Source organism: Lolium perenne, chromosome 2 (genome assembly GCF_019359855.2).
Source record: "Lolium perenne isolate Kyuss_39 chromosome 2, Kyuss_2.0, whole genome shotgun sequence".
Classification (NCBI taxonomy): Eukaryota; Viridiplantae; Streptophyta; class Magnoliopsida; order Poales; family Poaceae; genus Lolium; species Lolium perenne.
The window spans coordinates 248,548,514-248,620,602 of NC_067245.2; positions in this window are offsets into that span (position 1 = coordinate 248,548,514).

Sequence of the window (72,089 nt, forward strand, 5' to 3'; positions counted from 1 at the left end):
TGGTCTTCGGTGGCTGGAGCGTGGTTTTCATTTCATATTATCCAAGCTACACAAGTGAAAGGCAATAATGACGATCTACGACAATTGGATTGTGGTGAGAGGCTGGTATGAACTCAATTTGTTTTCATTTTTGTACATATACTCATCCATGTGAGCATGCTTAGTTGGTTCATGTGAGGTATATGTCATTTGAGAAAGTCTAGTAGTTCATGATCTCTCATGTTTAGCTCCAATTTATTAATATGAGTAGCATGTCATGGATGTTTGCTTGCATTGTTTTATTCATAAGTAGGTATGGCATTGTGGTATCCTCCTCTGAATAATTCATTTATATCGACTTGGCACATGCTCACGCATGCATATGACTGAACAAAAGTCAATTAAGCCTCGATGATTTACATTGCTTCAGAGTTCTTGTATCACTTTTATGCCTCCGTTAATTTATTTTGCCGCAAGCATAATTATGACAGTTACTGCTCTCTTGATTTGTCGCTCCCCAGTCTATTGCTAGCCTTCATTTGTACTGAGCGGGAACGCTGCTCATGCTTCTGTTATCACCAGATTTTAACCAAATCAGAGGTAGGCCGTGATTGAGATGGGCTTGGAGAATATGTATGGAAAATATGCATGAAACGGCCTTGTACGAGAGTTTGGGCTAAGTTGTCCGTGTATCTGTAAATTATAGTAGGATATGTGTCGGTTAGGATTGAGAGACAGAGTTTAGCTCGTGCACGGTTGGGATTGTTCCCAAGTTAGAGAGTCTACGGACTATAAATATGTATCTAGGATTATTGAGAAGGAGGACGATCACGTTCACAACAAATCAATCTAGGCGCATCGCCACCCCTTGTTTCGAGGGTTTCTCCCGGGTAAGCAACATGTTGCCTAGATCGCATTGCGCGATCTAGGCAGTATCAGTTTATTCGTTGTTTGGTGTTGTTCGTGCTGAAGCCTTTTTGATGGCGGGCAACACCCTTATCTTAGGTGTTTTGGGGTTAACATCGATGCTTTCACGATGTACTTCTTTAGCTACGCTACCCCTCGATATCTAGCTGCCCTTACACCTATCCTAGGTGTAAGGGCAGCATCTTGCTTGTTCTTTAGCTAGTAGATCTAATCCGTTATAGTTTTTCCTTGTTCTTCAAGGATTGGTTTGATATCCGCATGGTTAGGCCTTATAAACGGGTTGAACGATCCGGTAGTGCGTAAGGTGTGGTTTAGGAAGTCCTAGAGGGATTGTTCCGGGGATCAACTTCATGTTGGTTTTTAGGCCTCTTTAGGGCTAGTTTTTCCATCATCTTACGTATCTGCTAGGCTCAACTACGCATAGGATGTTCCGGTTATGCGGTGAAAACCCTAGACTATCGTAGATTAGTTTAGCTTGATTTTGATTAAGCAGGATCCCCATGTTAATGTAAAATCCAACGTGTTCCATGGGGCAATCGGCTCTTAGAGCCGATCCACAGAGCAACTTAAGAGCCGATCGGGGCTCGTATTTAATGTTTACGTGTTTGCCATGCAGGAAACTAAGTCGAAGCAATCCATCACCTTCCTGACCAGGTATAGGTCAGGTGGCACGCCCTTGCACCAGCATCGGACGTGCGTACCAGGAGCATTGCGGGCCGTCGCCCGAGAGACCAGGACCAACCGCAGTCCTGGGAGCCTCCCGCCTCTACGGTGTTACCCGTCGCTGCTCGCCGGTGGGTTTTGGACGGTAACACATTCGGGCACGCCCGGTGGGACCTTCAACAACAACGGCATCGACATCTGCCTCTGAGATGGCGGACGAACCAGTCAAGTACGAAGAGCTGCCTGAGGATCACAAGAATAAATATGATGAGATCAAAGCCATCTTCGAAGCCGATCTCATCGGCTCTTTCACAAAGACCCGTTCACATGGCATCAGGTGGAAAGGGTTCTCACCCGACGGTGCTCTCGATGGAGTAGATCTGTCTACCCCTTCAGAGGAACGCACCAGAGCTCTGCGCCAAGAAGTTAATTACATGGCAGCTCATTCTCTTCACCGGCACTCTGAAAGCCTGGTGAACACTTTGGAGCGCATCGCGGTCCGCGTGGTTCAGGAAATAATGAAGCACCAATATTCTCCGCCAGGCCCGGTCCTAGGGACTCACCAGGGAGAACTACCGTTCCAGACCAGGCCACCGCTACCGTTTGCGCTTGCAGCTCCAGAGCCACGGGGTTCGCCGGCGTTCGTCGTCCACAAGATTGGAGGCGATCCTGCTGATTACCAGTTCATGCTGGAACCGCCTAAGGAAATCCCGCATGGATACACGTGCATATATGTGCCAGATTGCAATAATTTGGCGCGCACGAACCAGATGACAGCAGGAGGAATTTCTGGAGCCACAGGAGCAATTTCTGGAGTCACATGAGGGATTACTGGAGGAGACGCCGATCAGCAGGCGTGGTTGGCTAAATATGCCACCGCAGCAGATTAGCAAAGTTCAGCCCCTGCAGCTCCTACAGTGGACCAGATCAGTGCAGTTTTGAGAGACCAGTTCGGCATGGTACCAAAGAGAAGGGCAATCGGCTATTCTAAGCCGTACCCCAATGAGTATGATCTTATACCACTGCCGCCCAAGTATCGGCTCCCTGAGTTCTCAAAGTTCAGTGGGTCAGAAGGCTCTAGCTCAATTGAACACGTGAGCCGATATTTAGCACAGTTGGGCATGATCTCAGCATCAGACCAGCTACGCGTAAGATTTTTTGCGCAGTCTCTCACAGGATCGGCTTTTGGGTGGTTGATACGTCTCCGACGTATCGATAATTTCTTATGTTCCATGCCACATTATTGATGTTATCTACATGTTTTATGCACACTTTATGTCATATTCGTGCATTTTTTGGAACTAACCTATTAACAAGATGCCGAAGTGCCAGTTGCTGTTTTCTGCTGTTTTTGGTTTCAGAAATCGTAGTAATGAAATATACTCTGAATTGGACGAAATCAAAGCCCAGGGGCCTATTTTTCCACGAAGCTTCCAGAAGTCCGAAGGAGAGACGAAGAGGGGCGACGAGGGGGCCACACCCTAGGGCGGCGCGGCCCCCCCCCCTTGGCCGCGCGGCCCTGCAGTGTGGGGCCCCCGTGCCGCCTCTTGACCTGCCCTTCCGCCTACAAATAGCCTCCGTGACGAAACCCCCAGTACGGAGAGCCACGATACGGAAAACCTTCCAGAGACACCGCCAACGCCGATCCCATCTCGGGGGATCCAGGAGATCACCTCCGGCACCCTGCCGGAGAGGGGAATCATCTCCCGGAGGACTCTACGCCGCCATGGTCGCCTCCGGTGTGATGTGTGAGTAGTCTACCCCTGGACTATGGGTCCATAGCAGTAGCTAGATGGTTGTCTTCTCCCCATTGTGCTATCATTGTCGAATCTTGTGAGCTGCCTAACATGATCAAGATCATCTATCTGTAATTCTATATGGCGTTTGTTGGGATCCGATGAATAGAGAATACTTGTTATGTTGATTATCAAAGTTATGCTTATGTGTTGTTTATGATCTTGCATGCTTTCCGTTACTAGTAGATGCTCTGGCCAAGTAGATGCTTGTAACTCCAAGAGGGAGTACTTATGCTCGATAGTGGGTTCATGCCTGCATTGACACCGGGACAAAGTGATGAAAGTTCTAAGGTTGTGTTGTGCTGTTGCCACTAGGGATAAAACATTGATGCTATGTCTAAGGATGTAGTTGTTGATTACATTACGCACCATACTTAATGCAATTGTCTGTTGCTTTGCAGCTTAATACTGGAGGGGGTTCGGATGATAACCTGAAGGTGGACTTTTTAGGCATAGATGCAGCTGGATGGCGGTCTATGTACTTTGTCGTAATGCCCAATTAAATCTCACTATACTCATCATGATATGTATGTGCATGGTCATGCTCTCTTTATTTGTCAATTGCCCAACTGTAATTTGTTCACCCAACATGCTGTTCGTCTTATGGGAGAGACACCTCTAGTGAACTGTGGACCCCGGTCCAATTCTCTTTACTTGAAATACAATCTCTTGCAATACTTGTTCTACTGTTTTCTGCAAACAATCATCTTCCACACAATACGGTTAATCCTTTGTTACAGCAAGCCGGTGAGATTGACAACCTCACCGTTTCGTTGGGGCAAAGTACTTTGGTTGTCTTGTGCAGGGTTCCACGTTGGCGCCGGAATCCCTGGTGTTGCGCCGCACTACATCCCGCCGCCATCAACCTTCAACGTGCTTCTTGACTCCTACTGGTCCGATTAAACCTTGGTTTCTTACTGAGGGAAACTTGCCGCTGTGCGCATCACACCTTCCTCTTGGGGTTCCCAACGGACGTGCCAACCGCACGCATCAAGCAAATTTCTGGCGCCGTTGCCGGGGAGATCAAGACACGCTGCAAGGGGAGTCTCCACTTCTCAATCTCTTTACTTTGTTTTTGTCTTGCTTGGTTTTATTTACTACTTTGTTTGCTGCACTAAATCAAAATACAAAAAAATTAGTTGCTAGTTTTACTTTATTTGCTATCTTGTTTGCTATATCAAAAACACAAAAAATTAGTTTACTTGCATTTACTTTATCTAGTTTGTTTTATTTACTGTTGCTAAAATGGCCAACGCTGAAAATACTAAGTTGTGTGACTTCACAACCACAAATAATAATGATTTCTTATGCACACCTATTGCTCCACCTGCTACTACAGCAGAATTCTTTGAAATTAAACTCGCTTTATCGAATCTTGTTATGCGAGAGCAATTTTCTGGTGTTAGTTCTGATGATGTTGCTGCCCATCTTAATAATTTTGTTGAATTATGTGAAATGCAAAAATATAAAGATGTAGATGGTGATATTATTAAACTAAAATTATTCCCTTTCTCATTAAGAGGAAGAGCTAAAGATTGGTTGCTATCTCTCGCTAAGAATAGTATTGATTCATGGACTAAATGCAAGGATGCTTTTATTGGTAGATATTATCCCCCTGCTAAAATTATATCTTTGAGGAGTAGCATAATGAATTTTAAACAATTAGATACTGAACATGTTGCTCAAGCTTGGGAAAGAATGAAATCTCTGGTTAAAAATTGCCCAACACATGGACTGACTACTTGGATGATCATCCAAACCTTCTATGCAGGACTAAATTTTTCTTCACGGAATTTATTGGATTCAGCTGCTGGAGGTACCTTTATGTCCATCACTCTTGGTGAAGCAACAAAGCTTCTTGATAATATGATGATCAACTACTCTGAATGGCACACGGAAAGAGCTCCACAAGGTAAGAAGGTAAATTCTGTCGAAGAAACCTCTTCCTTGAGTGATAAGATTGATGCTATTATGTCTATGCTTGTGAATGATAGGACTAATATTGATCCTAATAATGTTCCGTTAGCTTCATTGGTTGCACAAGAAGAACATGTTGATGTAAACTTCATTAAAAATAATAATTTCAACAACAATGCTTACCGGAACAATTCTAGTAACAACTATAGGCCATATCCTTATAATAATGGCAACGGCTATGGTAATTCTTATGGGAATTCTTACAACAATAATAGGAGTTCACCCCCTGGACTTGAAGCCATGCTTAAAGAATTTATTAGTACACAAACTGCTTTTAACAAATCTGTTGAAGAAAAGCTTGGGAAAATTGATATACTTGCTTCTAAAGTCGATAATCTTGCTGCTGATGTTGATCTTTTGAAATCAAAAGTTTTGCCTAATGAGAATCATCATAATAAAATTGTTACTACAGCAAATGCCATTCAAGTTAGAATTAATGAGAATATAAGATTAATGGCTGAACTGCGTGCTAGGTGGGATAGAGAAGAAAATGAAAAACTAGCTAAAGAGAAGAATGTAGCTAAAGTTTGGACTATTACCACCACTTGTAATGCTAATGCTACACATGTTGCTGCACCCCCTACTAATACTAATAAAAGAATTGGTGTTAGCAATGTTTCCACTTCTAATGCAAAGCGCGAGAAACCGCTCGAAAGCGCTAAAATCGCTAAACCGCACTGTGATAGAGCTGCTGAAATTTTTTCCAACATTGGGGATGATGATCCCATTGCTTTAGATTATAATGGTTTGAATTTTGATGATTGTCACATCTCCGAAGTTATAAAGTTCTTGCAAAAACTTGCTAAAAGTCCTAATGCTAGTGCTATAAATTTGGCTTTCACGCATCATATTACAAATGCTCTCATAAAAGCTAGAGAAGAGAAATTAGAGCGCAAAGCCTCTATTCCTAAAAAGCTAGAGGATGGTTGGGAGCCCATCATTAAGATGAAAGTTAAAGATTTTGATTGTAATGCTTTATGTGATCTTGGTGCAAGTATTTCTGTTATGCCTAAGAAAATTTATGATATGCTTGACTTGCCACCGCTGAAAAATTGTTATTTCGATGTTAATCTTGCTGATCATTCTACAAAGAAACCTTTGGGTAAAGTTGATAATGTTCGCATTACCGTTAACAATAATCTTGTTCCCGTTGATTTTTTTGTCTTGGATATTGAATGCAATGCATCTTGTCCCATTATATTGGGAAGACCTTTTCTTCGAACTGTTGGTGCTATTATTGATATGAAGGAAGGTAATATAAAATATCAACTTCCTCTCAAGAAAGGTATGGAACACTTCCCTAGAAAGAGAATGAAGTACCCTTTTTATTCTATTATGAGAACAAATTATGATGTTGACACTTCGTCTCTTGATAATACTTGATACACACTTTCTGCGCCTAGCTGAAAGGCGTTAAAGAAAAGCGCTTATGGGAGACAACCCATGTTTTTACCTACAGTACTTTGTTTTTATTTTGTGTCTTGGAAGTTGTTTACTACTGTAGCAACCTCTCCTTATCTTAGTTTTGTGTTTTGTTGTGCCAAGTTAAGCCGTTGATAGAAAAGTAAGTACTAGATTTGGATTACTGCACAGTTCCAGATTTCTTTGCTGTCACGAATCTGGGTCCACCTCCCTGTAGGTAGCTCAGAAAATTAAGCCAATTTACGTGCATGATTCTCAGATATGTACGCAACTTTCATTCAATTTGAGCATTTTCATCTGAGCAAGTCTGGTGCCATTTTAAAATTCGTCAATACGAACTGTTCTGTTTTGACAGATTCTGCCTTTTATTTCGCATTGCCTCTTTTGCTATGTTGGATGAATTCCTTTGATCCACTAATGTCCAGTAGCATTATGCAATGTCCAGAAGTGTTAAGAATGATTGTGTCACCTCTGAATATGTCAATTTATATTGTGCACTAACCCTCTAATGAGTTGTTTCGAGTTTGGTGTGGAGGAAGTTTTCAAGGATCAAGAGAGGAGTATGATGCAACATGATCAAGGAGAGTGAAAGCTCTAAGCTTGGGGATGCCCCGGTGGTTCACCCCTGCATATATCAAGAAGACTCAAGCGTCTAAGCTTGGGGATGCCCAAGGCATCCCCTTCTTCATCGACAACATTATCAGGTTCCTCCCCTAAAACTATATTTTTATTCCATCACATCTTATGTGCTTTGCTTGGAGCGTCGGTTTGTTTTTGTTTTTTTGTTTTGTTTGAATAAAATGGATCCTAGCATTCACTTTATGGGAGAGAGACACGCTCCGCTGTAGCATATGGACAACCATGTCCTTGGTTTCTACTCATAGTATTCATGGCGAAGTTTCTCCTTCGTTAAATTGTTATATGGTTGGAATTGGAAAATGATACATGTAGTAATTGCTATAAATGTCTTGGGTAATGTGATACTTGGCAATTGTTGTGCTCATGTTTAAGCTCTTGCATCATATGCTTTGCACCCATTAATGAAGAAATACATAGAGCATGCTAAAATTTGGTTTGCATATTTGGTTTCTCTAAGGTCTAGATAATTTCTAGTATTGAGTTTGAACAACAAGGAAGACGGTGTAGAGTCTTATAATGTTTTCAATATGTCTTTTATGTGAGTTTTGCTGCACCGGTTCATCCTTGTGTTTGTTTCAAATAAGCCTTGCTAGCCTAAACCTTGTATCGAGAGGGAATACTTCTCATGCATCCAAAATACTTGAGCCAACCACTATGCCATTTGTGTCCACCATACCTACCTACTACATGGTATTTTCCGCCATTCCAAAGTAAATTGCTTGAGTGCTACCTTTAAAATTCCATCATTCACCTTTGCAATATATAGCTCATGGGACAAATAGCTTAAAAACTATTGTGGTATTGAATATGTAATTATGCACTTTATCTCTTATTAAGTTGCTTGTTGTGCGATAACCATGTTCACTGGGGACGCCATCAACTATTCATCGTTGAATTTCATGTGAGTTGCTATGCATGTCCGTCTTGTCTGAAGTAAGAGGGATCTACCACCTTATGGTTAAGCATGCATATGTTAGAGAAGAACATTGGGCCGCTAACTAAAGCCATGATCCATGGTGGAAGTTTCAGTTTTGGACATATATCCTCAATCTCAAATGAGAAAATTATTAATTGTTGTTATATGCTTATGCATAAAAGAGGAGTCCATTATCTGTTGTCTATGTTGTCCCGGTATGGATGTCTAAGTTGAAGAATAATCAATAGCGAGAAATCCAATGCGAGCTTTCTCCTTAGACCTTTGTACATGCGGCATAGAGGTACCCCTTTGTGACACTTGGTAAAAACAATGCATTGTGATGATCCGGTAGTCCAAGCTAATTAGGACAAGGTGCGGGCACTATTAGTACACTATGCATGAGGCTTGCAACTTATAAGATATAATTTACATGATGCATATGCTTTATTACTACCGTTGACAAAATTGTTTCATGTTTTCAAAATCAAAGCTCTAGCACAAATATAGCAATCGATGCTTTTCCTCTATGAGGACCATTCTTTTACTTTCAATGTTGAGTCAGTTCACCTATTTCTCTCCACCTCAAGAAGCAAACACTTGTGTGAACTGTGCATTGATTTCTACATACTTGCTTATTGCACTTATTATATTACTCTATGTTGACAATATCCATGAGATATACATGTTACAAGTTGAAAGCAACCGCTGAAACTTAATCTTCTTTTGTGTTGCTTCAATGCCTTTACTTTGAATTATTGCTTTATGAGTTAACTCTTATGCAAGACTTATTGATGCTTGTCTTGAAGTGCTATTCATGAAAAGTCTTTGCTATATGATTCACTTGTTTACTCATGTCATATACATTGTTTTGATCGCTGCATTCACTACATATGCTTTACAAATAGTATGATCAAGATTATGATGGCATGTCACTCCGTAAATTATCTGTGTTATCGCTTTTACCTCGCTCGGGACGAGCAGAACTAAGCTTGGGGATGCTGATACGTCTCCGACGTATCGATAATTTCTTATGTTCCATGCCACATTATTGATGTTATCTACATGTTTTATGCACACTTTATGTCATATTCGTGCATTTTACTGGAACTAACCTATTAACAAGATGCCGAAGTGCCGATTCTTTTTCTGCTGTTTTTGGTTTCAGAAATCCTAGTAAGGAAATATTCTCGGAATTGGACGAAATCAAAGCCCAGGGGCCTATTTTTCCACGAAGCTTCCATAAGTCCGAAGGAGAGACGAAGAGGGGCGACGAGGGGGCCACACCCTAGGGCGGCGCGCCCCCTTGGCCGCGCGGCCCCGTGGTGTGGGGCCCCGTGCCGCCTCTTGACCTGCCCTTCCGCCTACAAATAGCCTCCGTGACGAAACCCCGCACGGAGAGCCACGATACGGAAAACCTTCCGAGACGCCGCCAACGCCGATCCCATCTCGGGGATCCAGAGAGATCGCCTCCGGCACCCTGCCGGAGAGGGGAATCATCTCCGGAGGACTCTACGCCGCCATGGTCGCCTCCGGTGTGATGTGTGAGTAGTCTACCCCTGGACTATGGGTCCATAGCAGGTAGCTAGATGGTTGTCGTCTCCCCCTTGTGCTTTCATTGTCGGATCTTGTGAGCTGCCTAACATGATCAAGATCATCTATCTGTAATTCTATATGTTGCGTTTGTTGGGATCCGATGAATAGAGAATACTTGTTATGTTGATTATCAAAGTTATGCTTATGTGTTGTTTATGATCTTGCATGCTTTCCGTTACTAGTAGATGCTCTGGCCAAGTAGATGCTTGTAACTCCAAGAGGGAGTACTTATGCTCGATAGTGGGTTCATGCCTGCATTGACACCGGGACAAGGATGTGAAAGTACTAAGGTTGTGTTGTGCTGTTGCCACTAGGGATAAAACATTGATGCTATGTCTAAGGATGTAGTTGTTGATTACATTACGCACCATACTTAATGCAATTGTCTGTTGCTTTGCAACTTAATACTGGAGGGGGTTCGGATGATAACCTGAAGGTGGACTTTTTAGGCATAGATGCAGCTGGATGGCGGTCTATGTACTTTGTCGTAATGCCCAATTAAATCTCACTATACTCATCATGATATGTATGTGCATGGTCATGCTCTCTTTATTTGTCAATTGCCCAACTGTAATTTGTTCACCCAACATGCTGTTCGTCTTATGGGAGAGACACCTCTAGTGAACTGTGGACCCCGGTCCAATTCTCTTTACTGAAATACAATCTACTGCAATACTTGTTCTACTATTTTCTGCAAACAATCATCTTCCACACAATACGGTTAATCCTTTGTTACAGCAAGCCGGTGAGATTGACAACCTCACTGTTTCGTTGGGGCAAAGTACTTTGGTTGTCTTGTCGTGTGTTCCACGTTGGCGCCGGAATCCCTGGTGTTGCGCCGCACTACATCCCGCCGCCATCAACCTTCAACGTGCTTCTTGACTCCTACTGGTCCGATTAAACCTTGGTTTCTTACTGAGGGAAACTTGCCGCTGTGCGCATCACACCTTCCTCTTGGGGTTCCCAACGGACGTGCCAACCGCACGCATCAGTGGTACACTTCGCTGCCACCAGACTCAATCCGGACGTGGAAGCAGATGGAAGAGCAGTTCCACGTGCAATATCACTCAGACGCTTCCGAGGCTGGCATCGCCGATTTGGCACAAGTGCGACAGAGGCGTGGAGAGACAGTGTCAGAGTACATTCAGCGCTTCAGAACTGTGAGGAACCGATGCTATTCGGCTCGTTTGAATGAGAAAGAAGCCGTTGATCTGGCAGTGGTAGGTCTTGCGTCGCCGATCAAGGACGTAGCTTCTCAGGCAGAGTATACTTCTCTGGCACATATGGTTCAGAAACTATCATTATATGAACAGCGCCATCCAGAATTGTACCAGGACAAGTTCAAACGCCCGGTAAGCCTGATCGAGGTAGAAGAAGATGAAGATTCGGCAGGAGATCAGGAAGTGGCCGTGGCTGAATGGGCTCGGGGGGCAAACCCCGTGTCCTGCAAGTGGGTTAAACCACAAGGTCCTGCAAAAGGGTTTGACTTCGACGTGAGCAATGCTGAGCAGATTTTCGATCTGTTGCTTAAAGAGAAGCAGCTGAAGTTACCCGAAGGCCATAGAGTCCCTACGGCCCAAGAGATGAACGGAAGGCCATACTGCAAGTGGCATCATTCGTTCACACATACCACCAGCGACTGCAAAGTGTTGCGTCAGCAGATCCAAATGGCGATAGAGCAAGGCCGTCTGATTTTCAGCCAGTATGCCATGAAAGTGGACACGCAACCATTCCCTGCTGTCAACATGGTGGAGTATAGTCACCCCACGAGGCGTCAGCCAGATGTCTCGTTCAGTATCAACATGGCAGGGCCTGTATACCCCACTGGCAAGGACAAAGAAGAGAGCAGTCGTTCTCGTGGCAAGGACAAGGAGGAGGCCGGTTCACGCGATCGGCCCCGATACGACGACAAACGGTACGTGACCGAGGATCAAGTGAGAAGCGTGTGGTACCAACGACCACTCTCCGAGCACCTTCTTAACAAATATGAGCATCAGCATGACCAACGCCGGCGGTATGATACAGCCGATGACATAGCTCATCGGCCTCACATAAATGATAGAAAGTATCGTCGGTATGATAGAGACGACGAAGGATATGAGCGCCACACCAAGGGAAGGTCAAGGGAGCAAGAAGACATGGATCGTCACTGGGACTGCCCGTTCTTTAAACATTGCTGGGATTCAGGAATGAGCCGATTGCCGACGATCGAAAGCTGCCCAGAATGTAGACCAAAGAAGAAGGACGCAGCAGATGTGTCAGTATTCAAACGTCTGGGACCTCTCCCGTATCGGAACAAACAAGCTGAGTCCTCTCGAGAGGAAGATCTCGAGGAGTTAGAAGATGAAGAAGAAGAAGAAGAAGAAGATAGATACCACCGGCCAAGGTGGTGCCCTGACGGACTCAGTCACTCTCAGAAACGCAGGGTTCAGCGGCTACGTAGCTTGGAGGAAGCCGAGAGGTTATACCTGCACACGCTGAGAAAGGCACGGCCCGATCTGGCCGCGAAAATTCAGCAAACTTTGGACGAGGAGGGCCGCCCACAGAAGCAAGAATGGCGTCCCAAACCGAAGAAAGCCGATGATAAGACATCGGCTGGCGCCAACATGGTGTTCATACTTCCGTCAGAGTTTTGCGCTCCAAGATCAGAAGAGGCATCTGTGGCACAACTTGACTGCGGCCCACGGCCAGTTGTCTTTGAAAAGCCGCGAGAAAGAAGCTACAGACATTTGAAGGCCTTATACATGAAAGGATATATCAACGGGCAGCCTGTTAACAAGATGCTGGTTGACACGGGAGCGGCAGTCAATATAATGCCGTACTCCATGCTACGTCGCCTGGGACGCTCTAGCGCGGATTTGATCAAAACCAACGTCACATTGAGCGATTTCAACGGCCAAGCATCAGAAGCGCAAGGTGTTCTAAGCGTGGATCTGACAGTAGGCCGAAAAACCATCCCTACGTCATTCTTCATCGTCGATAGCAAGAGCACCTATGCTGTCCTGCTAGGGAGAGATTGGATTCACGCCAATTGCTGCATTCCATCCACAATGCACCAATGCTTGATACAGTGGAATGGGGATGAAGTGGAGGTCATCCATGCAGATGACTGCTAGCGTGTAGTAGCTTCCTTGTGACGGTAAAGCACTCGTCTGTTGGGAACCCCAAGAGGAAGGTATGATGTGTACAGCAACAAGTTTTCCCTCAGTAAGAAACCAAGGTTTATCGAACCAGTAGGAGCCAAGAAGCACGTTGAAGGTTGATGGCGGCGAGATGTAGTGCGGCGCAACACCAGGGATTCCGGCGCCAACATGGAACCTGCACAACACAACCAAAGTACTTTGCCCCAATGAAACAGTGAGGTTGTCAATCTCACCGGCTTGCTGTAACAAAGGATTAGATGTATAGTGTGGATGATGATTGTTTGCAGAAAATAGTAGAACAAGTATTGCAGTAGATTGTATTCGATTAAAAGAATGGACCGGGGTCCACAGTTCACTAGAGGTGTCTCTCCCATAAGATAAATAGCATGTTGGGTGAACAAATTACAGTTGGGCAATTGACAAATAGAGAGGGCATGACAATGCACATACATGACATGATGAGTATTGTGAGATTCAATTGGGCATTACGACAAAGTACATAGACCGCTATCCAGCATGCATCTATGCCTAAAAAGTCCACTTTCAGGTTATCATCCGAACCCCTTCCAGTATTAAGTTGCAAACAACAGACAATTGCATTAAGTATGGTGCGTAATGTAATCAATAACTACATCCTCGGACATAGCATCAATGTTTTATCCCTAGTGGCAACAGCACATCCACAACCTTAGAACTTTCTCACATCGTCCTGCATTTAATGGAGGCATGAACCCACTATCGAGCATAAATACTCCCTCTTGGAGTTAAGAGTAAAAACTTGGCCAGAGCCTCTACTAATAACGGAGAGCATGCAAGATCATAAACAACACATAAGAGATTGATAATCAACATAACATAGTATTCTCTATCCATCGGATCCCAACAAAAACAACATATAGCATTACAGATAGATGATCTTGATCATGTTAGGCAGCTCACAAGATCCGACAATGAAGCACAATGAGGAGAAGACGACCATCTAGCTACTGCTATGGACCCATAGTCCAGGGGTGAACTACTCACTCATCAATCCGGAGGCGACCATGGCGGTGTAGAGTCCTCCGGGAGATGATTCCCCTCTCTGGCAGGGTGCCGGAGGCGATCTCCTGAATCCCCCGAGATGGGATTGGCGGCGGCGGCGTCTCTGGAAGGTTTTCCGTATCGTGGCTCTCGGTACTGGGGGTTTCGCGACGAAGACTATATGTAGGCGGAAGGGCAGGTCAGGGGGCCACACGAGGGGCCCAGGAGACAGGTCGGCGCGGCCAAGGGTGGGGCCGCGCCGCCTACCCTCCTGGCCACCTCGTGGCTCCACTTCGTTGACTCTTCGGTCTTCTGGAAGCTTCGTGGCAAAATAGGACCCTGGGCGTTGATTTCGTCCAATTCCGAGAATATTTCCTTACTAGGATTTCTGAAACCAAAAACAGCAGAAAACAGCAACTGGCTCTTCGGCATCTCGTTAATAGGTTAGTGCCGGAAAATGCATAAATACGACATATAATGTGTATAAGACATGTGAGTATCATCATAAAAGTAGCATGGAACATAAGAAATTATAGATACGTTTGAGACGTATCAAGCATCCCCAAGCTTAGTTCCTACTCGTCCCGAGTAGGTAAACGATAACAAAGATAATTTCTTAAGTGACAATGCTACCAACATAATCTTGATCAATACTATTGTAAGCACATGTAATGAATGCAGCGATTTGAAACAATGGTAAATGACATGAGTAAACAATTGAATCATAAAGCAAAGACTTTTCATGAATAGTACTTCAAGACAAGCATCAATAAGTCTTGCATAAGAGTTAACTCATAAAGCAGTAATTCAAAGTAAAGGTATTGAAGCAACACAAAGGAAGATGAAGTTTCAGCGGTTGCTTTCAACTTGTAACATGTATATCTCATGGATATTGTCAATGTAAAGTAATATAACAAATGCAATATGCAAGTATGTAGGAATCAATGCACAGTTCACACAAGTGTTTGCTTCTTGAGGTGGAGAGAGATAGGTGAACTGACTCAACATAAAAGTAAAAGAAAGGTCCTTCAAAGAGGAAAGCATCGATTGCTATATTTGTGCTAGAGCTTTAGTTTTGAAAACAAGAAACAATTTTGTCAACGGTAGTAATAAAGCATATGAGTTATGTAAATTATATCCTACAAGTTGCAAGCCTCATGCATAGTATACTAATAGTGCCCGCACCTTGTCCTAATTAGCTTGGATTACCGGGATTATCATCGCAATACACATGTTTTAACCAAGTGTCACAAAGGGGTACCTCTATGCCGCCTGTACAAAGGTCTAAGGAGAAAGTTCGCATTGGATTTCTCGCTTTTGATTATTCTCAACTTAGACATCCATACCGGGACAACATAGACAACAGATAATGGACTCCTCTTTTATGCGTAAGCATGTAGCAACAATTAATGTTCTCATATGAGATTGAGGATATATGTCCAAAACTGAAACTTCCACCATGATTCATGGCTTTAGTTAGCGGCCCAATGTTCTTCTCTAACAGTATGCATGCTCTAACCATTAAATAAGTGGTAAATCGCCCTTACTTCAGACAAGACGGACATGCATAGCAACTCACATGATATTCAACAAAGAGTAGTTGATGGCGTCCCCAGAAACATGGTTATCGCACAACAAGCAACTTAATAAGAGATAAAGTTAATAAGTACATATTCAATACCACGATAGTTTTTAAGCTATTTGTCCCATGAGCTATATATTGTAAAGGTGAAGAATGGAAATTTTAAAGGTAGCACTCAAGCAATTTACTTTGGAATGGCGGAGAAATACCATGTAGTAGGTAGGTATGGTGGACACAAATGGCATAGTGGTTGGCTCAAGGATTTTGGATGCATGAGAAGTATTCCCTCTCGATACAAGGTTTAGGCTAGCAAGGTTATTTGAAACAAACACAAGGATGAAGCGGTGCAGCAAAACTCACATAAAAGACATATTGTAAACATTATAAGACTCTACACCGTCTTCCTTGTTGTTCAAACTCAATACTAGAAATTATCTAGACCTTAGAGAAACCAAACATGCAAATCAGATTTTAGCATGCTCTATGTATTTCTTCATTAATAAGTGCAAAGTATATGATGCAAGAGCTTAAACATGAGCACAACAATTGCCAAGTATCACCTTATTCAAGATATTATACCAATTACCACATATATCATTTTCCAATTCCAACCATATAACAATTTAACGAAGAAGAAACTTTCGCCATGAATACTATGAGTAAAGCCTAAGGACATATTTGTCCATATGCAACAGCGGAGCGTGTCTCTCTCCCACACAATGAATGCTAGGATCCATTTTATTCAAACAAAACAAAAACAAAGACAATCCGACGCTCCAAGCAAAGTACATAAGATGTGATGGAATAAAAATATAGTTTCACTAGAGGAACCTGATAATGTTGTCGATGAAGAAGGGGATGCCTTGGGAATCCCCAAGCTTAGACTCTTGAGTCTTCTTGATATATGCAGGGGTGAACCACCGGGGCATCCCCAAGCTTAGAGCTTTCACTCTCCTTGATCATATTGTATCATCTCCTCTCTTGATCCTTGAAAACTTCCTCCACACCAAACTCAAAACAAACTCATTAGAGGGTTAGTGTATAATCAAAATTCACATATTCAGAGGTGACACAATCATTCTTTATACTTCTGGACATTGCACAAAGCTACTGAAAGACAATGGAATCGAAAAATCCATCAAGCATGACAAAACAGGCAATGCGAAATAAAAGGCAGAATCTGTCAAAACAGAACAGTTCGTAAAGACGTATTTTTAACAGGCACCAGACTTGCTCAGATGAGAAAACTTAAAGCTAATGAAAGTTGCGTACATATCTGAGGATCACTCACGTAAATTGGCATAATTTTCTGAGTTACCTACAGAGAATTAGACCCAGATTCGTGATAGCAAAGAAAACTGTTTCTGCGCAGTAATCCAAATCTAGTATCATCCTTCTATTAGAGACTTTACTTGGCACAACAATGCAATAAAACTAAGATAAGGAGAGGTTGCTACAGTAGTAAACAACTTCCAAGACTCAAATATAAAACAAAATTACTGTAGTAAAAACATGGGTTGTCTCCCATAAGCGCTTTTCTTTAACGCCTTTCAGCTAGGCGCAGAAAGTGTGTATCAAGTATTATCAAGAGACGAAGTATCAACATCATAATTTGTTCTAATGATAGAATCAAAAGGTAACTTCATTCTCTTTCTAGGGAAGTGTTCCATACCTTTCTTGAGAGGAAATTGATATTTAATATTACCTTCCTTCATATCCATGATAGCACCAACAGTTCGAAGAAAAGGTCTTCCCAGAATAATGGGGCAAGATGCATTGCATTCAATATCCAAGACAACAAAATCAATGGGGACAAGGTTATTGTTAACGGTAATGCGAACATTATCAACTCTCCCCAAAGGTTTCTTTATAGCATTATCAGCAAGATTAACATCCAAATAACAATTTTTCAATGGTGGCAAGTCAAGCATATTATAGATTTTCTTAGGCATAACGGAAATACTTGCACCAAGATCACATAAAGCATTACAATCAAAGTCATTGACCTTCATCTTAATGATGGGCTCCCAACCATCCTCTAGCTTCCTAGGAATAGAAGTTTCGTGTTCTAGTTTCTCTTCTCTAGCTTTTATGAGAGCATTTGTAATATGTTTCGTGAAAGCCAAATTTATAGCACTAGCATTGGGACTTTTAGCAAGTTTTTGTAAGAACTTTATAACTTCAGAGATGTGGCAATCATCAAAATCTAAACCATTATGATCTAAAGCAATGGGATCATTATCCCCAATCTTGGAAAAAATTTCAGCAGTTTTATCACAGGCAGTTTCAAATAGCTTTAGCAGCTTTGCAGTTTTTCGCGCTTTGCATTAGAAGTGGAAACATTGCCAACACAAATTCTTTTAACATTATTAGTAAGAGGTGCAGCAACATGTGTAGCATTAGCATTGCTAGTGGTAGTAATAGTCCAAACTTTAGCTATACTATTCTCTTTAGCTAGTTTTTCATTTTCTTCACTTTCCCACCTAGCATGCAATTCAGCCATTAATCTTATATTCTCATTAATTCTAACTTGGATGGAATTTGCTGTAGTAACAATTTTATTTTCATTATCCCTATTAGGCATAACTTTCAATTTCAAAAGATCAACATCAGCAGCAAGACTATCAACTTTAGAAGCAAGTATATCAATTTTCCCAAGCATTTCTTCAACAGATTTGTTAAAAGCAGTTTGTGTACTAATAAATTCTTTAAGCATAGCTTCAAGTCCAGGGGGTGTATTCCTATTATTGTTGTAAAAATTCCCATAAGAATTACCATAGCCGTTGCCATTATTATAAGGATATGGCCTATAGTTGTTACTAGAATTGTTCCGATAAGCATTGTTGTTGAAATTATTATTTTTAATGAAGTTTACATCAACATGTTCTTCTTGTGCAACCAATGAAGCTAATGGAACATTATTAGGATCAACATTTGTCCTATCATTCACAAGCATAGACATAATAGCATCAATCTTATCACTCAAGGAAGAGGTTTCTTCGACAGAATTTACCTTCTTACCTTGTGGAGCTCTTTTCGTGTGCCATTCAGAGTAATTAATCATCATATTATCAAGAAGCTTTGTTGCTTCACCAAGAGTGATGGACATAAAGGTACCTCCAGCAGCTGAATCCAATAGGTTCCGCAAAGAAAAATTCAGTCCTGCATAAAAGGTTTGGATGATCATCCAAGTAGTCAGTCCATGGGTTGGGCAATTTTTAACCAAAGATTTCATTCTTTCCCATGCTTGTGCAACATGCTCAGTATCCAATTGTTTAAAATTCATTATGCTACTCCTCAAAGATATAATTTTAGCAGGGGGATAATATCTACCAATAAAAGCATCCTTGCATTTAGTCCATGAATCAATACTATTCTTAGGCAGAGATAGCAACCAATCTTTAGCTCTTCCTCTTAGTGAGAAAGGGAACAATTTTAATTTTATTATGTCACCATCTACATCTTTATACTTTTGCATTTCACAAAGTTCAACAAAATTATTGAGATGGGCAGCAGCATCATCAGAACTAACACTGAGAAATTGCTCTCGCATAACAAGATTCAAGAAAGGTGTTTAATTTCAAAGAATTCCGCTGTAGTAGCAGGTGGAGCAATAGGTGTGCATAAGAAATCATTATTATTTGTGGTTGTGAAGTCACACAACTTAGTATTTTCAGGAGTATTCATTTTAGCAATAGTAAATAAAGTAAACTAGATAAAGTAAATGCAAGTAACTAATTTTTTTGTGTTTTTGATATAGCAAACAAGATAGCAAGTAAAGTAAAACTAGCAACTAATTTTTTTGTGTTTTGATTTAGTGCAGCAAACAAAGAAAGTAAATAAAATAAAGCAAGACAAAAACAAAGTAAAGAGATTGCGATGTGGAGACTCCCCTTGCAGCGTGTCTTGATCTCCCCGGCAACGGCGCCAGAAAATATGCTGCTAGCGTGTAGTAGCTTCCTTGTGACGGTAAAGCACTCGTCTGTTGGGAACCCCAAGAGGAAGGTATGATGTGTACAGCAGCAAGTTTTCCCTCAGTAAGAAACCAAGGTTTATCGAACCAGTAGGAGCCAAGAAGCACGTTGAAGGTTGATGGCGGCGAGATGTAGTGCGGCGCAACACCAGGGATTCCGGCGCCAACGTGGAACCTGCACAACACAACCAAAGTACTTTGCCCCAACGAAACAGTGAGGTTGTCAATCTCACCGGCTTGCTGTAACAAAGGATTAGATGTATAGTGTGGATGATGATTGTTTGCAGAAAATAGTAGAACAAGTATTGCAGTAGATTGTATTCGATTAAAAGAATGGACCGGGGTCCACAGTTCACTAGAGGTGTCTCTCCCATAAGATAAATAGCATGTTGGGTGAACAAATTACAGTTGGGCAATTGACAAATAGAGAGGGCATGACAATGCACATACATGACATGATGAGTATTGTGAGATTAAATTGGGCATTACGACAAAGTACATAGACCGCTATCCAGCATGCATCTATGCCTAAAAAGTCCACTTTCAGGTTATCATCCGAACCCCTTCCAGTATTAAGTTGCAAACAACAGACAATTGCATTAAGTATGGTGCGTAATGTAATCAATAACTACATCCTCGGACATAGCATCAATGTTTTATCCCTAGTGGCAACAGCACATCCACAACCTTAGAACTTTCTGTCACTGTCCCAGATTTAATGGAGGCATGAACCCACTATCGAGCATAAATACTCCCTCTTGGAGTTAAGAGTAAAAACTTGGCCAGAGCCTCTACTAATAACGGAGAGCATGCAAGATCATAAACAACACATAAGAGATTGATAATCAACATAACATAGTATTCTCTATCCATCGGATCCCAACAAACACAACATATAGCATTACAGATAGATGATCTTGATCATGTTAGGCAGCTCACAAGATCCGACAATGAAGCACAATGAGGAGAAGACGACCATCTAGCTACTGCTATGGACCCATAGTCCAGGGGTGAACTACTCACTCATCAATCCGGAGGCGACCATGGCGGTGTAGAGTCCTCCGGGAGATGATTCCCCTCTCCGGCAGGGTGCCGGAGGTGATCTCCTGAATCCCCCGAGATGGGATTGGCGGCGGCGGCGTCTCTGGAAGGTTTTCCGTATCGTGGCTCTCGGTACTGGGGGTTTCGCGACGAAGACTATATGTAGGCGGAAGGGCAGGTCAGGGGGCCACACGAGGGGCCCAGGAGATAGGTCGGCGCGGCCAAGGGTGGGGCCACGCCGCCTACCCTCCTGGCCACCTCGTGGCCCCACTTCGTTGACTCTTCGGTCTTCTGGAAGCTTCGTGGCAAAATAGGACCCTGGGCGTTGATTTCGTCCAATTCCGAGAATATTTCCTTACTAGGATTTCTGAAACCAAAAACAGCAGAAAACAACAACTGGCTCTTCGGCATCTCGTTAATAGGTTAGTGCCGGAAAATTCATAAATACGACATATAATGTGTATAAGACATGTGAGTATCATCATAAAAGTAGCATGGAACATAAGAAATTATAGATACGTTTGAGACGTATCAATGACACAGCCGAAATTTCAACGGCTGGCATGAACATTTGGGACGCGGTGGACCAAGAGCCATTCTCTGGAGTCAGTTTGGACGGCTGCGAGCGCATCGAGGTGACAAAAAACGGGGTGAGGCTGGTCTTATCCACCGGCCTGACAATATAGTAAGAGCAAAGTCTATGGACTCACGTGACAAGGCCGAGCCTTGTGATCGGCCCCAAAAAATAAGAAGTGATGATCTAAACTCAAGAATGTCACGTAGATATAGTAGAGCACGAACAAGTTGTAAACCTTCATTGAGCAGTGCAATCAAAATGGGGGCCGATTCTAGCAATCGACCCATATTATCCTCATCATACGTTTTGCCTGTTTTCAGTATTGATTTAGCAGGCGACGGAAAACTAGGATATGGGTTTACATTGGCTGATGAGCTAGAAGAGGTTGACATTGGTCCTGGGGATAAGCCACGACCAACTTTTATCAGCAAAAAGTTAGATCCGCACTTGAGGAGCATGATGATAGCTCTATTGAAAGAATACCCAGATTGCTTTGCATGGGATTACACAGAGATGCCTGGGTTAGATAGGAGCATAGTTGAGCATCGGCTCCCTCTCAAGAAAGGATTTCGGCCGTTCCAGCAACGAGCACGTCAGATGAAGGCCGAAATTCTTGAAGAAGTCAAGAAAGAGATCAAGAAAATGTTGACCGCCGGGTTCATCAGGCCATGCAGGTATGCTGAATGGATTTCCAATATCGTGCCTGTAGAGAAAAAGGATGGCCGATGGCGTGTCGCCATAGATTTTCGAGATCTCAACAGAGCTACTCCAAAGGATGAATACCCAATGCCTGTGGCGGAGGCATTGATCAATGCAACTGCTGGTCATAAAGTGTTAAGCTTCATGGATGGCAATGCAGGCTACAACCAGATTTTCATGGCTCCAGAAGATATACATAAGACTGCATTCAGAGTACCAGGATCGGTGGGCTTGTTTGAATATGTGGTCATGACTTTTGGATTGAAGAATGAGAAAGAAGCCGTTGATCTGGCAGTGGTAGGTCTTGCGTCGCCGATCAAGGACATAGCTTCTCAGGCAGAGTATACTTCTCTGGCGCATATGGTTCAGAAACTGTCATTATATGAACAGCGCCATCCAGAATTGTACCAGGACAAGTTCAAACGCCCGGTAAGCCTGATCGAGGTAGAAGAAGATGAAGATTCGGCAGGAGATCAGGAAGTGGCCGTGGCTGAATGGGCTCGGGGGGCAAACCCCGTGTCCTGCAAGTGGGTTAAACCACAAGGTCCTGCAAAAGGGTTTGACTTCGACGTGAGCAAAGCTGAGCAGATTTTCGATCTGTTGCTTAAAGAGAAGCAGCTGAAGTTACCCGAAGGCCATAGAGTCCCTACGGCCCAAGAGATGAACGGAAGGCCATACCGCAAGTGGCATCATTCGTTCACACATACCACCAGCGACTGCAAAGTGTTGCGTCAGCAGATCCAAATGGCGATAGAGCAAGGCCGTCTGATTTTCAGCCAGTATGCCATGAAAGTGGACACGCAACCGTTCCCTGCTGTCAACATGGTGGAGTATAGTCACCCCACGAGGCGTCAGCCAGATGTCTCGTTCAGTATCAACATGGCAGGGCCTGTATACCACCCTGGCAAGGACAAAGAAGAGAGCAGTCGTTCTCGTGGCAAGGACAAGGAGGAGGCCGGTTCACGCGATCGGCCCCGATACGATGACAAACGATATGTGACCGAGGATCAAGTGAGAAGCGTGCGGTACCAACGACCACTCTCCGAGCACCTTCTTAACAAATATGAGCATCAGCATGACCAACGCCGGCGGTATGATACAGCCGATGACATAGCTCATCGGCCTCACATAAATGATAGAAAGTATCGTCGGTATGATAGAGACGACAAAGGATATGAGCGTCGCGCCAAGGGAAGGTCAAGGGAGCAAGAAGACATGGATCGTCACTGGGACTGCCCGTTCTTTAAACATTGCTGGGATTCAGGAATGAGCCGATTGCCGACGATCGAAAGCTGCCTAGAATGTAGACCAAAGAAGAAGGACGCAGCAGATGTGTCAGTATTCAAACGTCTGGGACCTCTCCCGTATCAGAACAAACAAGCTGAGTCCTCTCGAGAGGAAGATCTCGAGGAGTTAGAAGATGAAGAAGAAGAAGAAGAAGAAGAAGATAGATACCACCGGCCAAGGTGGTGCCCTGACGGACTCAGTCACTCTCAGAAACGCAGGGTTCAGCAGCTACGTAGCTTGGAGGAAGCCGAGAGGTTATACCTGCACACGCTGAGAAAGGCACGGCCCGATCTGGCCGCGAAAATTCAGCAAACTTTGGACGAGGAGGGCCGCCCACAGAAGCAAGAATGGCGTCCCAAACCGAAGAAAGCCGATGATAAGACATCGGCTGGCGCCAACATGGTGTTCATACTTCCGTCAGAGTTTTGCGCTCCAATATCAGAAGAGACATCTGTGGCACAACTTGACTGCGGCCCACGGCCAGTTGTCTTTGAAAAGCCGCGAGAAAGAATCTACAGACATTTGAAGGCCTTATACATGAAAGGATATATCAACGGGCAGCCTGTTAATAAGATGCTGGTTGACACGGGAGCGGCAGTCAATATAATGCCGTACTCCATGCTACGTCGCCTGGGACGCTCTAGCGCGGATTTGATCAAAACCAACGTCACATTGAGCGATTTCAACGGCCAAGCATCAGAAGCGCAAGGTGTTCTAAGCGTGGATCTGACAGTAGGCCGAAAAACCATCCCTACGTCGTTCTTCATCGTCGATAGTAAGAGCACCTATGCTGTCCTGCTAGGGAGAGATTGGATTCACGCCAATTGCTGCATTCCATCCACAATGCACCAATGCTTGATACAGTGGAATGGGGATGAAGTGGAGGTCGTCCATGCAGATGACACAGCCGAAATTTCAATGGCTGGCATGAACATTTGGGACGCGGTGGACCAAGAGCCATTCTCTGGAGTCAGTTTGGACGGCTGCGAGCGCATCGAGGTGACAAAAAACGGGGTGAGGCTAGTCTTATCCACCGGCCTGACAATATAGTAAGAGCAAAGTCTATGGACTCACGTGACAAGGCCGATCCTTGTGATCGGCCCCAAAAAATAAGAAGTGATGATCTAAACTCAAGAATGTCACGTAGATATAGTAGAGCACGAACAAGTTGTAAACCTTCATTGAGCAGTGCAATCAAAATGGGGGCCGATTCTAGCAATCGGCCCATATTATCCTCATCATACGTTTTGCCTGTTTTCAGTATTGATTTAGCAGGCGACGGAAAACTAGGATATGGGTTTACATCGGCTGATGAGCTAGAAGAGGTTGACATTGGTCCTGGGGATAAGCCACGACCAACTTTTATCAGCAAAAAGTTAGATCCGCACTTGAGGAGCATGATGATAGCTCTGTTGAAAGAATGCCCAGATTGCTTTGCATGGGATTACACAGAGATGCCTGGGTTAGATAGGAGCATAGTTGAGCATCAGCTCCCTCTCAAGAAAGGATTTCGGCCGTTCCAGCAACGAGCACGTCAGATGAAGGCCGAAATTCTTGAAGAAGTCAAGAAAGAGATCAAGAAAATGTTGACCGCCGGGTTCATCAGGCCATGCAGGTATGCTGAATGGATTTCCAATATCGTGCCTGTAGAGAAAAAGGACGGCCGATGGCGTGTCGCCATAGATTTTCGAGATCTCAACAGAGCTACTCCAAAGGATGAATACCCAATGCCTGTGGCGGAGGCATTGATCAATGCAGCTGCTGGTCATAAAGTGTTAAGCTTCATGGATGGCAATGCAGGATACAACGAGATTTTCATGGCTCCACAAGATATACATAAGACTGCATTCAGAGTACCAGGATCGGTGGGCTTGTTTGAATATGTGGTCATGACTTTTGGATTGAAGAATGCCGGCACAACGTACCAAAGAGCCATGAATTACATATTTCATTATCTGATCGGCAAGTTGGTGGAGATCTACATCGACGATGTGGTGGTCAAGTCTGTCTCAGTAGAAGGACACTTGGAAGATTTGCGACGCATCCTGGACCAAACTTGGAAATTCGGACTAAGAATGAATCCAAAGAAGTGTGCCTTTGGGGTGACGGCCGGTCAATTTTTGGGCTTCTTGGTCCATGAACGCGGAATTGAGATCGGTCTAAAAAGTCAGGAGGCAGTGCGCACAATGAAGCCACCTACCACGAAGAAGGAACTGCAGTGTCTCATCGGCAAAATCAATTTCGTCAGAAGATTCATCTCCAACCTATCAGGGCGGATCGAGCCGTTCATGGGATTGGTAAAAATCAAAGCCGATGAGGAATTTCACTGGGGGGCAGAGCAACAGCAAGCGTTCGACGAGATTAAAGATTATCTAACAAAGCCACCTGTGTTGGTTCCGCCCCAGCAGGACAGACCATTCTTTATCTATCTGTCAGTAGCCAACACTTCCATCGCCTCGGTAGTGGTACAAGTCTACGATGGTCTGGAGAAAGTCGCGTTCTACCTCAGCAGAAGGATGTTGGATGCAGAAACCAGGTACCCTGAGATCGAGAAGTTGTGCCTCTGCCTGTTCTTTACCTGCACCAAACTTCGTCACGTTTTGCTGAACGCGGAAATTATCATCATATGCAAATCAGACGTCATCAAACACATGTTGTCGGCCCCTGTGTTGAAAGGCCGACTCGGCAAATGGATGTTTGCGTTGTCAGAATACGATCTCCGGTATCAGCTTGCAAAGGCAGTCAAGGGACAAGCATTGGTCAATCTGATTGCCGAACGAATCAACACTGACATAGCAGCGCTATCTGTACGTGCATGGGCCAAGTTCTTTGATGGATCGGCTTGTAGTGATGGTTGTGGCATCGGCATTCTACTCGTGTCGCCTCGGGGGGCAACCTACTCCTTCTCAATTAGGTTATCCACACCTTGCACCAATAATGTCGTTGAGTATGAGGCAATACGCAAGGGAATGGAGTTGCTCTTGGAAGCCGGGGCAGAAGCGGTGGAACTCTTTGGAGATTCAAAGTTGGTGATTTCCCAGCTCACAGAGGAATACAAGTGCGAAAGTGAGTCACTCTTTCCATTATGGGTGCAATGCCGTGAGCTGATGGCACAATTTAGGTACATAAACTTCAATTGGATCCCAAGGTCACAAAATACCGAGGCCAACAACCTCGCACAGGTGGCATCAGGCTACAAGGACGTAACAGATGAAGGCGATGTTCAGGTGCAGTTCCTGGAACAGGATGACTGGAGAGCCGATATCTTCAATTACTTGAAAGATTCGGCTCGGGGGGCACCTACACAGATAAGGTACAAGGCCATGAAATATGTCCTTATAGGAGATGACATGTTCTACAGGACTTTGGAGGGATTACTTCTCAAATGCCTGGGACCAGCCGAGTCGAATCGGCTCTTACATGAGGTACATGAAGGCGCCTGTGGAACTCACCAATCGGCTCATAAGATGAAGTGGCTAATCAGGCGATCAGGGTTTTACTGGCCCACCATGCTTGAGGACTGCTTCAGGTACTATAAAGGATGCCAAGCATGTCAGATGTTTGGGAAGATGCAGATGGTGCCCGCATCAGCAATGAACCCCATCATCAAGCCTTGGCCATTTAGAGGTTGGGGCATGGATATGATCGGCAAAATCCATCCTGCATCGAGCAAAGGCCACGAGTGGATTTTTGCCATTACAGATTACTTCACTAAATGGGTGGAGGCTGTCCCTATGAAGAAGGTAAAATCGGAAGATGTTATCAATTTTGTGAAAGAACATGTCATTCATAGATTCGGGATTCCCCAGACTATTACGACCGATGGAGGTTCGGTCTTTATTTCTAAAGAGTTCAGAAAGTTCTGTGACGACATGGGAATTAAGTTGATCCGATCGTCTCCATACTATGCTCAAGCAAATGGGCAAGCTGAAGCGTCCAACCAGAGCCTCATCAAGTTGATTAAGAGAAAAATTGACGAGCACCCTAGACGTTGGCATGAAGTGTTGTCAGAAGCTCTGTGGGCTTATCGTATGTCATGTCATGGGGCTATAAAAACCTCGCCATACCAGCTGGTCTATGGACAAGAAGCTGTATTGCCTTGGGAAATTACAGCTGGATCGAGACGTGTTACATTTCAGAATGATCTAACATCTGAAGAATATGCGGCCCTGATGAGTGATACTATTGAGGATCTAACGGAACTCAGACTTTGGTCATTGGAGAAGATTAAAGAAAACAAAGCCAAGGTGGCCCGCGCATACAATAAGAAGGTGAGACCAAAAGAGTTTCAGGTTGGTGATCTAGTATGGGAAGCTATGTTGCCATTAGGGACTAAGGATAAAGCATATGGTAAATGGTCTCCTAATTGGCACGGTCCATACAGAGTCGACCAGGTTTTGAAGGGTAATGCATACATGCTCGAGCAGCTGGACGGGGTGAAATTCCCAGTAGCTGTCAATGGACAACATCTCAAGAAATATTTCCCAAGTATGTGGGATGACGGACAGTGAGGTATGGGGGGCGATGCATAAATCGGCCAGTAAAATTTTTTTTACATCCATGTTTTAGCCGATGTACAGACATCGACTTTAGAAAATATGCAAAACAAGTACAGCCGATGCATAGACATCGACTTCAGACTAAAAAGCCGATGCGCAGCCATCGACTCTAGAGGAACAAGCTCAGATAAGCGGTTAACAGATTATTTTCAGGCCAGAGGCTGTGGCGTTGGGATGATTCTCCTATTGGATTCACTGAGGAATTGAACTTATGCAGTTAAAATCTAAGGATTGCGTGGGCGCGAATTGGACTTGTTTGGAACGGCAATTTGGGGGATCTGAGTTTATTCTCTCAGACAAAGGTTGCAGATTATCGTGAGAATAGGCAACTGAATCGGCAATTTGGCCTGAATCGCGTGTTATGGGAAAAGCCGATGCGCTGCCATCGGCTCTTTGCACATTGACTTACTTTGGCAATCGGCAAAATTAATGAAAGCAGAATCGATATAGGAACATTTTCTTCATTAATAAAGGGATTTCTTACAGGGGAAGAGCTGATTGCTCGAGGGAGGAAGAACAAAAGAAAGGTCTATTGACCAATCTACTACTACTAGTCCTATACTAGTATGGGCCGTCGCTGCCCTCCTCGTCGTCGTCGAAGCTTTCGTCGGCACTGCTCCCGTAGCCCTCGATGGGAGCCTCCTCCTCGTCGTCGTCATCGTCGTCATCGTCATCCGACCCAGCGCGGAAGCGCTTCGCCGGCGGGTAGTCCTCGAGGGAATCGTCGTCTTCCTCCTCTTCTTCCTCCTCGTCGGAGGAGGTGAAGTCATCCCAGGAGAAGCGGTCGTCCTCGCTCTCCGCCTCCGACTCCCCATCGGCGAGGAATTGGAGGTTGTCATCGCCGTCGGTCAAGGATTTGTCATCCTCAGACCAGACGAAGGAGTCATGGGACTCCTGGTCCCATTCCTCTGGGGCGAGGATGTCGTGTGCCGCCAGCGCGTCCACCTCCGGCGTAGGCTCGCGAGAGGAGGAAGAGGAGGATTGGAAAGAAAGACCCGATGAGGCGGAGGAGGAGGAAGAGGAAGACATGGCTACAGAAGAAGGGGTTTTTTTTGGGCCGATGGCTAGTACAGAGAAGGGGATGAAGAGGTGAACTGTTCGGCGCGGTTAAATAAAGGGATATAGTGGAGATTTAATGCCACACCAGTTTCCGAGGAAGAGGTGCCAAAAAACTGTCAAATCGTGCAGAGAAGTTGAGAAGGCAAGGCATCATGATGAAGGATACTGCAACGGTTCTGCTCTGCCACGACATGACCCTACGAAGAAAAACAGAGTGGTTTTGAAATTATCATTGCCAAAACCAGGGGGCATGTGTTATCAATAGATTTTAACCAAATCAGAGGTGGGCCGTGATTGAGATGGTCTTGGAGAATATGTATGGAAAATATGCATGAAACGGCCTTGTACGAGAGTTTGGGCTAAGTTGCCCGTGTATCTGTAAATTATAGTAGGATACGTGTCGGTTAGGATTGAGAGACAGAGTTTAGCTCGTGCACGGTTGGGATTGTTCCCAAGTTAGAGAGTCTACGGACTATAAATATGTATCTAGGGTTATTGAGAAGGAGGACGATCACGTTCACAACAAATCAATCTAGGCGCATCGCCACCCCTTGTTTCGAGGGTTTCTCCCGGGTAAGCAACATGCTGCCTAGATCGCATTGCGCGATCTAGGCAGTATCAGTTTATTCTTTGTTTGGTGTTGTTCGTGCTGAAGCCTTTTTGATGGCGGGCAACACCCTTATCTTAGGTGTTTTGGGGTTAACGTCGATGCTTTCACGATGTACTTGTTTAGCTACGCTACCCCTTGATATCTAGCTGCCCTTACACCTATCCTAGGTGTAAGGGCATCATTGACAAGGTATCAACTTGTCAATGCCTATGGATTGTAGGCTAGGGTTTAGTTGGAAGTAGAGGGTAAGTAGATCTCGAAGGTTTCAGCCGAAAAGTACTCGACGATTATGAAAACTAGGGTTTGCAGACAATGATTTGATTGATTCTTCGTCCCTCGACTCCCCCTTTATATAGGAGGTGGAGCCGAGGGATTCGTGCTATACAAGTTTACAGAGTCCGAGACGGTTTCTAACTCATCCCGCCAGATTACAAATAACACTTCCTATTACAACTCTATCTTTTCCCTAAATACATCTTGGGCTCTCGAATCTTCTTATTCTTCGGGTAGTGGGCCTTCAGTAAACCCCGGGTACTGTATTCGGTAGGCCCATTTGGGATGCCTATGTCAGTAGCCCCCGAGATTTTGCTTGAATCGTAGAGTCAGGGAAAATCTCCACTGTTTATTTTTACTCAAAAGCTTTAACTTTTTTATATTTCTTCACATAAAATTCTATATTGTACAGGGATACTGGTAGTTGGGGCTAGTTCATCTGACGGATCAGGTACTAGTTAACTGCTCTAGTGGCAATCCGCAAAAACCTACTTCAAAATCACGTCCCTGGACATGATCCCGGGATACTGGTGTAAACTTCGACAGGTGCCGCTTAAGGTCTTACCATTCTGTCGAGTCCCAGTCAAATTTATCGGGTACCTAACGCGTCCGTTAGGATTTTTCTTCGTATCTGTTGATACGGATAAAAGTAGCAGAGCGCAGTCTTTGGCGATGCCACGCCCAGCAGAACGGATCTGGGGTCTTACCTTCGCAAATTTGCGGCATTCAGAAATTGATCGCAACTTCGGCGTTCTGAGAATATATTGTCGAGTGCTTTTCCTGCTGTTGGAATGGCACATTTTATCGAGTCAAATATGACTTATATTGCTCTCCCGATGGGAGTATATGTAGAGTTAATTATAACTCGAAATATACTCTCTTACTTTTCTATTTTTCATTTGTTAATTTCATCGGGCACGCGAACAGCGTTCCCGATGGGAGTAGCCCCCGAGGCTACAACCAAGAACTTGTGCTTGGTTGTAGGCTCAACATTTTAGTCCACCTTGTCGCTATATTTTCATTACTTCCCAATATGATCTCTTTCTTCTTCTTTTTTTTATCTCTCGGGTGCGCGAACAGCGCTCCCGGTGGGAGTAGCCCCCGAGGCTACAGCCAAGGACTTGTGCTTGGTTGTAGGCTCCCGCAATTTCTATATTGTCATACTCGAAATTTTACTTTTTTCCGAAGTAGCCCCCGAGCATTTGGGCAAAAACTTGTATTTGATCAAAGGCTCCCGAAGTATTGAATAATTCTTTCTGTCGCCACTCTTCTTTTATTTTTCTTGTCGACATGCTTCCCTTAATCAAATTTACTTCATCCTTCTCGAATAGTCGTGATTTTTCTGCCCTGTGGGTCCATTGCTTCTACCACGTTGACACGTCGTGCAAGTGGGGGACACACGTCCTCCGCTTTTTCTGGCGCACGTACGGTAACGCCTATCTCAGTAAAAATACCTTTTTGCCCTTGTATCTAGAAGATCCATTCTCACCACACGATTTCTTCATCCAACGGCACACTGCTTCACCCGATTCTTATATAAACCTTTCTTCAACCTCCGTTCATCCCCTCGCTTGCGCCGCTCACCTGTTCCTCTTCGCAAAACTTCCCCTGCGCCCAACTCTCTCCGATCTTCCGCACGCACATACATTGCTCTGCCCATTACCGTTGATGCCACCGCGCGCGCGTCTGACTCGCCACAGCACTCTGGAATCCAAGATGGCCGCCGAGGATCTTGAGTGGGAGAGATCCAAAATCTCCAACCAAGACACCAACATGCTGAAGAGGCTTGGCCTCATGAAGAAGGAGGACGCCATCCGCTTTCCCAGCGAAGAAAGCTACCCCAAGCCTCCAATGGAGTACCGGGTTAGTTTTGTTGATCATCTAATCCGCGGCCTTTCGACCCCAATCCACGATTTCCTCCGCGGCCTTCTTTTCGTTTATGGGATTCAACTGCACCAGTTGACCCCCAATTCCATCCTTCACATTTCTATTTTCATCACGCTTTGCGAATGTTTCCTCGGAATCCCTCCCAATTGGGCTCTGTGGAAACGCATTTTCTGCCTCCGCCGCAATGGCTCCCACAACGTCACTTATAACATAGGTGGCGTTGTTATCTGTGTTCGTACTGATATCGACTATTTCGACGTCAAGTTTCCTGATTCTGTCCAAGGATGGCGCAAAAAGTGGCTCTACATTCACGAAGAAAGTGCCAACTCCGTTGAGCACAACATAATTCCTTTCGACGGAAGTGCCAGAATTCAGCGCCGCCGCTCCTGGGATGCCGAAGCTTCTGAGGAAGAGAAAAAGGCGACAGAGGCACTCATGTCTCGCATTCGTCAGCTTCAAAACACTCGAGGCAAGGAGCTGTCTGGTGTTCAAATCACTGCCTACTTCCTTAGGATTAGAGTGCAGCCTCTTCAGGCTCGCAAAAATCCCCTTTGGACGTACTCTGGTAAAAATGACGCCAACAGAATCTCCGGTGATCTTTCCACCAAGGACTTGGAGAAGTTGGTTCGAAGACTTTCTCGCCTAGGCAAGGATCCAGTTCCTTCCTCTTGTCGCGTGGAGCCGTACAGCTCCTCCAATCCACTCCCCGAGGTATTTTGTCTTCCCGAGTTTTTATCCTGTTCCGCACTTTCTCTGCATCTCATTGTATTGTCATCTCTTTAATTTCCCTTTTGTCACTATTTTTTACAGAACCATCCTACTATGACTTCCCTTCCTCCTCTTCCTGAGGGTGGAGAAGTCGAAGAACAGGCCATCGTTGCCGAAGATACTCAAGGTTCTTCTGTTCCTGAAAGTGAAGTCGCGGGTTCTCACAAATCTGCGGCTTCTCGTGACAAAGAAATTGAGTCTGAAGCCAGTGAATCGACGCAATCCCTTCCTCCTGCTGTTTCTCCAAGGAACAAAAGGAAAAGGAATGATGCCGAGGATTCTGGCACCTCTAAGGCTGAAGAAGTTGTTCCTTCTCATCCGAAGGCAGCTTACGATCCTTATGTTGAATCCCTCGTCAGCTCGTAAGTCGTCTTTATTTCTCCCTATTTTTGTACTCGAAATATTTATCTTGTCTTGCTTTTTATGCTGCCGATTTTTTGATCAACAGTGATGAGGAAGAAGAAGTACCAACTACTGACGTGGCTCCTCGGACAAGCACGTCACGTACTGTACTTGCCTCAGACACGCTAGTTGAAGAAGAAGAAACGTCGCCTCCTCAACAAAACGTCGTCACCACTACTCCACCATCAAGCCCCCTTGCTCCTTCACCAAAAAGGACAAGGGTTGAAAAGATTGTTGAACCTGCCCCTCAGTTGGGCGGTTAAATGTCGACTCTGCTCCTAGATGATGTAAGCTTGTCGACATCTATATTTTCCTTATTTTGTTTTTCCACACCTTTTCTCTTTTTCATGCCGATGTTTCTCTTGCTGTGTTCACGTTGAACAGCCGATGATCAAGGATCTTCTCCGCATCGGTTCCCAATTTATTGGGTACCGTGAATATGCTAATAGAGCCGAAGGTAACGACTTTTATACTTGCTGTTTTTCCTTGATTTTTTACTCCTGTTGCTTGTCGCGATTTTTGATCTTTCTTCTCTCTCTTTTCCATATCTCGACAGAGAAACTTGCAGAGGCCAACGAACGCGCCGACGCACTTGCTCGAAAACTTGAGCAAAGTGAGGCGGCTCGCAAGAAAGCCGACCTCGCTGCTAGCAAAGCCAAGGCCGAAGCTGATGAAGCCAAGGCGAAAGCTGCTGGTGTCGAGAAATTGCAGAAAAAACTTGAGGATGCTACAGCTGCCTTAGATGAGCACAAAGCTGCGCAAGCTTCTCGTGAAGAAGGAATCCTCAAGCGCCTGAAAACTCAGAGTCGCCGCACTTTCAGTAAGTTTGCTGATCCCTTCTATTTTTATGAGAATCGTTGTTTCTTGTCTTTTCACTAATGCTTTGTTTCCTTGACAGCTCAAACAAACCAGGATTTTGATCTGACGAATCCTGTCAATGACCCTGTCCTTGACGCACTTTCCTATCTGGAGCTTCATGGGTCCGAGATTCGTGAAGGTGTGTCGAATGCTAGCGCAGTGTTGTCGGCATTGTTCCCCTACTTCTTCCCGAAGAAAGAGGAGCCTGCGACTTTCCTCAACCTTGCCAAGATGTTCAATACACCGGAAGACCTTGGACTGAAGATGCGCCAAGAAAATATGAAGGTTGCCGTTGAGAATACTGTCGCGTTGGTTGCTGACAGTCGACAGACTATTGACTGGATGAAAGTTGGCGACACCGAGCAAATAGAACAATCAAGGTGGAAGTCGCTGATCAAGGCAGCCAAGCCCAACACGAAGAAGATCTTGGCCTATCTCGGGATTAAGCCAGCGTCGACTCCTAGCTCGTCAAGGCCGGAGGTCTAGTTGCATGCCTCTGTTTTTCTTTCTGTTTCTTTTGCTCTTGTCGCCAAAGTAGTCATTTGGCGACACGTATTTCCTTAGCTCCACTGTAATGCCCTTGTAATTATTCCAAGAGATTAATGAAAAACTCTATCTTTGCTTGTCGTTTGATGTTGTCCTGTTTAAATTTCAGTTGATATTTGATAACTATACTCCAACTTCCGCTCCTTCCAATGTTTCGCCTTCTTCTTCTCGCGCGAGGAGAGCTTTTGCCGACATCGCACTGTCGACGATACCTTGTCGCAAGAACTGGATGAACTTCGACAACAACTTCAGTATGCGAAGAAGCAAACACTTGTGATGATGGAGCAATCTCGTAAGTCATCTGAAGCCGAAAAAGTTGCTCTCCAGCAAGCTCGCGAGGCCGTGGCTGCTAAGGAAATTGCTGCTTCCGAGGCTGAAAAGGCGACTACTCGAGAAAATTTCATGCTCGAATTAATGAATGAAGCCAGCGCAGATATGTCGGGTATGCTTGTTTCATCCTCCGATATCTTTCATCTTCGTGCTGATGTCTCTTAAAGGTTTCTACTTCTTTGTTTTGATAGGTGCCTTTACTGATGCTGCTGCCGAGGAAGAGAGGGTAAATGCCAGGACAACCCTCCTTGTTAATCTTTCCCTGGACCATGGTTCTTTGTTTTGGGCTACCCCAGAGAGGACCCGCCAAATTGTCAGGTTTCAAGATCGCACCTCTCAAACTCGCGATTTCCTTGACTTCTGTACCAAGACCTTGTCCATGGTTTACAACTCCATGTTTCCTCGGAACGTTCAACCAAAAACTCTTCCTGAATTAATGGAAAGGTTCAAGGATGCTCGCAGTATCCATGATTTTGTCAAAGCTCAACTGGTAGCTGGCGCCAGATTTGCTCTTATCATGCTCCAGATCTGCCACTCGAATCTTGACCTTACCCAAGTTGTTGCGAAAGTTCATCAAAAGGTAAAACGTCGAAGAGTTGGTGTTGATAGGATTAACACGAAGGTTACACCTATAGCCGAAGAAATGATTGAGGACCTTCTTCGGATGGACGCCGACTTTTTTGCCGATGGCCATTATGCCGATTTTCTTGGTGCTGCTCCTGAAGAAAACAGAGTTACTCTTGATGACATATTGAATCAAGACTAGTTATTTTCCTCTTGGAGATATTTCTTCTTTGTAATCCATAACTATATTGTAAAGCAATCATTATATTTCTCTGTTTGTCTAGCCCCCGAGTGTTTCGGTGACCCTTTACTGTATTTGTATATTTGCGAGGTTTTGAACCAAGGCATTTATATATTTATGGCGAATATGAGCCCCCGAGCTTTTTATTGAGTACTATTTTGTATTTTTATTGACTCACGAGGTATTTGAATACCAAGGCAAGGCTTTTCTTTTGTCGATGAACTATATTGAAATTCGTCGGAGCAAAGACTTTGATCATGTCGATAAAGAAGAAAAGTTATATTGTCACTATCTTTATTATATTGCAGCACCGCGAGCCCACCTCATTAAAAACCTTCTCCGGCCCCACTCGGTGCCCCGAAAAAGGAAAAGAGTGCGTCTGAAAACTCGCGGGCGTTTCAGTACATTGAAGTTTTACAAGGACTATATTTCGACTCTAGGCGTAGAACCGCCTAAGTTGCGCCACGTTCCAGGGGTTTGGCTCCTCCACCCCTGTCTTCTTGTCCTTTATCCTGTATGCTCCTCCTCCGATTACTTCCGTAACAATGTAAGGGCCAAGCCATGGTGACTCGAGTTTTTCATGACTTTTTTGCGTGAGCCGAAGAACTAGGTCTCCCACCTGAAAAGATCTTGGCCGCAAACGTCGACTGTGGTAATTCTTCAAGTCCTGTTGATATTTGGTTACCCGAGATAATACTTCATCTCGAGCTTCATCAAGTGCGTCGACGTCGTCCTCTAGCGCTCTTCTCGACGTTTCTTCATCATACTCAGCGACACGTGGAGAGTTGTGCTCTATCTCGATTGGTAGTACTGCCTCTGCTCCATGAACCAGGAAAAACGGAGTTTCCTGCGTTGCTGTATTTGGTGTTGTTCGGATGCTCCACAACACGCTTGGTAGTTCTTCTGGCCAGGTATGTCGAGCTTTTTCCAGTGGTCCTAACAAGCGCTTCTTGATGCCATTGCAGATGATGCCATTGGCTTTCTCGACTTGCCCATTAGTTTGAGGATGTGCAACTGACGCAAAGTTCAGCTTGATACCCACCTCTTCGCAATAATCTTTGAATTCATGGGATGTGAAGTTACTGCCGTTGTCTGTGACAATGCTGTGGGGCACTCCAAATCTGAAGACGAGGCCTTTTACGAATTTTACTGCGGATGCTCCGTCTGGTGAATTTATCGGCTTCGCTTCTATCCACTTTGTAAATTTGTCGACAGCTACTAACATGTACTCCTTTCCCCCTGGCCAAGATTTGTGTAATTTGCCCACCATATCAAGTCCCCATTGAGCAAAGGGCCATGACAATGGTATTGGTGCTAGCTCTGCTGCTGGAGAGTGAGGTTTTGCGGCAAACCTTTGACACGCGTCGCAAGTTCTTACTATGTCCTTGGCGTCCTCGATTGCTGTCAACCAGTAGAATCCTGCCCGAAAAACCTTGGCTGCGATAGCTCGACTACTTGCGTGGTGGCCACATATTCCTTCGTGTACATCCTTCAGAATTATTCTTCCTTCTTCGGGTGTGACGCACCTTTGCAAGACGCCTGAAATACTTCGCTTATACAATTCTCCCTTGACCACCGTGAAAGCTTTGGAGCATCGAATTACTCGCCTTGCCTCAACTGGATCGTCGGGTATTTCTTTCCTCATGATGTATGATATGTACGGCTGCATCCACGGTATCTGTATCACCATGACCAGGTCCTGATCTTCTTCTTCGTCCTCTTGCTTTTCCTTGGTAGCCCCCGAGGGTTTCTTCTCCTTCTTTTTTGATTTTGTCGACTTAGTGGATCTCTCTGTTATCTCTTCCCAAAATACACCTGGCGGGACTGCAAGGCATTGCGACCCGATGTTTGCAAGAACGTCGGCTTCGTCGTTGCTCAATCTACTAATATGATTTACTTCGCATCCATCGAACAACTTCTCGAGCTCGTTGTACACCTCCTTGTATGCCATCATGCTATCATTGACTGCGTCACATTGGTTCATAACTTGCTGTGCCACCAACTGTGAGTCGCCAAAGATTTTTAGTCGAGTTGCACCGCAGGCTTTCGCCATCTTCATCCCGTGTATGAGAGCCTCATATTCTGCTTCATTGTTAGATGCGTTAGGGAACGTCATCCGAAGGATGTACTTCAACTTGTCGCCTTCAGGTGATATGAGTACTACTCCTGCGCCAGCCCCTTCTAGTCTCTTGGACCCATCAAAGTTCATGGTCCAGGTTCTCGATAAGTCTGGGGGTCCTGTGTTTTGCAATTCCATCCACTCTGCGATGAAGTCCGGCAGAACTTGCGATTTTATTGCTTTTCTTTTTTCATACGTGATGTCCCGAGGGGAAAGTTCTATTCCCCAAAGGGAGACACGACCCGTAGCTTCTGGGTTGTTCAATATATTTGACAAAGGAGCTTCATTGACCACTATGATCGGATGTGCCGAAAAATAGTGGCGCAATTTTCGTGCTGTCGTAAACACTCCGTATGCTATCTTTTGGTACTGCGGATACCTTTGTTTTGAGGGCGATAAAACTTCGCTAACGAAGTATACTGGCCTCTGCACGCCGTGGAGCTTTCCTTCTTCTTCCCTTTCGACAACTAGCACCGTGCTCACCACTTGGGGCGTGGCTGCGATATACAGCAGGAGAGGTTCCCTTTCTTTTGGCGCCACCAAGATTGGTGGTGTCGAGATTGTACGCTTCAAATCCTCGAAAGCTCTGTCGGCTTCTTCGTTCCACTGGAATTTATCTCCTTGTTTTATCAAAGCGTAGAACGGCAGCGCTTTTTCTCCCAACCTCGCGACGAATCTGCTCAAAGCAGCGACTCGCCCAGTTAGCTGTTGTATTTCTTTCAACTTTGTTGGCTTCCTCATTGTTACGATAGCTTGTATTTTATCGGGATTTGCTTCAATCCCTCTTGCTGAGACTAGGAACCCCAGAAGTTCTCCTGCTGGGACGCCGAAAGAACACTTCGTCGGGTTCAGTTTGAGGCAGAATTTATCAAGGTTGTCGAAGGTTTCCTTGAGATCCTCGATCAGCGTTGCCCCCTTTTTTGATGTTATGACGACATCATCAATGTATACTTGCACGTTCTTCCTAATCTGTGTCGCCAAACACTTCTGCATCATCCTCTGATATGTTGCTCCCGCATTTTTTAGACCAAAGGGCATTGTTCTGTAGCAAAACACGCCGTAAGGTATAATAAACGCAGTCTTTACTTCATCTTCTTCTTTCAATCTGATCTGGTTGTAACCAAAGTATGCATCCAGGAAGGAAAGACGTTCACATCCAGCCGTGGAGTCGATAATTTGATCGATCCTCGGGAGGGGAAAGTGATCCTTTGGACAATGTTTATTGAGACACGTAAAGTCGACGCACATGCGAAGGACCTTAGTGTTTTTCTTCGGCACCAGCACAGGATTTGCTACCCATGTGGCTTCTGTGAATATCTCTTTGATAAATCCAGCTTCTTGTAGTCGATTGATTTCTGACAGCATGGCTTTGCGGTTTGGTTCCGAAAAACGCCGCAAAGGTTGTTTGATTGGTCTCGCTAGTGGATCCAAGTTTAGGTGGTGCTCGGCAAGTTCCCTGGGTACTCCTGGCATGTCAGCTGGACACCATGCGAAGATTTTCCAGTGCTCACGGAGGAACTCGACGAGCGCGCTTTCCTATGCGATATCCATGTCGTTTGCGATAGATGTCGTCTTTTTTGGGTCTGTCGGGTGAATCTGCACCTCTTTTGAATTTTTCTCATCTTGAAAGTTGATTCTTTGTTTGGCCTTCCAACGTCTGGCAGTACGTCGTAATCAGTCATGCTTTTTGACGCCAAGTACTCAGCTTGCATCCCGAAAGTTTCTGACAACCGGTGGAAATCCTTGTCACATTTATCGGCTAAGGCAAAGCTTCCTTTAACTGTGATTGGTCCCTTTGGTCCAGGCATCCTCCACAACAAGTATGTATAATGTGGTACCGCCATAAATCTAGCATATGCTGGTCGTCCCAACAGAGCGTGATATTGTGACGGAAAATCCACGACTTCAAACTCGAGCCTCTCGGTTCTATAATTTTCTCGGGTCCCAAACTGAACGTCGAGATTGATCTTTCCCAATGGATAACTTGGTTTCTCCGGTGTGATGCCGTGGAACCTTGTGTCTGTTGGTTTCAAGTTTGCTAAGGATATGTTCATCTTCCTCAATGTATCTGCATACATAAGGTTTAAGCTGCTGCCGCCGTCTATGAATACTCGAGAGACATCAAATCCCGCGATAACTGCTGGTAGAATAAGTGCTGACTGCCCTGGTCGAGGAACTTGCTGCGGATGATCTGCTATTGTGAAGCCGATATCTTGTCCTGACCAATTAAGGTACTCAACTGTTGGTGGAGGCATTTTCTCTGCCATAAACACCAGTCGTGAGATTACTTTCTGAGCTCTATTGGACGGCCTTCCCTTCTGAATCATCGACACTGCTCCATTGGAGTTAGGATCAACATAAGGTGGTGGTGCAAAAGCTGCCGCTATTCTGAGCCGATGCCGATTGTCTTCTCGTAATCGCGGGAGGAGGCGGCAAGTGAATCTCGCTTCTGGGTTCTCGAGGATTTCTCTGTGCTGCCCGCGCATTAGCGTTCTCTGCATACCGCAACATTGCTTGAAAATTTCGACAGTCCTTCTGCAAGTGCCCTGACTGTCTTTTGCCGTTACTGTCGAGGAAAAAGTGCATCTGGCACGGTCCGTTCATCATCTCTTCAGGGGACACGAAAGGTCTTGGGAACCTAGGCCCGCTATTTTGCCTGTTGCGTGAATCATCCCTGTTATCACCTCGCTGTTCACTGCTTCTCTGGTAATCATCTCTGTTGCTTCCTCCTGTATTTGTCCAAAAACCTGCCGAAATTTGTCCTGGAGCGTCGTAGTTCTGGTACGTCCGAGGAAATCTTCGCCTCGGTTGATAGTTTCGACCGCGGTCCTCCTCTGGCGACCTGTGTCGTTTGTTGTGGACAGCGTCTTCTCCATCTGCCCATTTATTTGCTATCTCCATTAACGCGAATACTGTCTTTGGATTGGTCCTTCCCAAGTCCTCGACAAAATCTCCACGCTCGACTCTGCGACAAACGCATCTATTGCTCTCTCGTCAGATATATTTTCTGCCGAGTTTTTGATGATGTTCCACCTCTGGATGTACTTTCTCATTGGCTCATCTGGCTTTTGTCGACACGCTCTCAACTCCTCTAACGATGCGGGTTTTTTGCACGTGGATCTGAAGTTCTTGACGAACACATCCTCGAAACTTTCCCAGCTGTCGATGGATCCTGGAGCGAGTTTCTTTATCCAAGATCGTGCGGCTCCGCTCAAATGCACCTGGATGCTTTGCATGGCTGTTGCCCTAGTTCCTCCTGTCAGCTTCACCGTCTCCAGATAGTCGACTAGCCAATCCTCTGGATCTTGCAGGCCGTCGAACTTCTTGAAATTATCGGGTAACTTGAATCCTGAGGGGACTCGAGTTTTTCGCACTCTCCTCGTGAAGCATGGTAAGCCGCACATATCTTCGTCGTTAAGTTCTGGGGATTGCCGATGATCCCTTCTGCTTTGCCGCGCTCTGTCGACCCTAGCTTGTGCCGCCGTGTCCCTTGCGCCACTTGGTCCTTCAAAGCCGCCGCCGTTGTCGCTGCAGGTCATGGACTATTTTGCCTTGCCGTTCCTTCGGGAGGCGTTGATACAAACGCTGTCCCCATAGCTCCAACTCCTGCTACCGCCATATTGTACAATGTTTCCCTTGGATCACCTGGAGGTGGTTTAGATGCAAGGATAAAAGCATGTGTCGCCATATACCCAGCCTCTGGTGTCTTAGGGATGATGTTTCCTCTTGTATCTATCGACATAAAGGACATGTCGAGGTTTTGGACCAAGTGCTCTCTTTCTGCTTCGGGTATGTGTTGCAGCCTTGATCTTGCTCTGTTCCGCGCCTCCCGATGGCTATCACCCGTAGTTCTAGATTGTCGACTTAGATCTGCCCTTCTCCTGCTGGATGCAGAAGCTGCCTCCTTCCTCCTGTTCAACTCAGCTGTCTGTTTTTCCAATTCCCTGGCAGCTCGTGCGAGCCTATATTGATATGCTTGCAATTCCTCTGGTGTGGCTGTGGTAGCCATTGGTTCTGTGCCGTTCATAGCTCTCGCGGCTCTGTCCCACGCTGCTTGTGAAAGTTGAACTCTATCTCGCGGCTCTGGCCCGACGTATTTGTTGCCCAGGCCTTGTCGCAGATTGGAGGGATCGACGTATGGATTTCCCAGACTATCGAAAGCCTCAGATGTCTCCTCTTGATCTTCAATGGCGTAAATCTGATGATACTTTGTACTCAGACCTACGTTGGGTTTGGTGACATCATCGTTGAGATTGATGAAGACCTTGCCCACTGTGAGAGATTTGTCGATGAAGTCGTAACTGTCGACATCGCTTGAGCCATCGCTTATATATGAGTCCGCAGATGACTCAAACGACATGTCGTTGAAGATCTTGGCGAGTTTCTCTCTTGCTCTGGTGCTGACGTAGCGTGTCGCCGAGGTTTCTTCTTCTCCTGACTCGGTTGACGATGCATAGTTTGAAAAATCAGAATCGACCACCGACGATCCCGACGAAATCGGAATCTCGACACGATACGATCCTTCCTTCTCGACGCGAAAGTGAAACCTTCCGAACGTCATCTCCATGGGCTCCGCCAGGTACGCATATGCATCCAAACGGGAGGGTGGGTGAGGAACAAAATCGACAAGACCAGCAGCGATCTGTTTACCTCGATCCATTGTGTTGCTTGCGGTTGATGATGTCGAAGATCTTGAGCGTGCCATCGAGATCAGATCCTTACGCCTCTAATTCCCACAGACGGCGCCAATTGACAAGGTATCAACTTGTCAATGCCTATGGATTGTAGGCTAGGGTTTAGTTGGAAGTAGAGGGTAAGTAGATCTCGAAGGTTTCAGCCGAAAAGTACTCGACGATTATGAAAACTAGGGTTTGCAGACAATGATTCGATTGATTCTTCGTCCCTCGACTCCCCCTTTATATAGGAGGTGGAGCCGAGGGATTCGTGCTATACAAGTTTACAGAGTCCGGGACGGTTTCTAACTCATCCCGCCAGATTACAAATAACACTTCCTATTACAACTCTATCTTTTCCCTAAATACATCTTGGGCTCTCGAATCTTCTTATTCTTCGGGTAGTGGGCCTTCAGTAAACCCCGGGTACTGTATTCGGCAGGCCCATTTGGGATGCCTATGTCAATCATCTTGCTTGTTCTTTAGCTAGTAGATCTAATCCGTTATAGTTGTTCCTTGTTCTTCAAGGATTGGTTTGATATCCGCATGGTTAGGCCTTATAAACGGGTTGAACGATCCGGTAGTGCGTAAGGTGTGGTTTAGGAAGTCCTAGAGGGATTGTTCCGGGGATCAACTTCATGTTGGTTTTTAGGCCTCTTTAGGGCTAGTTTTTCCATCATCTTACGTATCTGCTAGGCTCAACTACGCGTAGGATGTTCCGGTTATGCGGTGAAAACCCTAGACTATCGTAGATTAGTTTAGCTTGATTTTGATTAAGCAGGATCCCCATGTTAATGTAAAATCCAACGTGTTCCATGGGGCAATCGGCTCTTAGAGCCGATCCACAGAGCAACTTAAGAGCCGATCGGGGCTCGTATTTAATGTTTACGTGTTTGCCATGCAGGAAACTAAGTCGAAGCAATCCATCACCTTCCTGACCAGGTATAGGTCAGGTGGCACACCCTTGCACCAGCATCGGACGTGCGTACCAGGAGCATTGCGGGCCGTCGCCCGAGGGACCAGGACCAACCGCAGTCCTGGGAGCCTCCCGGCTCTACGGTGTTACCCGTCGCTGCTCGCCGGTGGGTTTTGGATGGTAACAGCTTCCAAACACCTGAAAACCAAGTTGTTCCAAAGTGTCCACCATAAATACCTATGCATGGCATTTCAAACCATTCCAAGTAAATTCTCATGCGCTACCTTTAAAACTTTCAAAATGCTTCTCAATTTGTGTTAATGTTTCATAGCTCATGAGGAAGTATGTGGAGTTTAACTTTCAACCTTGTCATTTACTCTTGACGGACTTTCATTATGGACTAGTGGCACATCCGCTTATCCAATAATTTTGCAAAAAGAGCTGGCAATGGGATTCCCAGTCCTAAATTAATTAACCTAAATAGACACTCCTCCATGGTATGTGATTGATGGACAACACCCGAAGGATTCGGTTAGCCATGGCTTGTGTAAGCAAAGGTTGTGGGGAGTGTCATCATAATAAAACTAAAATAAAAAGGCACTCCTTCAGGGTATGAGATTGTTGGCAGGCACCCGAGGATTCGGTTAGCCATGGTTTGTGAAAGAAAGGTTGGAAGGAGTGCCACATAAACATAAAAATAATTCATGGGAGCCGCTCTTGGAAGTCCGGTTGGCGAGGTAGTTGGTGTACCCATTACCATTCATTGACAACAACAAACACCTCTCAAAATAATTTTACTCCTGTTTTAAAAATGAAAAGCTCTAGCGCTTGTTAATCCCTGCTTCCCTCTGCGAAGGGTCAATCTTTCACTTTTATGTTGTGTCTCCATCCTTTCTTTGAGCACTTTCTTGAGAGCACAACTGTCATTCTTAGTATAATATGCTTGTCTCAAAATATGATTGGTTGTGGTATAACTTTGATGCTTTTATCTTTGACAATCACTACTTCTAGTCTTTCTATGAACTTCAGAGGTGCCTGAGCATTTATGTTTTGCTGATCAAATATGGGCAAGCGAGATACCACTTTATCATACTCTTTTATGAACATTGCAATCCTGCTTATAGACATGATTCATGATGCTTATTATTAATTGTTGGTACCTCTCCATGATTGACATAGCTGTTAGATGCTCTTATTTGCATGCATCTTATTATGAACTACCTGAATGTTAGCCATAGCATGAGAATATTTACATCATATGAACAAATGTGTTCGTGAAAGTTCTTTTATCGCTCAGTTTTTAACTGAATTGCTTGAGGACAAGCAATAAGCTAAGCTTGGGGGGAGTTGATACGTCCAAAACGTATCTACTTTCCCGAACACTTTTGCTATTGTTTTGCCTCTAATTTGTGTGTTTTGGATACAACTAACGCAGACTAACGCTGTTTTCAGCAGAAATGTTCTGGTGTCTCATTTTTGTGCAGAAATCCAACTTTCAGGTAAATCCTCGGAATTTATGCGAAAAGTCTTATTTTTCCAGAAGACTCACGGAGCCAAAAGGGCAAGCCAGGTGGAGGCCCGAGGGCCCCAGACACTAGGCCGGCGCGGCCCAGGAGGGGGGCGCGCCGCCCTAGCGTCTGGCCCCCTCGGCTGGCCTCCGACGCCCTCCTCTGGACTATTTAAGGGGTTTCGATCTAAAAATCGCGACCAAAAAAGTCGAAGTCGCCAGAAACCCTCCAGAACACCGCCACATCGCGAAACTCCGTCTCAGGAGCTAGAAGTCTCCGTTCTGGCACTCCGCCGGGACGGGGAATTGAAGGAGATCATCGCCATCATCACCGCCAACGCCTCTCCATCGACCAGCCATGTTTCCCCCATCCATGTGTGAGTAATTCCCCCGCTGTAGGCCGAAGGGGATGGTAGGGATTGGATGAGATTGGTCATGTAATAGCATAAGATTGTAGGGGCATAGTGCCTAGTGTCCGTAATTGGTACTTTGATGATATTGTTGCAACTTGTTATGCTTAATGCTTGTCACTAGGGCCCGAGTGCCATGATCTCAGATCTGAACATGTTATTGTTTCATCATGATATTCTTTGTTTATGATCTTACCTGCAAGTTGTATACACATGTCGCTGTCCGGAACCAATGGCCCCGAAGTGACAGAAATCGGGACAACCGGAGGGGATGGTAGTGATGTGAGGATCACATGTGTTCACGGAGTGTTAATGCTTTGCTCCGGTACTCTATTAAAAGGAGTACCTTAATATCCAGTAGATTCCCTTGAGGCCCGGCTGCCACCGGCTGGTAGGACAAAAGATGTTGTGCAAGTTTCTCATTGCGAGCACATACGCCTATAATTGGAACACATGCCTATGGATTGCTTTGTACTTAGACACCGTTTTATTATTATCTGCAAATGCCCTGCTATGATTGTTACATGAGTTTCTCTCATCCATGCAACGCCCGTTATCCGTCCCCGTGCCTACAGTATTTTAATCCTGCTGTTTACTATAATCACTACTGCTTTCTCTGCTACTCTGTCTTTGTTGTTTCACTACTGCTACTGCTATAAAACTGTTACTACTGATAAACTCTTGCGAGCAAGTCTGTTTCCAGGTGCAGCTGAATTGACAACTCCGCTGTTAAGGCTTTCAAGTATTCTTTGTCTCCCCTTGTGTCGAATCAATAAATTGGGATTTACTTCCCGCGAAGACTGCTGCGATCCCCTATACTTGTGGGTTATCAAGCGCCTACAGCAAAATCACTAGCATCACACATAATTTCAAATGGTAAGTTCCAATCAGGAGGTTCAACTATAGGAGCAGTTGTTAAGGCATTCTTTAGAGTTTCAAAAGCTTCTTTACAATCATCATAAAAAACAAAAGGTACATCTTTTTGAAGAAGATTAGTAAGAGGCTTTGAAATCTTGGAGAAGTCTTTAATAAACCTCCTATAAAACCCAGCATGACCAAGAACACTACGAATACCTTTAACATCCCTAGGATAGGGCATCTTCTCAATTGCTTCAACTTTAGCTCTATCAACTTCAATACCTCTCTCGGAAATTTTATGTCCCAATACAATTCCTTCATTAACCATAAAGTGGCATTTCTCCCAATTAAGAACAAGGTTAGTTTCTTCACATGTCTGCAAAACTTTATCAAGGTTCTGCAAGCAATTATCAAAAGAATTCCCATAGACAGAAAAATCATCCATGAATACCTCTACAATACTCTCGCAAAAGCCATGAAAAATAGCAGACATGCATCTTTGAAAAGTAGCAGGAGCATTACATAAACCAAAAGGCATACGTCTATAAGCATAAGTTCCATAGGGACAAGTGAAAGTGGTTTTCTCTTGATCCTTAGTTTTAACAACAATTTGTGAAAACCCAGAATAACCATCAAGAAAGCAAAAATGAGTATTTTTAGATAACCTTTCTAACATTTGATCAATAAAAGGTAAAGGGTAATGATCTTTCTTAGTAACTTTATTAACTTTTCGATAATCAATGCACATTCTATACCCTACAACTACTCTTTGAGGTATGAGCTCATCATTATCATTAGGCACAACAGTCATTCCTCCTTTCTTAGGAACACAATGCACAGGATTAACCCATCTACTATCAGCAATAGGATATATAATACCAGCTTCAAGAAGTCTTAATACCTCATTTCTTACCACATCCTTCATCTTAGGAATTAGACGACGCTGAGGTTCAACAACAGGCTTCGCATCATCTTCCATATTAATGGCGTGTTGGCAAATAGAGGGAGAAATCCCCTTCAAGTCATCAAGAGTGTAGCCAATAGCTCCTCGGTGCTTCTTCAATATTTCCAATAACCTTTCTTCTTCAAACTCTGAAAGCTTAGAAGTAATAATAACAGGATATATTTTCTTATCATCAATATGAGCATATTTAAGATTATCAGGCAATGGTTTTAAATCAAAGACAGGATCTTCCTTTGGTGGTGGTGTTGTACCCAGATCTTCCACCGGTAAATCATGCTTAAGAATAGGTTGACGAAGGAAAATTTCATCAAGCTCATCTCTTTCTTCCCTAAAAACTTCACTCTCACTATTCTCCAAATGTTGCTGCAAAGGATTATTAGGAGCAAGAGCAATAGATGCACACTATTCAAATTTAAAATCATTATTAGGCGGATCAATTTTATAAGGAGTTTTGGCAAATTTAGAGAAGTTAAACTCATAAGATTCACCAGCAAATTTAGTCAAAATTTTCTCTTTCTTGCAATCTATAATAGCTCCACAAGTATTTAGAAAAGGTCTACCAAAAATGATAGGACAATATTTACTAGCAGCAGAACCAAGTACCAAAAAGTCAGCAGGATATTTAATCTTACCGCATAGAACTTTCCACATCTATACCAATTGGAGAGATAGTCTCTCTATTAGCGAGCCGAATTACCATATCAATATCTTCAAGTTCACAAGAACCAATTTTGTGCACAATCTCCGTGTAAAGCTCATAAGGAATAGCACTAATGCTTGCACCAATATCACATAAACCATAATAACAATGATCTCCAATTCTAACAGATAGCATAGGAACACTAGCTTTCTTAGACTTATTAGGATGTGAAACAATATTAGAGGCATCTTCACAAAAAATAATATGACCATCCTCCACATTTTCAGTCACAAGATCTTTAACTATTGCAACAGCAGGTTCAACTTTTATTTGTTCTTCAGGTTCTATAGGTTTCTTTTCACTTTTATGAACCGCACTATTTATAACAGAGTACTCCTTCATTTTAGCAGGGAAAGGAGTTTTTTCAATATAAGCTTCAGGAATAACATGATCAACAGTTTCAACTACAACACATTTATTTATAGATGAATCAATTTTATCTTTATACGGTTCATGATACTTATCAAAATTCTTCTTAGGCAATTCATAATGAGAGGCAAAAGCTTTATAAAGATTTGCAGCAACTTGAGAATCAAGACCATAAGTAGCACTCATATTACAAAATTTATCAGTATCCATAAAAGCTTCAATGCATTTATAATCATAATTTATACCTGATTCTCTATCTTTGTCGTTCTCCCGTCCTTCAGTATTCTCCTGGATCCGATTAAGAAGGTCCCTTTTAAACTCTTCTTTGTTGCGCGTAAATGATCCAGAACAAGAAGTATCCAGCAAGGTCTTGTCTTCAAAAGAAAGTCTTGCATAGAAATTATCAATAATAACATTACCAGGAAGCTCATGAATGGGGCATTTGAGCATTAAAGACTTCAATCTCCCCCACGCTTGGGCAATACTCTCTCCATCATGAGGCCAAAAATTATATATGCGGTTCCGATCCTTGTGAATTTCACTTGGAGGATAGAACTTAGAATAAAACTGGGGCACAATATCATTCCATTCAAGAGAATCCCCATTATCCAGTAATTTATACCAATGCGCCGCTTTACCAGACAGTGATATAGAGAATAGTTTCTTCCTCACTTCATCCATAGCAATACCTGCACACTTGAATAAACCGCATAATTCATGTAAGAACAGTAAATGATCTCCAGGGTGGACAGTTCCATCCCCTGTATAACGGTTATCCACTACACGTTCAATAATTTTCATAGGTATTTTGTATGGTATCTCTTCCTTACCTGGCGCTTCATCCACTAACTTTGTAGTAGTAGTAGATTTCCCAAATAAACACTCAAGAGAAGATCTCTCCATAATGAATTATAGCAGCAGGCAGAAATAAAATCAGCACAAACAGTAGAAATTTCCCTTACCAATTCCACTTACCAATAGCGCTTCACTCCCCGGCAACGGCGCCAGAAAATAGTCTTGATGACCCACAAGTATAGGGGGTGTATCGTAGTATCTTCGATAAGTAAGAATGTCGATCCCAACGAGGAGCAGAAGGTGTTGACAAGCAGTTTCGATGAAGGATTCACTGTAAATGCTCACAGACAAGTATTCAGGGGGTTTTGATGTAACAGATGAATAAAGTACGAGTAAGTAAAGTGCGAGAGTAACAATTGCAGCGAGTGGCCCAATCCTTTTTAGCACAAAGGACAAGCCGGTTTGTTTACTTATAATAACCAAACATTCCTTAGGACACACGGGATTTTAGTCTAGTGCTTTCGCTACATACGGCTAATTAATCTTCATTGTTTTGATAAGTGTTGTGTGGGTGAACCTATGCTAATGTACCGCCCTTCCTAGGACTAATACATACTTGTGATTATACCCCTTGCAAGCATCCGCAACTACAAGAAAGTAATTAAGATAAATCTAACCACAGCCTTAAACTCTGAGATCCTGCTATCCCTCCTGCATCGATATACCAACGGGGGCTCAGGTTTCTGTCACTCCGGCAACCCCGCAATTGGCAAACTAGTACAAGATGCATTCCCCTAGGCCCATAAAGGTGAAGTATCGTGTAGTCGACGTTCACAAGACACCACTAGAAGAATAACACCACAACTTAAATATCATAACATTGAATATTACTCAACCATACTTCACTACTAACATTTAGACTTCACCCATGTCCTCAAGAACTAAACGAACTACTCACGAGACATCATATGGAACATGTTCAGAGGTGATATGATGATGAATAACAATCTGAACATAAACCTTGGTTCAACGGTTTCACTCAATAGCATCAATAACAAGTAGAAATCAACACCGGGAGAGTTTCCCCTATCAAACAATCAAGATCAAACCCAAATTGCTACAGCGGTGACGATGTGCAGCGGTGGAGACGGCGGTGATGATGATGAAGATGATGATGATGGTGATGGAGATGATGTCCAGCTCGATGACGGTGACGATGGCGTCGATTTCCCCCTCCGGGAGGGAATTTCCCCGGCGGATCTCAGCCTGCCGGAGAGCTCTTTTCTCTCTGGTGTTCTCCGCCTCGCAGAGGTGGCTGTGACTCTTCGTGACCTATCCCCTGGAGCTTAGGTTTTCGGGACGAAGACGTTCGCGAAGAAAAGGAGGCGAGAGGGGGCTGTGGGCCCCCTCCTCACAGGGCGGCGCGGCCAGGCCTTGGGCCGCGCCGGCCTATGAGGTGGGCCCACCTCGGGTCCCCTCGGCTCCCCCTTCTGGATCCCTTCGTCTTCTGGAAAAATAGGATTTTTCATATAATTTCCGTCAACTGTTGATCTTCCGAAATATTGCTTTCTGACGGCGCTTTTTCCAGCAGAATCCTGACTCCGGTGCGCGATCCTCCAATAGTCGTGAATCATGCAAAACAGATGAAATAACATAAGTATTATCCCCAAATATGAAATATATCAATGAATAGCAGCAAATTATGATATAAAATAGTGATGCAAATTGGACGTATCAGGCCTCAGGCGCCCCCGTGATACGTCTCAAACGTATCTATAATTTCTTATGTTCCATGCTACTTTTATGATGATACTCACATGTTTTATACACATTATATGTCATTATTATGCATTTTCCGACACTAACCTATTAACGAGATGCCGAAGAGCCAGTTGCTGTTTTCTGTTGTTTTTGGTTTCAGAAATCCTAGTAAGGAAATATTCTCGGAATTGGACGAAATCAACGCCCAGGGGCCTATTTTTACACGAAGCTTCCAGAAGACCTAGGGGGAGACGAAGTGGGGCCACGGGGCGCCGCCACACTAGGGCGGCGCGGCCCAGGGGGGTCCGCGTGGCCCTAGCGTGTGGGGCCCCCGTGAGCCTCCCGACTCTGCCCTTTCGCCTACTTAAGCCTCCGTCGAAGATAGCCCCAGTACCGAGAGCCACGATACGGAAAACCTTCCAGAGATGCCGCCGCCGCCAATCCCATCTCGGGGGAATCATCTCCCGGAGGACTCTACACCGCCATGGTCGCATCCGGATTGATGTGTGAGTAGTTCACCCCTGGACTATGGGTCCATAGCAGTAGCTAGATGGCCGTCTTCTCCTCATTGTGCTATCATTGTTAGATCTTGTGAGCTGCCTATCATGATCAAGATCATCTATCTGTAAAGCTACATGTGCGTTTGTTGGGATCCGATGAATAATGAATACTATGCTATGTTGATTATCAATCTATCTATGTGTTGTTTATGATCTTGCATGCTCTCCGTTGCTAGTAGAGGCTCTGGCCAAGTCATTGCTTGTAACTCCAAGAGGGAGTATTTATGCTCGATAGTGGGTTCATGCCTCCATTAAATCTGGGGGAGTGACATCAACCTCTAAGGTTGTGGATGTGTTGTTGCCACTAGGGATAAAAAATCAATTCTATATCTAAGGATGTATTTGTTGATTACATTACGCACCATACTTAATGCAATTGTCTGTTGTTTGCAACTTAATACTGGAGGGGGTTCGGATGATAACCTGAAGGTGGACTTTTTAGGCATAGATGCATGCTGGATAGCGGTCTATGTACTTTGTCGTAATGCCCAATTAAATCTCACACTACTCATCATATCATGTATGTGCATTGTTATGCTCTCTTTATTTGTCAATTGCCCAACTGTAATTTGTTTACCCAATATGCTATTTCTTATGGGAGAGACACCTCTAGTGAACTGTGGACCCCGGTCCATTCTTTTACATCGAATACAATCTACTGCAATACTCGTTTTACTGTTTTCTGCAAACAATCATCTTCCACACTATACATCTAATCCTTTGTTACAGCAAGCCGGTGAGATTGACAACCTCACTGTTACATTGGGGCAAAGTAATTTGGTTGTGTTGTGCAGATTCCACGTTGGCGCCGGAATCCCTGGTGTTGCGCCGCACTACACTCCGCCGCCATCAACCTTCAACGTGCTTCTTGGCTCCTACTGGTTCGATAACCTTGGTTTCTTACTGAGGGAAAACTTTATTCTATACGCATCACACCTTCCTCTTGGGGTTCCCAACGGACGTGTGTATACACGCTATCAAGCATATTTTCTGGCGCCGTTGCCGGGGAGATCAAGACACGCTGCAAGGGGAGTCTCCACCTCCAATCTCTTTACTTTGTTTTTGTCTTGCTTTACTTTTATTTACTACTTTGTTTGCTGCACTAAAACAAAACACAAAAAATTAGTTGCTAATTTTACTTACTGTCTTGTTTGCAATCTCCATATTAAAAACACAAAAAAACTAGTTACTTGTATTTACTTTATCTAGTTTACTTTATTTACTATTGCTAAGATGAATACTCCTGAAAATACTAAGTTGTGTGACTTCACAAACACAAATAATAATGATTTCTTATGCACACCTATTGCTCCACCTGCTACTACAGCAGAATTCTTTGAGATTAAACCTGCTTTACTAAATCTTGTTATGAGAGAGCAATTTTCTGGTGTTAGTTCTGATGATGCTGCTGCCCATCTTAATAATTTTGTTGAACTATGTGAAATGCAAAAATATAAGGATGAAGATGGTGACATTATAAAGTTAAAATTGTTTCCTTTCTCATTAAGAGGAAGAGCTAAAGATTGGTTGCTTTCTCTGCCTAAGAATAGTATTGATTCATGGACTAAATGTAAGGATGCTTTCATTGGTAGATATTATCCTCCTGCTAAAATTATCTCTTTGAGAAGTAGCATAATGAATTTTAAGCAATTAGATACTGAACATGTTGCACAAGCATGGGAAAGAATGAAGTCTTTGGTTAAAAATTGCCCAACCCATGGACTGACTACTTGGATGATCATCCAAACCTTTTATGCAGGATTGAATTTTTCTTCACGAAACCTATTGGATTCAGCTGCTGGAGGTACCTTTATGTCCATCACTTTGGGGGCAGCAACAAAGCTTCTTGATGATATGATGATGAATTACTCTGAATGGCACACGGAAAGAGCTCCACAAGGTAAGAAGGTAAATTCCGTCGAAGAAACCTCCTCCTTGGGTGATAAGATTGATGCTATTATGTCTATGCTTGTGAGTGGTAGGACTAATGTTGATCCTAATAATTTTCCATTAGCTTCATTGGTTGCTCAAGAAGAACATGTTGATGTGAACTTCATTAAAAATAATAATTTCAACAACAATGCTTATCGGAACAATTCTAGTAACTACTATAGGCCATATCCTTATAATAATGGTAACGGGTATGGTAATTCTTATGGGAATTCTTACAACAATAATAGGAATACACCCCCTGGACTTGAAGCCATGCTTAAAGAATTTATTAGTACACAAACTGCTTTTAACAAATTTGTTGAAGAAAAGCTTGGGAAAATTGATATACTTGCTTCTAAAGTTGATAGTATTGTTGCTGATGTTGATCTTTTGAAATTGAAAGTTATGCCTAATAGGGATAATGAAAATAAAATTGTTACTACAGCAAATGCCATTCAAGTTAGAATTAATGAGAATATAAGATTAATGGCTGAATTGCATGCTAGGTGGGAAAAAGAAGAAAATGAAAAACTAGCTAAAGAGAATAATGTAGCTAAAGTTTGGACTATTACCACCACTAGTAATGCTAATGCTCCACATGTTGCTGCACCTCCTAATATCAATGGTAAAATAATTGGTGTTAGCAATGTTCCTACTCCTCATGCAAAGCGAGCAAAACTGCCTGAAACTGCTAAAACTGCTGAAACTGCCTGTGATAAAACTGCTGAAATTTTTTCCAACATTGGGGACAATGATCCCATTGCTTTAGATCATAATGGTTTATATTTTGATGATTGCCACATCTCTGAAGTTATAAAGTTCTTACAAAAACTTGCTAAGAGTCCTAATGCTAGTGCTATAAATTTGGCCTTTACAAAACATATTACAAATGCTCTCATAAAAGCTAGAGAAGAGAAACTAAAACTTGAAACTTCTATTCCTAGGAAGTTAGAAGATGGTTGGGAGCCCATCATTAAGATGAGGGTCAATGATTTTAATTGTAATGCTTTATGTGATCTTGGTGCAAGTATTTCTGTTATGCCTAAGAAAATCTATGATATGCTTGACTTGCCACCATTGAAAAATTGTTATTTGGATGTTAATCTTTCTGATAATGCTATAAAAAAACCTTTGGGGAGGATTGATAATGTTCGTATTATGGTTAACAATAACCTTGTCCCCGTTGATTTTGTTGTCTTGGATATTGAATGCAATGCATCTTGTCCCATTATATTGGGAAGACCTTTTCTTCGAACTGTTGGTGCTACCATTGATATGAAGGAAGGTAATATTAGATATCAATTTCCTCTCAAGAAAGGTATGGAACACTTCCCTAGAAAGAGAATGAAGTTACCTTTTGATTCTATCATTAGAACAAATTATGATGTTGATGCTTCATCTCTTGATAATACTTGATACACACTTTCTGCGCCTAGCTGAAAGGCGTTAAAGAAAAGCGCTTATGGGAGACAACCCATTATTTTACTACAGTACTTTTTGTTTTATATTTGAGTCTTGGAAGTTGTTACTACTGTAGCAACCTCTCCTCATCTTAGTTTTATTGCATTGTTGTGCCAAGTAAAGTCTTTAATGATAAAGTTGATACTAGATTTGGATTACTGCGCAGAAACAGATTTCTTGCTGTCACGAATTTGTACAGTAGTCTCTGTAGGTAACTCAGAAAATTATGCCAATTTACGTGCGTGATCCTCAGATATGTATGCAACTTTCATTAGTTTTGAGTTTTCTCATCTGAGCAAGTCTGGTGCCTATAAAAAATACGTCTTTACGTACTGTTCTGTTTTGACAGATTCTGCCTTTTATTTCGCATTGCCTGTTTTGCTATGTTAGATGAATTTCTTTGTTCCATTAACTTTCAGTAGATTTGTGCAATGTCCAGAAGTATTAAGAATGATTGTGTCACCTCTGAACATGTGAAATTTTTGGTTATGCACTAACCCTCTAATGGGTTTGTTTCGAGTTTGGTGTGAAGGAAGTTTTCAAGGATCAAGAGAGAAGGATGATACAATATGATCAAGGAGAGTGAAAGCTCTAAGCTTGGGGATGCCCCGGTGGTTCATCCCTGCATATTTCAAGAAGACTCAAGCGTCTAAGCTTGGGGATGCCCAAGGCATCCCCTTCTTCATCGACAACATTATTAGGTTCCTCTAGTGAAACTATATTTTTATTCCATCACATCTTATATGCTTTACTTGGAGCGTCTGTTTGTTTTTGTTTTGTTTTGATTGAATAAAGTTGGATCCTAGCATTCATTGTGTGGGAGAGAGACACGCTCCGCTGTTGCATATGGACACATATGTCCCTAGGCTTTACTCATAATATTCATGGCGAAGGTTGAACTGCTTCGTTAAATTGTTATATGGTTGGAAACGGAAAATGCTACATGTGGTAATTGGTATAATATCTTGAATAATGTGATACTTGGCAATTTTTGTGCTCATGTTTAAGCTCTTGCATCATATACTTTGCACCTAATAATGAAGAAATACATAGAGCTTGCTAAAATTTCGTTTGCATAATTGGTCTCTCTAAGGTCTAGATATTTTCTAGTAAAGGTCGAACAACAAGGAAGACGGTATAGATTCTTATAATGCTTACAATATGTCTTTTATGTGAGTTTTGCTGTACCGGTTCATACTTGTGTTTGCTTTAAACAACCTTGCTAGCCTAAACCTTGTATCGAGAGGGAATACTTCTCATGCATCCAAAATCCTTGAGCCAAACACTATGCCACTTGTGTCCACCATACCTACCTACTACATGGTATTTCTCCGCCATTCCAAAGCAAATTGCTTGAGTGCTACCTTTAAAATTTTCATTCTTTATCTTTGCAATATATAGCTCATGGGACAAATAGCTTAAAAACTATCGTGGTATTGAATATGTACTTATGTGTCTTATTTCTTATAAGTTGCTTGTTGGGCGATAACCATGTTCCTGGGGACGCCATCAACTATTTTTTTGTTGAATATCATGTGAGTTGCTATGCATGTTCGTCTTGTCTGAAGTAAGGGCGATTTACCATGAGTTGAATGGTTTGAGTATGCATATTGTTAGAGAAGAACATTGGGCCGCTAACTAAAGCCATGATTCATGGTGGAAGTTTCAGTTTTGGACAACAAACCTCAATCTCTTATGAGAACATTATTTGTTGCTAAATGCTTATGCATTAAAGAGGAGTCCATTATCTGTTGTCTATGTTGTCCCGGTATGGATGTCTAAGTTGAGAATAATCAAAAGCGAGAAATCCAATGCGAACTTTCTCCTTAGACCTTTGTACAGGCGGCATAGAGGTACCCCATTGTGACACTTGGTTAAAACATATGTATTACGATGATAATCCAGGTAATCCGAGCTAATTAGGACAAGGTGCGGGCACTATTGGTATACTATGCATGAGGCTTGCAACTTGTAGGATATAATTTACATGATACATATGCTTTATTACTACCGTTGACAAAATTGTTTCTTGTTTTCAAAATAAAAGCTCTAGCACAAATATAGCAATCCACGCTTCCCTCTGCGAAGGGCCTTTCTTCTACTTTTATTGTTGAGTCAGTTTACCCATTTCCTTCTATCTCAAAAAGCAAACACTTGTGTTAACTGTGCATTGATTCCTACATACTTGCATATTGCACTTATTATATTACTTTATGTTGACAATATCCATGAGATATGCATGTTACAAGTTGAAAGCAACCGCTGAAACTTAATCTTCCTTTGTGTTGCTTCAATGCTTTTACTATGAAACTATTGCTTTATGAGTTAACTCTTATGCAAGACTTATTGATGCTTGTCTTGAAAGTACTATTCATGAAAAGTCTTTGCTATATGATTCAGTTGTTTACTCATTACATTAGCCATTGCTTCGGATCGCTGCATTCATTACATGTGCTTACAATAGTATTGATCAAGATTATGATAGCATGTCACTTAAGAAATTATCTTTGTTATCGTTTACCTACTCGGTACGAGTAGGAACTAAGCTTGGGGATGCTTGATACGTCTCAAACGTATCTATAATTTCTTATGTTCCATGCTACTTTTATGATGATACTCACATGTTTTATACACATTATATGTCATTATTATGCATTTTCCGGCACTAACCTATTAACGAGATGCCGAAGAGCCAGTTGCTGTTTTCTGTTGTTTTGGGTTTCAGAAATCCTAGTAAGGAAATATTCTCGGAATTGGACGAAATCAACGCCCAGGGTCCTATTTTTCCACGAAGCTTCCAGAAGACCGGGGGAGAGACAAAGTGGGGCCACGAGGCGCCGCCCTGTTGTGTGGGGCCCTCGTGAGCCCCCCTGACCTACCTCTTCACCTACTTAAGCCTTCGTCGAGGATAGCCCCAGTACCGAGAGCCACGATACGGAAAACCTTCCAGAGACGCCGCCGCCGCCAATCCCATCTCGGGGGATTCAGGAGATCGCCTCCGGCACCCTGCCGGAGAGGGGAATCATCTCCCGGAGGACTCTACACCGCCATGGTCGCCTCCGGATTGATGTGTGAGTAGTTCACCCCTGGACTATGGGTCCATAGGAGTAGCTAGATGGTCGTCTTCTCCTCATTGTGCTATCATTGTTGGATCTTGTGAGCTGCCTAACATGATCAAGATCATCTATCTGTAAAGCTACATGTGCGTTTGTTGGGATCCGATGAATAATGAATACTATGCTATGTTGATTATCAATCTATCTATGTGTTGTTTATGATCTTGCATGCTCTCCGTTGCTAGTAGAGGCTCTGGCCAAGTCATTGCTTGTAACTCCAAGAGGGAGTATTTAGGCTCGATAGTGGGTTCATGCCTCCATTAAATCTGGGGGAGTGACAGCAACCTCTAAGGTTGTGGATGTGCTGTTGCCACTAGGGATAAAACATCAATTCTATATCTAAGGATGTATTTGTTGATTACATTACGCACCATACTTAATGCAATTGTCTGTTGTTTGCAACTTAATACTGGAGGGGGTTCGGATGATAACCTGAAGGTGGACTTTTTAGGCATAGATGCATGCTGGATAGCGGTCTATGTACTTTGTCGTAATGCCCAATTAAATCTCACACTACTCATCATAACATGTATGTGCATTGCTATGCTCTCTTTATTTGTCAATTGCCCAACTGTAATTTGTTTACCCAATATGCTATTTCTTATGGGAGAGACACCTCTAGTGAACTGTGGACCCCGGTCCATTCTTTTACATCGAATACAATCTACTGCAATACTCGTTCTACTGTTTTCTGCAAACATCATCTTCCACACTATACATCTAATCCTTTGTTACAGCAAGCCGGTGAGATTGACAACCTCACTGTCACGTTGGGGCAAAGTAATTTGGTTGTGTTGTGCAGGTTCCACGTTGGCGCCGGAATCCCTGGTGTTGCGCCGCACTACACTCCGCCGCCATCAACCTTCAACGTGCTTCTTGGCTCCTACTGGTTCGATAAACCTTGGTTTCTTACTGAGGGAAACTTACTGCTGTACGCATCACACCTTCCTCTTGGGGTTCCCAACGGTCGCGTGTTGAACGGAAAGACATACGTCAACTACGCGCAGCAAGTAAAATTTCTGGCGCCATTGCCGGGGAGATCAAGACACGCTGCAAGGGGAGTCTCCACCTCCAATCTCTTTACTTTGTTTTTGTCTTGCTTTACTTTTATTTACTACTTTGTTTGCTGCACTAAAACAAAACACAAAAAAATTAGTTGCTAGTTTTACTTTATTTACTATCTTGTTTGCCATATTAAAAAAACACAAAAAATTAGTTACTTGCATTTACTTTACTTATTTCATCGTGCTTCCTCCTAAGTTTACTCTTAAAGATATACCGGTGGGACAAGGGTCTATAATTGGAAGAGATAATATAGAAGAATTTTTCACCCATGTTAGTATGCATGAAGATCTTGAAGATATACCCCTGGCAAAAACTGTCCCTACCTATGAAAATGCCTCTGTCTGTTTGGTACGCATGATGGAAACTAGATTTATTAGTCTCAATCCCATGATACAACACATGTTTCTTACACTTTCTGATATGGAGAGGGGAGAAAAGAGAGATTTTGTTTTAAAAGTCCTTGTTAGAGAATTTGAGGATATAGCTAAAGAAGCTAGAAAAGTTTTCATTAAGCATAAGAGGCTTGGTATGTTCACCGATTTTAAAAGAACACTTGAAAAGATGACATGGACAGAATAAGGTACACTAATAATGTTAATGATGGTGGGGAGATTAAAGCACCAATACCTTGCAAGCTCCTAGGAATGCATGAGGCACTAGAAAATAACTATGCTTGGCTTGTTCCTGAAAATTTGTTTGATGAGAGTAGCAAGCCTAAGGGTAATGAAAAAGGAGCCTCTGAAACTTATATAGATAAAATACAATGCATTGTTGAGAAAACTCCAAATCCCACTGTTGATGCTTTATCTCTTGATAACACTTGATACACACTTTCTGCGCCTAGCTGAAAGGCGTTAAAGAAAAGCGCTTATGGGAGACAATCCATTATTTTACTACAGTACTTTGTTTTATATTTGAGTCTTGGAAGTTGCTAATACTGTAGCAACCTTTCCTTATCTTAGTTTTATTGTATTGTTGTGCCAAGTAAGGTCTTTAATGATAAAGTTGATACTAGATTTGGATTACTGCGCAGAAACAGATTTCTTGCTGTCACGAATTTGTACAGTAGTCTCTGTAGGTAACTCAGAAAATTATGCCAATTTACGTGCGTGATCCTCAGATATGTACGCAACTTTCATTAGTTTTGAGTTTTCTCATTTGAGCAAGTCTGGTGCCCCAGAAAAATACGTCTTTACGGACTGTTCTGTTTTGACAGATTCTGCCTTTTATTTCGCATTGCCTGTTTTGCTATGTTTGATGGATTTCTTTGTTCCATTAACTTTCAGTAGCTTTGTGCAATGTCCAGAAGTGTTAAGAATGATTGTGTCACCTCTGAACATGTGAAATTTTTGGTTATGCACTAACCCTCTAATGAGTTTGTTTCGAGTTTGGTGTGGAGGAAGTTTTCAAGGATCAAGAGAGGAGGATGATACAATATGATCAAGGAGAGTGAAAGATCTAAGATTGGGGATGCCCCGGTGGTTCACCCCTGCATATTTCAAGAAGACTCAAGCTTCTAAGCTTGGGGATGCCCAAGGCATCCCCTTCTTCATCGACAACATTATCAGGTTCCTCTAGTGAAACTATATTTTTATTCCATCACATCTTGTGTGCTTTACTTGGAGCGTATGTTTGTTTTTGTTTTGTTTTGTTTGAATAAAGTTGGATCCTAGCATTCATTGTGTGGGAGAGAGACACGCTCCGCTGTTGCATATGGACACATATGTCCTTAGGCTTTACTCATAATATTCATGGCGAAGGTTGAACTGCTTCGTTAAATTGTTATATGGTTGGAAACGGGAAATGTTACATGTGGTAATTGGTATAATATCTTGAATAATGTGATACTTGGCAATTGTTGTGCTCATGTTTAAGCTCTTGCATCATATACTTTGCACCTATTAATGAAGAAATACATAGAGCATGCTAAAATTTGGTTTGCATAATTGGTCTCTCTAAGGTCTAGATATTTTCTAGTGAAGGTCGAACAACAAGGAAGACGGTATAGAGTCTTATAATGCTTACAATATGTCTTTTATGTGAGTTTTGCTGTACCGGTTCATACTTGTGTTTGCTTTAAACAACCTTGCTAGCCTAAACCTTGTATCGAGAGGGAATACTTCTCATGCATCCAAAATCCTTGAGCCAAACACTATGCCACTTGTGTCCACCATACCTACCTACTACATGGTATTTCTCCACCATTCCAAAGTAAATTGCTTGAGTGCTACCTTTAAAATTTTCATTCTTTATCTTTGCAATATATAGCTCATGGGACAAATAGCCTAAAAACTATTGTGGTATTGAATATGTACTTATGCATTTTATCTCTTATAAGTTGCTTGTTGAGCGATAACCATGTTCCTGGGGATGCCATCAACTATTTTTTGTTGAATATCATGTGAGTTGCTATGCATGTTCATCTTGTCTGAAGTAAGGGCGATTTACCATGAGTTGAATGGTTTGAGTATGCATATTGTTAGAGAAGAACATTGGGCCGCTAACTAAAGCCATGATTCATGGTGGAAGTTTCAGTTTTGGACAATTATCCTCAATCTCTTATGAGAACATTATTTGTTGCTAAATGCTTATGCATTAAAGAGGAGTCCATTATCTGTTGTCTATGTTGTCCCGGTATGGATGTCTAAGTTGAGAATAATCAAAAGCGAGAAATCCAATGCGAACTTTCTCCTTAGACCTTTGTACAGGCAGCATAGAGGTACCCCATTGTGACACTTGGTTAAAACATATGTATTGCCATGATAATCCAGGTAATCCGAGCTAATTAGGACAAGGTGCGGGCACCATTGGTATACTATGCATGAGGCTTGCAACTTGTAGGATATAATTTACATGATACATATGCTTTATTACTACAGTTGACAAAATTGTTTCTTGTTTTCAAAATAAAAGCTCTAGCAAAAATATAGCAATCCATGCTTCCCTCTGCGAAGGGCCTTTCTTCTACTTTTATTGTTGAGTCAGTTTACCCATTTCCTTCTGTCTTAAAAGCAAACACTTGTGTTAACTGTGCATTGATTCCTACATACTTGCATATTGCACTTATTATATTACTTTATGTTGACAATATCCGTGAGATATTGATACGTCCAAAACGTATCTACTTTCCCGAACACTTTTTCTATTGTTTTGCCTCTAATTTGTGTGTTTTGGATACAACTAACGCGGACTAACGCTGTTTTCAGCAGAACTGTTCTGGTGTCTCGTTTTTGTGCAGAAATCCAACTTTCAGGAAAATCCTCGGAATTTATGCGAAAGGTCTTATTTTTCCAGAAGACTCACGGAGCCAGAAGGGCAAGCCAGGTGGAGGCCCGAGGGCCCCAGACGCTAGGCCGGCGCGGCCCAGGAGGGGGGCGCGCCGCCCTAGCGTCTGGCCCCCTCGGCTGGCCTCCGACGCCCTCCTCTGGACTACTTAAGGTGTTTCGATCTAAAAATCGCGACCAAGAAGCCGAAGTCACCAGAAACCCTCCAGAACTCCGCCACATCGCGAAACTCCGTCTCAGGAGCCAGAAGTCTCCGTTCTGGCACTCCGCCGGGACGGGGAATTGGAGGAGATCATCGCCATCATCACCACCGACGCCTCTCCATCGACCAACCATGTTTCCCTCATCCATGTGTGAGTAATTCCCCCGCTGTAGTCCGAAGGGGATGGTAGGGATTGGATGAGATTGGTCATGTAATAGCATAAGATTGTTAGGGCATAGTGCCTAGTGTCCGTAATTGGTACTTTGATGATATTGTTGCAACTTGTTATGCTTAATGCTTGTCACTAGGGCCCGAGTGCCATGATCTCAGATCTGAACATGTTATTGTTTCATCATGATATTCATTGTTTTAGATCTTACCTGCAAGTTGTATACACATGTCGCTGTCCGGAACCACTGGCCCCGAAGTGACAGAAATCGGGACAACCGGAGGGGATGGTAGTGATGTGAGGATCACATGTGTTCACGGAGTGTTAATGCTTTGCTCCGGTACTCTATTAAAAGGAGTACCTTAATATCCAGTAGATTCCCTTGAGGCCCGGCTGCCACCGGCTGGTAGGACAAAAGATGTTGTGCAAGTTTCTCATTGCGAGCACGTACGACTATATATGGAACACATGCCTATTGATTGCTTTGTACTTAGACACCGTTTTATTATTATCTGCAAATGCCCTGCTATGATTGTTACATGAGTTTCTCTCATCCATGCAACGCCCGTTATCCGTCCCTGTGCCTACAGTATTTTAATCCTGCTGTTTACTATAATCACAACTGCTTTCTCTGCTACTCTGCTGCTACTATTTTACTACTGCTACTGCTAGAAAACTGTTACTACTGATAAACTCTTGCGAGCAAGTCTGTTTCCAGGTGTAGCTGAATTAACAACTCCGCTGTTAAGGCTTTCAAGTATTCTTTGTCTCCCCTTGTGTCGAATCAATAAATTGGGTTTTACTACCCGCGAAGACTGCTGCGATCCCCTATACTTGTGGGTCATCAAGACTGTTTTCTGGCGCCGTTGCTGGGGAGCATAGCTTTATTTGGAAGTTCACTTGGATTGATATTGTTCGCTGCAAATTCTCCATCATGGGTAAAACTCGCGATCCTAAAGTCGCCATATTACCATCCACTACAAGAAAAGGTACAACTCTGAGTACCTCTGCTACACTTGATTCACCATCTGTGATAAGTCAACTTGTTTCACCGCCGCAAGCTTCACTTGCTGGTACTTCTGCTGAATCTGAAAACTCTCATAATATTGATAATAATTCTGATGTGCTTGATGATAGTGGTTCAATGGGATCCTTTCTAGATGCTACAATTGTTAGGTCTAGACAAATTGAAAATACTGAAACTCCTAATGCTGCTACACCTGTTAATTCACCTGAACTTGATTATTCTAGTGATGATCCTGATGAGGATTATGTGGAGCTTAATGATGATTTTATTAATAGATGCAATGCTACTGCTGATGCAAGAAAAATTAAAAAGTTTCTCGCACAATATACTGTTAGACATAAGCTATCTCCTGATCCTGAATTTGCCACATCTCCTATATGCATTAAGGATAAAGATTATGATTTTTCTCTTGATCTATCTCATATAGCTATTGTAGAGAAAGCACCCTTTTGTGGTACTGAAAAAGAAAGTGCTGTAGAACACATGATTGAACTTTCTTCTATGAGTAGCTTGTTTTCTGATGATGTCAAGATGCGTACTTACTTTGTCGCTAAATTTTTTCCTTTCTCATTAAAGGATGATGCTAAAACTTGGTATAATAATTTGCCTCATGGTTCTATTAAAAGTCCAACTGAGCTGCGTGATGTTTTCTTTCGAAAATACTTTCCTGCTAGTGCTCAACATATTGCTTTACAGAAAATTTATAGGTTTGACCAGGGAGATGAAGAGAAATTGCCTGAGGCTTGGGCAAGATTTTGTTCTCTTATCAGAGCTCGACCTAGACATGATTTAGAAAAGAATGATCTACTTGATATATTTTATAGTGGACTAACCATTGAGTCTAGGGCATATTTGGATAGTTGTGCTGGTTGTGTTTTCAGGAAAAGAACTCCAGACGAGGCTGAAGAATTATTGGCTAAAATAGGCCGGAATCATGATGATTGGACTACACCTGAACCAACTCCAACGCCAATATTGAAGAAGAGGGGTTTAATTAAATTGAATGATGAAGATATGAGGGAAGCTAAGAAGTCTCTCAAGGAAAAAGGTATTAAATCCGAAGATGTGAAGAATCTACCTCCCATAGAAGATATATGTGAGATAATTCCCCCTTCATCCATGATCGAGGTAAACTCCCTTCAACGCTTTACTAGGGAAGATATTCCGTATTCAAAACCTCCTGCTCAATGCTTAGATGAGTTTGATAAATATATTGTTAAGCAAGAAAATTTTAATATGAGAGTAGAGAATCATCTAATGGAAAATTCTCAAGCTATTAGCAATTTGCATGATATTGTGGAGAGAACCTCCAATGATGTTAAGATGCTTGTTAAAAATTTTCAAATGGTTCAAACTCAAATTGATCAACTCACTAAAGTTCAAAATGACTTGTTAAAAAATAATTCTAAAGAGAAACATGCTTATGAAGTAACAACTATAGGCGGTGTCTCTACCCAGGATCCTGTATATCCTGAAGGGCATCCCAAAAGAATTGAACAAGATTCTCAACGAATTGAACCTAGTGCTCCTTCTAAGAAAAAGAAGAAGAAACATAGAAAGGTTGTAGAATCCTCTGAACCTGTTAATGATCCTAATAGTATTTCTGTTTCCGATGCTGAAACTGAAAGTGGTAATGAACATGATAATGGTAATGATAATGATAAGAATGACGCTTCTGATAAAGAAGAAGTTGAAGATGAACCTGGAAAGCATGCTAAAAATAAAAAGTATACTAAAGAAGATTTTATTGCTAAGAAACATGGTAATGAAAGAGAACCTTGGGTGCAAAAGCAAATGCCTTTTCCTGCTAAGAAACTAAAATCAAAGGAAGAAGAACACTATAATAAATTTTGTGATTGGATGAAACCTTTATTCTTGCAAATCCCTTTGACTGATGCTATTAAATTGCCTCCTTATTCAAAGTATATGAAAGATATTGTTACTAACAAAAGGAAAATCCCCAATGAGGAGATTTCCACTATGCTTGCTAATTACTCTTTCAATGGTAAAGTTCCAAAGAAGTTGGGCGACCCAGGTATACCTACTATTCCTTGTTCTATTAAGAATAATTATGTTAAAACTGCTCTATGTGACTTGGGAGCCGGTGTTAGTGTTATGCATTTTTCTCTTTATAAGAGACTTTATTTAGATAAGTTGATACCTACTGATATATCTTTGCAAATGGCTGATAAATCTACTGCTATTCCTGTTGGTATATGTGAGGATGTTCCTGTTCAAGTTACTAATAACTGCTTGATATTAACTGATTTTGTTGTGTTGGAAATGCCTGAAGATGATAATATGTCTATTATTCTTGGGAGACCTTTTCTTAACACCGCAGGGGCTGTTATTGATTGCAACAAAGGGAAGGTTACTTTCAATGTTGATGATAAGGAGCATACCGTCTATTTCCCCAAGAGGATTGATAAAGTATGTGGAGTCAATACTATTTCTAATGTGAGAACTATCAAAATTGGAACTATTGATTGTCCTATATATGAGCCTAAAGAAGGATATCAAAATCTTATGATTGGATCCATATCAATACAATTCAAGGTAACATGATTGATTTGAGGTTTATTTCTTCTTATGCTATGTAAAATTTATTTGGTGGCAAGACTTGATCAACCTTGTTAACAAATACTTTTTATATGCATAGAGGAGGTAAACAACATCTCTTTCTTCCTCCACTTGTTTTATTTGCTGTAGCACTTTTGATTTGCAAAGTTCCTTAGTTAATTAGAGATTTCAAAAAAAATTCATGTCCAGTAATAATAAACTTAATGCCCAGAAATGTGCATTTTTCAAAGTTTTCAAAAATTCACAAAAATTATACCGTTGGTCCTATTTTTCGAAAATGCACCTGGGAGCACCTGGGGATGACCAGTGGGGCACCCCAGGGTGGCACCCCACAGGGTGGCGCGGCCAGCAAGGGGGACGCGCCACCCTGCTGTGTGGGCCCCCCTTTGCCCCACTTTAGCATCTCTTCCTCCCACACTCTTCTCTCTCCCGAAAAAATCAACACCAGCTTTCTCTCACTCGCGTTTTTGCTCAAGAGCTCAGGATTTTTCGATCTCTTTGCTCAGCCCAGATTTCTTGCTGAAATTTGGCACATTTGCTCCTTGGTATGTGACTCCTCCGATTATCCAAGTAGAATTTTGTTTGGTTGAGTATATCTTGAATATTTTGCTGCTGTAGGTAACATGTTTAGTGAGCTTGCATGCTTGTTCTATGATGTAAAAACTAGTTTTGATGCATGATTAGTACTCTAGCAAGTTCCTATAGTAGTTTCCTTCAATTATATGTCACCAAATCAAATTTTATAATGATTGTTGAAAAATTTCAGAAAAGGGAGATGGATAATTATAACTTTGAAGAAGTGTTTGAGAGAGAGACTACAAGCACTGGAAGGCCCTCTAGGACCGCCACTCGATTCAGGCAATCCTATAATGAGGATATCATCGCGCCAAGCTTCGATCCCGAAGAGGACGATGGAGTCCCTAACGCTTCATCTTTCCCATGCTATGACTTTTTGAGTAATGCAGGGTTGGTGGATGATTTCTTGACCCTCGTTGGTAAGGCGGGTTTAACCACCTATATGGAAGATGAAAGGGAGCAATACTATATGCTCACTAAAATCTTTGTGGAGAGCTTCAAGTTCAACAACAAGCACTACCACCCGACGGTTGCATTCAAGATCTATGGTAAAGCCATTACTATGAAGTTGAAAGATTTTTGTGCTGCATTGGGTATTGCCCCTGTAGGTACCGCAAAGAGGATCGAGGACAATCCGAGGGTTTTGCTTGAGCTCTACCGAGAGATCACCAACGATGATTGCCGCACCATTCAGCGTGGCAAGATAAGAAACATCCAACTCCCCGCCATTAAGTATTTTGCTTATTACCTTGCTACTAGCATTCTTGGTAGGGAGAACACTAGCAATATTTCTAGCTATCATCTTGCTTTCTTATTTGCTGCATGATGTCTACGGGTGCTTCTATTCTTGTAGACAGTGTTGGGCCTCCAAGAGCAGAGGTTTGTAGAACAGCAGCAAGTTTCCCTTAAGTGGATCACCCAAGGTTTATCGAACTCAGGGAGGAAGAGGTCAAAGATATCCCTCTCATGCAACCCTGCAACCACAAAGCAAGAAGTCTCTTGTGTCCCCAACACACCTAATAGGTGCACTAGTTCGGCGAAGAGATAGTGAAATACAGGTGGTATGAATGTATATGAGCAGTAGTAACGGCGCCAGAAAAGTGCTTTGCCCAGGACTGGCGTGTGATGGATGGTGGTAATATTGCGGACAGTACAAATGCAGTAGAACAGTAAACAAGCAGCGATAGCAGTATTGGAAACAAGGCCTAGGGATCATACTTTCACTAGTGGACACTCTCAACATTGATCACATAACAGAATAAATAGATAGATGCTAGACTCTACACTCTCTTGTTGGATGATGAACACCACTAACTGTGTAGGATTACACGAACCCTCAATGCCGGAGTTAACAAGCTCCACAATATTCGATGTTCATATTTAAATAACCTTAGAGTGCATGACAGATCAACATAACCAAACCAAGTACTAACATAGCATGCACACTGTCACCTTCACGCTACGAAAGGAGGAATAGATCACATCAATACCATCATAGCAATAGTTAACTTCATAATCTACAAGAGATCACAATCATAGCCTACGCCAAGTACTACACGATGCACACACTATCACCATTACACCGTGCAGGAGGAATAGAGTACTTTAATAACATCACTAGAGTAGCACACAGATAAATTGTGATACAAAACACATTGCAATCATAAAGAGATATAAATAAGCACTTCACTATGCCATTCATAACAGTGAATAAGTATTCTGTGAAATATAGCCTAAGAGACCCACACGGTGCACACACTGTCACCTTTACACACGTGGGACAAGGAGTCTCCGGAGATCACATAAGTAAAATCCACTTGACTAGCATAACGACATCTAGATTACAAGCATCATCATATGAATCTCAATCATGTAATGCAGCTCATGAGATTATTGTATTGAAGTACATAGGAGAGAGATGAACCACATAGCTACCGGTACAGCCCTTAGCCTCGATGGAGAACTACTCCCTCCTCATGGGAGACAGCAGCGTTGATGAAGATGGCGGTGGTGATGATGGAGAAGCCTTCCGGGGGCACTTCCCCATCCCGGCGGCGTGCCGGAACAGAGACTCCTGTCCCCCAGATCTTGGCTTCGCGATGGCGGCGGCTCTGGATGGTTTCTCGTACCGTGGCTTTTCCGTATCGAAGATTTAGGTCGAGGGGCTTCTTATAGGCGAAGAGGCGGCGTCAGAAGGGGTCTGGGGCCGCCAGACACTAGGGCGGCGCGGCCCACCCCCTGGCCGCGCCAGCCTATCAGCTGGGGCCCACAGGGCCCTCCTCTGGCGGCTCTCGGGTGTTCTAGAAGCTTCGTGTGATTCTAAGATGCTGGGCGTTGATTTCGTCCAATTCCGAGAATATTTCCTTACTAGGATTTCTGAAACCAAAAACAGCAACAAAGAACGGCCCTTCGGCATCTCGTCAATAGGTTAGTTCCAGAAAACGCATAAATACGATATAAAGTGTGCATAAAACATGTAGATATCATCAATAATGTGGCATGGAACATAAGAAATTATCGATACGTCGGAGACGTATCAGCATCCAGAAGCTTAGTTTCTGCTCGTCCCGAGCAGGTAAACGATAACAAAGATAATTTCTGGAGTGACATGCCATCATAATCTTGATCATACTATTGTAAGCATATGTAATGAATGCAGCGATCAAAACAATGTAAATGACATGAGTAAACAAATGAATCATATAGCAAAGACTTTTCATGAATAGTACTTCAAGACAAGCATCAATAAGTCTTGCATAAGAGTTAACTCATAAAGCAATAATTCAAAGTAAAGGTATTGAAGCAACATAAAGGAAGATTAAGTTTCAGCGGTTGCTTTCAACTTGTAACATGTATATCTCATGGATAGTTGTCAATGTAAAGTAATATAACAAGTGCAATATGCAAGTATGTAGGAATCAATGCACAGTTCACACAGGTGTTTGCTTCTTGAGATGGAGAGAAATAGGTGAACTGACTCAACATAAAAGTAAAAGAATGGTCCTTCAAAGAGGAAAGCATCCATTGCTATATTTGTGCTAGAGCTTTCGTTTTGAAAACAAGAAACAATTTTGTCAACGGTAGTAATAAAGCATATGTGTTATGTAAATTATATCCTACAAGTTGCAAGCCTCATGCATAGTATACTAATAGTGCCCGCACCTTATCCTAACACTAGTAGGAAAAGCCTCATCAGTGGCGCACGAAAAATGGATTCTGTGGCGCATGGGAGGTGCGCCACAGAAACGTCGCCACAAAAATAAGGTTTCTGTGGCGCACCTGCCCATGCGCCACAGAACTAAGGTTTCTGTGGCGCACTTGTTCTTAGGTGCGCCACAGAAAAGGGTGCGCCACAGAATTGGTTCTAAGTGCGCCACAGAATTTGCTTGTATTATACACGATTTTGTGCTGCCTGCTATACATATGCAGTTTATACACATCAATACAGATACACAATACAGATACACAGGTTATATACAGCAACATTCAGATATAATATAAATATCATGTACATTGCACAGATATAACATAGACATCATCATCACATTACTTAGAGCCCGATCGAGATACATATATAGTGGCAAGTGTCAAATGTTTTGCATACAACTCTTAATTCATACAAAATTCACAATTTCGAGATACAAAGTAGTCTTCATCCGGTTCCTCCTTTGCTCCGTCATCTCTACCCACCAGGCTCGCTTGCATCGGGGTCCTTCATCCAGTTCCTACTATGATGAAAATGGAAGAAAGTGAGACCAACAAGTCCGATGCACAAGAGAAATGGAATAAATGCCTCATACATTGTTGGTCAACACAAATATTAACATTCAGGGACGGTGTAAGTGAGACCAAGTCCGATGCACAAGAGATTGATATTTGTGCTATCTTACCAGACTCACTTACGCCGCCCCCGAGTGTACGGTGACCAAACATTTTAATCATCGGCATTTTGAAAATCTCAAAGCAAATGGAATGACAAAATGGAATAAGTGCCTCATACATTGTTGGTCAACACAAATATTAACATTTAGGGATGGCGTCAGTGAGGCCAAGTCCGATGCACAAGAGATTGATATTTGTGCTATCTTACCAGGGTCACTTACGCCACCCCCAAGTGTACGGTGACCAAACATTTTAATCATCGGCATTTTGAAAATCTCAAAGCAAATGGAATGACAAAATGGAATAAGTGCCTCATACATTGTTGGTCAACACAAATATTAACATTTAGAGATGGCGTCAGTGAGGCCAAGTCCGATGCACAAGAGATTGATATTTGTGCTATCTTACCAGGCTCACTTACGCCACCCCCAAGTGTACGGTGACCAAACATTTTAATCATCGGCATTTTGAAAATCTCAAAGCAAATGGAATGACAAAATGGAATAAGTGCCTCATACATTGTTGGTCAACACAAATATTAACATTTAGGGATGGTGTAAGCGAGGCCAGGTAGGATGCACAAGAGATTGATATTTGTGCTATCTTACCAGGCTCACTTACGCCACCCCCAAGTGTACGGTGACCAAACATTTTAATCATCGGCATTTTGAAAATCTCAAAGCAAATGGAATGACAAAATAGAATATGTGCCTCATACATTGTTGGTCAACACAAATACTATGGTCAGAAACCATAGTTGCAAAGATACACCACCGTATACTTTGCGGAAGGGCCCCCTTTCCCGGTCGGCGTTCCGTCAACGGGTGCTTGACGACACAACAACGCCGATCTGCATCTCCGGCGCAGAACCACGCCAGTCCTCGCTGTCAGTGAACGAGTCCTTGATGCAAAGACCGTGCCGGCCTGCCCAGCATTATGCCGGGCCGTGTTGCCGCGCTTCAAGCCCGTGTGTCCCGCGCCTGCAGAGAGTGCAGGGCGCGTGATCGACACGGCTTTGAAGCGCGACAACGAGTCGGCATGATGCTAGGGAGGCTGGCACCGTCTTGGCATTAAGGACTCGTTCACGCATCGGACGGCGAGAGAAGAAAAGTGGTGCTGCGCCGGAGAGGCATGTCGGCGTTGTTGTCTCGTCAAGGACTCGTTCACGGAACGGTGGCCAGGGAAAGGGGGGCTCGTCTACAAAGTATATTGCGGCGTATAGGTGACCAAACATTCTAATCATCGGCACTAAAATGGAAGAAAGAGCCAAGTGGTATCTCAACTAGATATCATATGCCTCATACTTTGTTGGTCGAAAGAAATATTAACATTCCGGGATGGGGTCAGTGAGGCCAGGTAGGATGCACAAGAGATTGATATTTGTGCCATCGCACCAGGCTCACTGGCCCCACCCTGTAGTGTACAAGTGACCAAACAATTTAATCATCGGCACTAAAATGGAAGAAAGGCCAATGCAATTAAGAAGTAGCTAGTATATATGAACTAAATGGAATGCCTCATACTTTGTTGGTCGAAACAAATATTAACATCCAGGGATGGAGTAAGTGAGGCCAGGTAGGATGCACAAGATATTGATATTTGTGCCATCACACCAAGCCTCACTTGCTCCACCCCCGAGTGTACGAGTGATCGACCAACCATCTAATCATCGACAAGTAAATCACTTGGGGTAATGTTAAAATGTTTGTCTCCATATTTGGGAGACATTTTTAATATTGGAGTCTAGCTAATGGAAATCAAGAACTAGTCTTGATCTCCAAATGGTGATTAGAGGAATTTATTCATCTTAAGCAACATTAGGGACAAATGGG